General features: G+C 38.8%; 2 protein-coding genes across 9 annotated transcripts; both read right to left on the bottom strand.

Moving 5' to 3' along the window:
- Window positions 1–357: 357 nt before the first annotated feature.
- On the bottom strand, window positions 358–7,100 carry LOC138067866 (bone morphogenetic protein 2-like). Its single transcript, XM_068951166.1, has 5 exons — window positions 6,554–7,100; window positions 6,116–6,255; window positions 4,638–4,754; window positions 3,243–3,444; window positions 358–2,059 (listed from the first exon to the last, which is right to left on the bottom strand). Exons 1-5 carry the CDS (start codon window positions 7,098–7,100, stop codon window positions 1,608–1,610), a joined length of 1,458 nt encoding a protein of 485 aa, XP_068807267.1. The 3' UTR covers window positions 358–1,607.
- Window positions 7,101–13,323: 6,223 nt separating this feature from the next.
- On the bottom strand, window positions 13,324–68,056 carry ERCC6 (ERCC excision repair 6, chromatin remodeling factor). 8 transcript variants are annotated; one of them, XM_068950135.1, is made up of 22 exons: window positions 68,004–68,034; window positions 66,495–66,640; window positions 65,824–66,257; window positions 63,752–63,872; window positions 61,316–61,424; window positions 58,569–59,319; window positions 48,360–48,485; window positions 43,268–43,426; window positions 39,673–39,808; window positions 30,132–30,302; window positions 29,594–29,770; window positions 28,054–28,170; window positions 26,447–26,542; window positions 23,202–23,420; window positions 22,256–22,366; window positions 21,658–21,777; window positions 20,452–20,546; window positions 18,429–18,574; window positions 17,611–18,339; window positions 16,755–16,956; window positions 16,339–16,417; window positions 13,324–15,880 (listed from the first exon to the last, which is right to left on the bottom strand). In XM_068950135.1, the coding sequence occupies exons 2-22, from the start codon at window positions 66,585–66,587 to the stop codon at window positions 15,446–15,448; spliced, it is 4,626 nt and encodes a 1,541-aa protein (XP_068806236.1). In that variant the 5' UTR covers window positions 66,588–66,640; window positions 68,004–68,034; the 3' UTR covers window positions 13,324–15,445. The 8 variants fall into 8 exon arrangements, with proteins under 8 accessions (XP_068806236.1, XP_068806235.1, XP_009676140.2 ...); XM_068950134.1 differs by having other exon boundaries at window positions 67,935–68,033; XM_009677845.2 differs by lacking the exon at window positions 68,004–68,034 and adding an exon at window positions 67,216–67,316.
- Window positions 68,057–72,089: the final 4,033 nt, after the last annotated feature.

The following is a 72,089-nucleotide window of genomic DNA, read 5'->3' as shown; positions in this document are numbered from 1 at the left end:
ACGTGCCCAACCCTAAAGGGCTTAATCTCCATGCCTCATTCACGTGAGAGTTACAAGAAGCTTCAACGTGACTTTCACCTCAGGAATAATTATTGGATCCTGCCTGAAGGGAAACTTATTTTATTTATCCATTATATTCTGACATGGAGGCAGAAGGCTTGATTCAACGCTCATTGAAGCCACTGAGAATGACCTCTTTTCCAGAAAGAATTTGATCCACAACTTTAAGAACAAGGTTCAAATACAGAGTGACAAAATAGACCAATTTTACATTATATACTTTTATTTGAAAATATATATTTGGGTTTTAAATAAAATAAATGTATTAATTACAGAAACCAGTATTTACAGAAAAACATTTACATAAATATTTTTCTGGTCTTTTTCCCCTCCCCCCCATGAAGTTTCTACCCATGGGAGGTGTCACATTCTGTCAGGTGTCAGCCTTCTTGAAGGAGCAATGCAGGCAAGAAACCTAACTGGCTTTAACTTACAACTCAGTGAGTCGACTGAGGAACTGCAAGGGGCTGATTGCCTGCATTAAAATGTAACAAGACATTAAGACCTCAGGGGTCCCCTTCCATGCCTGTGTCCTATGTGACAAGGAAGAATGAAAGGGAAGTATCAGCAAGTATCTCCCATCAAAATTTCCTTAGATATAGGACCAGAGCAGCATCCAACATGTTCTCACAGACCTCCAAAGTTTGCTCTTTTTCTTTCTTCCTCCTATACTATATGGGTTCCAAGCCAAGCTGACAATACCACTGTACAGCCACTGTACAAATACACACTGAAGGACAGATTCTACTGCCGCACAGACAACCAAACCACCACAGCGGACCATGGTGGAAGAAAATGAGTACCAAGACAGGCACTGGCCGGCCCTTCACTATACAGAAGAGCAACCTTGAGTCGGAGGTCAGGTTTCCTGATTTCCAGATAGCTACTAGCTATGTGTTCCCTTGGATTTCTTAGTGGCCAGCAAGTTCCAGAGGGACTTACAAGGATTAAGTCCCTTTGCATTTAGTAGAACTGTAGACAGAAGAGCAGGGTGAAGTGCATTTCTGGTAAATGCATAAACTGCAGATGGAAGAGGCCTCTGACGAGCGCTCTGAGTTAACACTCATCCTCAAAGCTCTGTGTAAGAGCGTATAACCCCGTTGGATCATGCAGCCAAAGCTGAATAAGGTTCTGTTACTGAGGGACCTGTGCCCCTGTCTTGGCTTGAGGCAGGAGGAGATGCTTGTGGAGGTGCCTCAATATAGTAAACAGGACCTTAATTTGAACGTTCACTTAATGTGTTTGGATTCTGTTACATAACAGGTTCCAGTTTCTCACGGCTTCCCCTGGCTCTTAAGGCAGTTAAACTGCTTTCCATGCAGGTCGGCACACCCACTAGAAGCCCATGGCTCTTTGAAAGTCAGCCTTACACTTCTTTCCACATGGCCATGGTGGGGGTAGAAGGATTTGAACCACAGCTGAAGCTTTTGGCTCTCTTGCCCCATAATCTGAAATGCCATTTCCCTTGCTATCTTCAGCAGCAAATGGGGTACTGAATCCAGGTACACACCAAATGCAGACAAAAAAAAAAAAAAAAGGAGGCCCTGTTAATGGCATCCACACCTTGTTGCCACCATGTCTTTATAATTCTTAAGGACCACATTCTCTTTGTCATCAAAGTAGAGAAGATTGAGGGACTTCAATTCATCTGGCACACAGCACGGCGTGCTAACCTCTTGAGACAGTTTAAGCGTATGGACTATGGACTGGACAGTGGCATGGTTGGTTGCATTTTGACTTTCTCCTAAGGGAAACAGACAGGTTCCTCTGCAATAAAATGCATTGTATCCACTTGGGTAAATAATCCATCCTGACCAGCCAATAGCACGGAAATCAACATAGAGTTCCCTTCGGTGACATGTTGTTACCTGGCTTTTGGTGGAAGGCAATGCAGCAGCCCGAGGTCTCCTGCTCGTGCTTGCATTGCTGTTTTCATTGACATGAGTTTGGCGAGGCACATGTAACAAAGCGTTATTTCTGGCAGGGTTCAGCACTGTTTCTGAAAGGGAGGAGTTGTATGTTAACCTTTCTCAAAAGAAATCAATTTATTTTTTAAGTTCAGTGAGTTAACTGCTCTACAGGAAAGTCTACCTCATGAATTTACATCAAGGTCTTCAGAGCAGATTCTAAAATGACAAACTATGAAAGTACTGAAAGGGGTGTATATTACATTACCATTTTAGCTGTATTTCACAAACTGCCCATTTTCCCCAAAAGGAAATTATTTTGTGGCCTGAAAAAACACAGCTCAGTAGAAATATAAAGTCAACATCCCATCCTAGTATCCCACACAAAGTTTACTACTGATTAAACCAGGCTGTAGGATTTCACTGCAATAATTTTCATTTGAAAACAAAACTAAGCAGGTCGGCCTCATTTTTAAAATCAGTTTCACCACCTGGCTCTTAATATCCATTCAAGACTTACCTAGTTTCTTCCCAATATGAAAATGCAATCATTTCAAAAGACAAAACAAAATCCCTCCAGACACGAAACAGAATCGTTTTTGCCCTTCTTCCCAGCTCTTCCTCTTGATAGCATGTATCATGCTATAAAATCCAGTCTTACTTGGTTTTAATGGAAGACCAGTGGGAGAGGTAAGAGACTGTTTTGTAATTTAAGGGATGAGGGCGTTGTCTTTGATGAAAACATCCCTTAGTCACAATGCTAATTAGTCACTGAAGTTAAACAGGTGCTTAAAAACTAAGCCAAGGACAGAGAGGTTTAAATTGCTTATCTAACAGCCCTTTCCACTCTCGAAAGCTGCACTCAATAACTCTAATTTTAGTTGCATTATCAGCATTTTCACAAAGGTTTTCACGTCACTGAAGTTTCTAGCCTAAACTGAATGTACAATTTTCACCACAACAAATATAAAAGAAAAAAAAATTCCTGTCCCTTTACAAGCCAAATAAATCAAACTCAGCTTTGACTATTTCCTGCACACACTTTTTTTTTTTTTTTTTTTTGAGGGCAGAGATGACTTAAAGATGTTGTGTGACCCGTCAGCAAGACCTGTATCAAAGCAAACTCTGGTAAGTGATACAGCTGGATTGGAAGACAACACTGCAACAACACTGCAAATAAATACTAAGATGAAGTATATATCAGGTAGCAGAAGGCAACAGAAGATGAATAGGGATTTCATATTCTAAAACAGACCTGCTGTTCTCTGAACCTACTTGTGGAAGAGGGTACAAAGCTGGAAGACCTCCGTTTGTGACTGTTGGTGAAGAGGACAAGGAGAGCATTTCTACTCTCCTGCAGAGCTCCCTGGCTCTTAGCAAACTTCACCAGGTTGTGCTCTGTTCTACTGTTGAATACATGTGTTGTAGTTATCAAAAAGCCGTGGTTGGAGCTGCTGTTTCCAACCCATTTGGAAACCTAGTAACAAAAAGGAGATGAGAAAATATTGCTTCAACAATCCCATTACAGCATTAGGATTAAGGAATGTTTATGTTGAGAAAAGGGAACAGGCTATGAGAGGGTAAGAACACACATATTATCACAAAAGTGAGGCAACAGTATAGTTAAGACTGAAGTGAGTTTAGTATTTAAGCCAATAATTCAACATTTACAAAAAAAATACAGTATATCTACCCCCACATTATATTTACAAGAAAAGATTTTTTTTTATATAATTTACTAGTGAATAGATGAATCTAGGCATTAAACTTAACATTAAAATTGAATCTTTACCAGCTTTATCCAGATCTTGATTTTCCCTAGTAATCTTAATTATAGGATGATATGAGCCCTCCAGATTTTCCATAGCACTAAAACTCATCCAAATCTCACACATACATGGCATTTGAAGAAATGAGCTTGCAATCAACCAAATTTACTTTATCTGATTGTTATAACTGCAGGCTAAGAGATAAGGCCAGGCCATTCTCAAGCAAGGCTACTATGACCTAAGATGCAACTCTGCTAATCAGCCAAGCACTCTGTTGAATCTATCTTAAAGGTTAAACAATTAAAATACTCTATCAGAGATTATAGATTTAAACCTGAGACATCGTTTTTTAAAAACACTGTTTGTTCACTACTGAAAGGAATTCAGATACTGATAGTTTAAGGATATCTACAAAACAAATCTTCAAACTAACAAATTAGGAATTTTACAGCTGAAGTTAAAATGAAAAACAATCCAAACATGATAAATTCCAGAAACACAGTATTAAAGCACCAAAACAACCACACATCTGCTCTGTAGTAATACCACGAGGATAAGAAAGAAAAACTAAAACCTACTCTTGCCCCACAAAACGTCATCTACTTTGGCAGCATAAGCACTAACGTGTTTCAATCACAGTGACATATTTGGTCTCATGTCCCTATTGACTGGGTTTTGGTTCCTCGATTCTCATCATGTCTGTGCAGGGAGCAACAAACAAAATTTCTCCTTTAATTTTGGTAGCACCACGTGTACTTCTGAGTGTAGAGAGAAAATTTCTCTCTCTGTTGCTGCTCTAGAACTTGGCTTGACCCAGCATAAAGGCAATGGCGGAACTGTGAGCTGATCACTATCATAACAGATTTTGAACTCAAAATGGAAGTCAATTTTCTCTGCTTACTGTCTGTGTGACATTGAACACCTCCCAGCCTTCCGTGTACAAGGACAATAATCTTGATGCGATGAGGTGTTTTTTCTGTGGCTTACTTCCACTCTCCAAGAGTTCATACACTTCCACCTTGAAAAGAGCAATGCAACAAAACAGGAGATGAAAATAATTTTTTTTTCAGCAAAAGGATGAGAATCGAGATTATACTAATTTCTGCCACATCACTGCTGGAAAGCTATTCTGGGGCTCCAAACTAGGCAAAAAGTTGCTTTTAGCCAGCTTAACAGAAAAATAAGTATCGGTACATATATCTACTGCTGGATGTGTTCAGAGGTAGGGTACTGGACCATATAGTCATTCTGAGTGAAACCTCTGTTTATCTGTCATACATATTTAACTTTAATCAGCAGCTAATTTTTGTGTTAACTAAGAGCTAAGCCAGCACCACAAGCACAAGAGAAACTAACCCTGTCTTCTACTCATCCTGGGGAGGGGGGGTGACCCAAGCATTTGTGTGATAGTGGTGAACTGCACTAGGAAACAGATCCAAGTAGAAACTTTTTCTTTTTTCCTCCTTTCTTGCAGATTACTTTTCATGTGGATTAGGGAACTTTTGTGGCTACTCAAATGCTTCTGCGAGTACAAGGAAGGAAAACTGCAGGGTGGGAACAAGACACTGAGGGGTGGGGAAGGAAGAAGCATTTGCTTACTTTGATGGCTTTTATTGCTTGTGGAATTACAGCCTAACAAATAAGAGTATATTTATTTTCAGATCATAATGAAAATATGAGATGTGCAGCATAGCATTTGTAGCTGCATATAGCCCCTAAGCGTCAGGAAAATAGTATCAAAAAGAAGTATATGCACATAGAAAGCTATCCTGACCATCCCTTTCTCTTTTGAACATCTGACACTATCTACATCTCCTGTTACTCTGTGCCTGTGGCCTCAAGTTTGCAAGTAGTCTGACTCCAACTTTTGGTAACGGAACAGATGAACTGAACTCCAGAGTCCTTATCCACCCTATATTTCCATGAATCCCTGTTATAATAATTAAATAATGATTATTATTATTTGAGGGTGGCTCAAGCAGACAACTTTGAATATGGGTTTCAAAATATCTTAACACTCAGAAAAGTACAGTTATGGTTTGAACTCATTTTTAAGCAAAAATGCCCTGTCACTTTTGCAAAGCTAAAACTGTTGATTGCGTGATGACTTTGACATCTTTAGGGATAGCTTATCACCAGACAGTGAAAAAGGACAGCATACTGCCTAACCCAAAACCTTGCACCTACTTCTTTGCAGGCCGGAGGCAAAGAAAGAAACTGCATTCTACTTTGAGGATGATAAACAAGCAAACAGAAGTAAAGCAGGTATATGTGGTAAGCGGTTACACTTGCCACTTCTCTCTTTTTCATTTTCTTTCAGTAGTATTGACAATAAAAGCACAAGCGAATATTTAATTGACAGATTATTTCCCCACTTACTTTGCAAAAGTGTTGCAAATCAGATCGCCTAGCCATGGCTTTCTTCTTTAGCTTGAAAACTCTGAACTCGGCTTTCAGCATCTCTTCGCCTTTCTCAATTGCGCTGATGTCAAAGTAGAAGTGATACTGATCTAAGCGAACTGGGAAAAGAACATGCTTTAAGAACAACTGGAGTTCTCACAAGATAAAACGCACCAGTGTGTTTTCCGTAGTAGTTGTCAGATCTGTTCAAAAGCATGTTAAAACTAGTAACAGGGGACACGAAGTGGAAAATAAAAACGGCTCCCCGCAGCAAGCCCCCATAAACCGCTAAGCGAGCGGCATGGAGGCGCTTCCCCGTGCGGGAACCGTGCAAAGCACGTTGCGGGAACAGGGAAGCGGCTCCCCCGGGGCTGCCCGGCCCCACGGGCCGCCTCGCCCCCCGTGGCCCCGGCCCACCTCGGTCCTCGAAGCTCCGCACCACGTTGCCCTGCAGCAGGCCGGGGGCCCGGGTGATGCCGTTGGCGTCCGCCACCTTGTTGAAGAGGTCCACCATGAACTGGGGCGGCTTCTTGCGCGGCAGCACGTCGGGCGGCAGCTCCTCGATGTCGAAGACCTCCCGCAGCCGCTGCAGGGCCGCCGCCAGCACCTCCTCCCGCGGGCCGGGGGCCAGCGGCAGCCCGGCCGCCGCCGGGGGCCGGCTCAACAGCCAGGACAGGGCTAGCGCCAGCCCCAGCGCTAGCCTCGGCCTCGGCCCCGGCCCCGGCCGGCGGGGCGCCATGGCCGGCTGCGGCCCGGGCCGGCGGCGCTGCGCGGCCCCCAGGGGCGCGGGGACCCTGCGGGCAGCGACACGGCCACGGCCACGGCCGGGTGCGGGCACGGCGGCGGCTGGGGCTGCCCGCCGCCACACCAGCGCGCACGCCCCTGGGCCGGGCTCGCGCCCGCGGGCCGCGTCCCCGCGGGGCTGGCCGCGCCCCGCGCCCCGCTCCTCGCCCGCCCGGGCCATTAAGGCCCGCTAAAGGCTCAGGCGAGCACCGCCGTTTTGTTTGTTTGTTTGTTTGTTTGTTTGCTTGCGCCAGGCTTATAGCCTCAGGTACATAGGTGGACTCAACCAGGCTGCAGGAACTACAGCTTGTGGTTCTGCTGGCAGTCTCTAATTCAGGCCTTAAAGCCGGCCCTAAAGGGTGAGGGTTTAGGAACCAAGTCCTGGTTTCCGCTATTACAATGCGGCAAGAGCAGTCAAGTTTCCAAGTAATTAGGGACTGATGGGGTAGGAAGGAGAGATAATGCGTGAACATATGTATTTTGAAAGTATTTTTTTTAATTTAAGTTATTCCCAAACTGAAATAAGCTTCCAGTAGTTTACGATTATTTTTTTTTCCTTGGTGGATGAAGAGAATTCTGTCCCCTTCCCCCCCCCCCCCCCCCCACCCCAGGCCTCCTACGTACTAGTCCTTTCAAGATGGTCTGACTGTCTTATAAAGAGCGATTTAAAATTCCTGGTAGCTCACGTGGTTTCTCCTTCAGTTTGTGCTTGTGCCATATGACCCACTGTTCCCTTTCCTCGCAGAAAGGAAAAGGAAAGTAGGTTACGTGCCAGGTAGAAATGTCACCTGGTTCTTTTGCTTAGGCTCAGTACGTGAGACTAAGGAATACTTGCACTGAGTAAGAAGCGTGGCCCACAGGGGAGGGAGCCAAGGTGGTGAAGAAGTGGCTACAGCTGTGCTGATTAGGCTACCCAACCCACTCCCAAATTGGCCATTTGAAGAAAAAAGGCATAATCTAGATTACTCAAACAGCTCTGATGTAGGAAACTCACCTTTTGCTGCTTTAAGGCTGAAATTCCTGGGGCTCTTATTTAGCAATGAGGTTTTCAGCTTGACTCCTTCCTACTGCTGCTGCTCCTTCCAGCCTCCAGCTGCTGCTGTAGCCACATGGCTGAAAGAATTTGTGGATAGCTATTATTGCAATGTTTTTCCCTCAGCAGGCCAGTTTGCCACATGAGGCGCAGAGGAAGTACTGATGGAGGAAAACAAGAAGCACCTTTGGGTTAATCAGACCACTTTAAAAAGCACTTGCAGCACACGAATCTAAAGCCAACTTTCATCTTCAAAACTCTCAATTGTCTTATAAGGGCTGTAAGGTGTCTCAGCTAATGGCAGTGCTGGTTGAAATAATACCCATTGCTACTACCTGCACCAGAGCTTTGAAGGAGACTAGTAACATATGGGAAATCATCACTAGGCTGTTTTTCAGTTATCCTAAAAGCTCTGTTTCCACTCCACTGCTTCTTTACATGCTCGCCCTCGTCCTCACAAACGCCACCCTGCCCTTGGGCCTTTTCATTTACTCCTGGTATCTTCCCTATGCATATACTTCCATTCCTTCTCCCATGGAGCTGCTTCCAGACATTAATGCCTGGAAATGCATAGCTAGGGTTCCCAAACAACCTTAAATCTGCACTAGAGGGAAAGATTTTTGAAAATGTCCTCTTTGTTTAATATAAGCTGGGACCACAAACAATGAAATGTCTCAATCATAGTAGTGCAACTGCAGAAATTCCAGCCTACTGTTAGCCAAACATAACCCACTGAGTGCTATGTTCTTTTATTTTCATATTTCTGATTAGGCAAGCCACATAATGAAAGCCTTGCTCCCTATTCTTTCGTAAGACTGCATGACTCACCACTTATGTAAGCCTTACACAGGAGCTGGTCCTGGCTCCACTGATGATACTGCGTAGTGATTTGCAACTAGTGCAAGGCTTCAACCTCCTTGTTCTGCACAAGCAAAATAGAAGTTTATCTCAACTTACATGTTATAAGCAGAGCAGTTCTAGGAACCCGGAAGTATGGAATCTGTAGGGAACTATGATATTTAGTTAATGACATAACATTATAGGTAAATTCTCTAAAATGTTCATCACTGATGTCATTTTTCCTTCTCCCTCTCTCAAATGAATGTATGAACAGGTTGTTCTGTAGAATTCAAAACCATTTGGCTTTCAAGCATAGCTTATACTTGAGAACAACAGGATTCTTGAATGGTCTGTCACTTCATCTTTGATGCCATTATAATTAATATGGGACAGCAGTACTGAAATACCACGGCTGTCACATGCTATTATTAGCAGGCAGAGAAAAGTTTATTTGGGAGCTTTCACTGAGCATTTCAGAGCCTTAGCAAATCTGGATTTAAATGAAAGTCCAACCTTGTCATACAGAGGTAAATATACTCCTCCCCCTCCTCCTTAGTTTACCAATATTTGTTTCATTTTAGCAGACAATAAAGAAACCTGTGGATAGAGCAGGCTGGAAGTTGCTTCTTTCTCTCCACAGCTACCCTGACACTTCTCACACACTCTTTGCAGCCAAGTTCTGTAACTCTTAGCTCAATGACTCACAATAGATTTCTTTTTTCTTCTGGAAAGACGACTAGTTTTCTGCTCCCTCAACACAGCATGACACACTGTAGTCTTCACTGTGGCTTTTGCGTGCAGGGAGCAAGAACACGCTTGCAGCATAGCAGCTATCTTGTTCCCATTTAAAAAAGGAGAGAGGAATGACCCTTGTCAGATTTGACTTTGCTTTTAATTACAGTAGAGGCAGCAAAAACAGGATTGCCAGCAACATTTAGGAATTACTAAGGAAAGCATCTCAGCTGAAGGAACACGACTGTACCACATCAGCAATACCATGTGAAGTAGGAGCGTTGACATCACCCCAGAGCCTGGAATAGCAATCCCTTGAGGGGCAGGTAGACTGAGAGAGCCACTGAGTTTTTAAGAGTATATTCAGCATTTAGCTGGAACATTGGAACAGGAAAATTATAAATGGCCCTAAGTAGCAAAGAGTGTTTTTCCCATGTATCTGATATATAAATACTTTTCCCTGAGGAGAAAAAACTCCCAGGTGCAGACTTGCCAGCACATCCTCACTCCAAGATATGTACCCTACTCAAACCCTTCAAAGAAGTGGACTGTCAGCATTTTGTATGATAGTTTTATGCAAAGTACAGTTGCTCATCCAGACATATCATGATCCAGACAATAAGATCATATATTACCTCCGCTTTTCCAGCTGGGACTCCTTTGCACTCTGCCATCACTTCCTGAAGCATCTCCAAAGGCTTGAAAGATTTCCTGCCTTCCCCAAAGACTGTGCATTGGTTAGAGGAGGAAACCAAGGGCGAAGGTGGTAAAGTACCTCATTCAAGGTCACCCAGCAATTCACAGCAGTGGAATCCAGATCTGCTTTCTCTTAAAAGATCCAAACAGGTAGATTACTCCACATTTTAAACCATTTCAGTGACTATGCCACCTAACTTAAATCATCCGGAAAGCTTAGGAAGGAATTAAGTAACTTCTTGGCCAATACACTGGAGTCAAACCCGAGTTTGGATACAGCTGCTACAGACTCTCTTTCCAATTCATCTTCACATATAATCTGAGAAAGCACAGCCACTAGCACAAAATAAACTCCATTATGGTGGATTGTTTCCCCACGGATTTTATTATTTGTGTACCCAGTTCCTCCTTTTAAGGTTACAATAATTATATTGCAGTAAAATGTTACTCTTTCAAAAAGAACATTAGTCAAATTACTGTTTTCTCAACTTAATTGCTTAAATTAGTGATTCCTGTGACAACTTTCCCCCAAAGATGCATTCTGTAACAGTAACTATCATGGTGCTTTTTCTGATTATGTGATGCCTGCCTGGACATTTTGTTTCAATTGAAAATGTCCAAGAGAGGTAATGGATTTGTCCAAAAGTATGTCGCATCTTTATATGCGATTTTTATTTTTTTTCCTGTGGTAGTTCTCAATGAGCAACATTTTAGGGTCTACTGGAAAATTCCGTCCTTCCCCATGAATGCTGTCATGAGGGCTCCCCTCATTTTCTTGCAGTTACATGGTAGTGTCATTGTTTACTGAACAGATTTTGTGCATCTGTGTAGTCTTAGCATATGCCAAACACGCTGCTTCTGTGAAAGTATTTTCCTTACATACTAGTGAAGGAGCTTTACTGATCCTGGTACTATTCATTCACTACTGAACTGAGTTAGCTGGTAGATGAGAGAAAAGCCCTAAATTCAACTGCAGACTAACATCAGTATAACCAAGAACTCATCATACATAACTTTAACTACGTTGTAATTACCAAGAACGTGAAAAACGTTTCCATGTAGCAATGTCAATAAACATACAGAAACTAGAGAAAAGTCAGCACTCAGTGATTGCTTCAATCATTACATACAGCACTCCCCATTTCCATGTCCCAGAGACACATTTTTTGGTTCAGATGAAGGCTTCCCAGAGACACATTTTTTGGTTCAGATGAAGGCTTCCATCAGAAAGCTAGGTCTTCAAAAAATGGCATAATAGGTCCATCTGTATCAGTATCAGTGGAGCTACATATACAACAACTGAGGATCTGGAAACTTCTTAGCCCTAATGACTTAGTAACTCAAAGTAGTGAAGTGCTGAAAGGTTTTATGAACAGTAACAACAATCCCATCATGTCCTTCTGAAAATTTTGTTTCTTCTGCTGTAGCTCCTTGTAAGAAGAATTGCACTACTAATATGACAGTCAAAATCAGCTAAGTTCTAGCTGATTTAATCTTGGAATTAAAAGCAGTCAAATAAAGGCGACCTTAGAGTATAAGTGTGTATAGGTGACTCTCATCTGAAGCCAAGACTTACGACTATAAAAGTCCCATTCTTTACAGGTTTAGTTGAGAGGATCACATTTATTAGCTGTAGTGGACTAATTTCTCCACATGGTGTAGCCCTTTGAGAAGATGCTGACCCACAGTATTAGGTTATGGGCTTAGAAACATTCCATCTTTATCACCATTTACGTCCATCTATCCAGTCAGTGTCTTGCTAATACTTATTTTGTGGTGAGCCATTGTTGTTTAGAAGAGTTAGACACACATACAACCTTCAGCACAATCACTTTTCTCTAGAATTTACAACAGGTTCTCTAGGTCAGTTATTACCTCAGAAATGAGTTTTACACAGCCAACCCACTCAAGTGTTCAGCAAAAGGATGAACAAAACAATAACAATGCACACCTGGAAGAATGTGGAAGGAGGAAGGGGCAGAGGGGAAAAAAATATAACATCTTATTAAACAAAGCTGCAGCCCCCCCACCCTTTAACAAATTTTTATGCTTTGAAGCCAGAAGGAAGAATTATGGTAATTTCTAACTTCATCTGTTTACATAAGTGTCACATGTTTAATCTAGCAAACAGTATATCTAGCCTACACTCCCCATAATTGTCTACAAAGCAATCCAAATTTTTGCTTTTAGCTTTCTAGATTCTGTTCAACCGTGTTCATCTACTGAGCTGCGTAGGTAGTAGCGTACACCTTATAGATCTGTGCATGAATTTTCTGGAGTACCATAGGAGTTCAGTATCCTTTAGTTTCTTTACAGGAAATAACATTTCAGTAGTTCCTTGTGGTATACATTTTTTTTTTTTTTTGAAAGATAATAATTAGTTTCATGCCTAAATGGCTTTCCTTAATACAATTTTAGGTATTTCTTCAACTTGATTTCTAAATTAACATCTTTATTTTGATCATTCTTTATCCCCTTCTTGCTAAGAAAATAAAATGCAAAATACGAGCATTCCTTATGGAGTGATTTTTGGAATCATGCACAAATTAAGTAGCAACTACTGCCTATAGCATTGAATACCTGGAGATTCAGAAGGCTAAAACCTAAGCTTTTGAAAATGTTATGTAGCTATAAACTATTTGAATATGTTTGTCTTTGCAACACCACTCGCTGGGAATTGTTGTTTCAGACCTATATTTCAAAGATGTTGAGAGAAATTCACTTTACACTGAAGTAAAGCTAAACACACACAAATCAGATAAGCATCTATCCCAGAGTAAGAGCAGGGTTCTACTTCAAAATGTACTCCAGGTATATTCCAGAACAACTGTCATCTGTAAATCAATCCACAGACCTTTAATCACACACACACACTTGAAATGCTTAAAAATATTTTCTGAATGTTAAACTAATAGCCACTCAGTCTTTTAAATCTCCACCAGTACTGGGAAAACCTAGTTGCTACAATTCATGATTTGAAGTTCATGGAATAAAGAAAATGTACTTAAACATAACATGAATAACTTAGTCACGGGGCCACACTACACAGGAAGACTGTTTCCCCAAACCATCCCATCCGTCCCAGTAAGAATTCTAGAACAGATTTTTGGTTTTGCTATTTTAATAACTCCATAAAAGCCAAGGATTTATAAAAGCACATGCAAGTCCATTTACATCAAGAGACCATCAGTGAGACGCTACAAACTTTCCTTGGGACAGGAACTATGTCTTTAAGACTGAAAGTAGTAAATAGAAGAGGACATATGCAGTGACAGCTAAGGTGATAGGAGCAGCTTTTCTGATAGCTGAATTCCTAGATTGTTTCAGGGAGAAAAAAGTTTAAAACCAATTAAAATACCCTATAGCTCTGGAGAAGAACAGCAAAATGGGTTTGTTTTTATTCTTTTACCGATCCTTTATAAGTCATATCAACAGACTTACCATTTTCTAAGCACTTTTGTAATTGAAAGCTAGGGTTTTGGTTTCATCTCTCTCCTGAGGGCCCTTATGAACACAAACTGCATCAGAAAAGCCGATGTCAGAAAAAGGTGCAACAATCCCACCTCCAAAAGGAAGAGAAGCATATTCCTGGACTGTCTGCCCTCTCTAATTCCAGTCAGAAAAGCCAACTGCTATGATCAGTTATTGAAACAGTGACCAATCACTTTCTGCAGATCTCTCTACTGATTCTTTAGCAGAGAGCAAAACAATAGGAAAAGCTCCTGGGAAGTATCTTAACGATCACCTTTCTTTATTACAGTAAAGTAACACAGTTTGTCTTCTTGCTTCACCATTCATATTTCAATTTTTGTTTATACTTTAACTTGAAGTAAAAAAGACGCTTTAACATTGAAGAAGAAAAAAAAAAGTAGCTCAGCTTTCCCTTTTCCCTATAGCTTAGGGATGAGAAGGACATCAGCCACATTGAATTGTTACTAGTTTAAGCCATACAGTAATTCAATGCTGCTGCAAAAATGTGCAAGAATGGCATTTTGTTCTCACAATCTATTCATTTTTTGCACTGAGATTTCCTTACCTAACACATCAACACCTTGAAGACAGACCCAGTATAGCAGTCAGGTTTGCTAAGTTAAGCCGATTGTTTCTTCCTTGGAAGGAAATGAGTATTAATTTAGAACTTGTCTGACTGGCAGGGAGACTGATATTTTCCCTATTTACAGAATACATATGACTTAACTTCTGAATGTGCTCCCATTATGCCTCTGTCTGACTAAAAGTGATTATGTTTAGTGACAAACAGGGAAATCATTCCCCCTCTGACCACCTAATGTCTCAGCCTTTGCCAAGGTAAAAGACTGTAAGTGCTAACAGGGAACTGCAAAGTTTTTCCTGTCAATTACAATGAGATCCACAAATGTATTTCACAGGATCTCAACTATCAGTCCACAATGTGCAAACATCACAGTTATTGTTACCTCAATGGTAAAAAGTATCATGCGATTGGCAATGCTGTATGGGACTGTAACTGAATCAGTGATTATGGGGAAAATGGGTTTTCCATAATCCAGTCATTTTTCCATAATTATCAAACTTCAGAGTCATCTCAATACCCTGTGCCAGGCTCTCAATTTTTGTGATTAAAACTCCATGACAGTAACATTATTTCCAAGTTAATTAGTGATGTAAGTCTCGCTGCATACGCTTGCTTCTGGCAACAATGAAAGCAGCAACATCAAAAGCAAATTCCCACTACTGATGAAATCTTCTTACAGTGATTTTGTCATGTCAGTACAAGTGAATTTCTCTTACATTGACCACCTCTATCTTCTCATTATTCACGTTTCTTTTGGTGGTACATCGTGTGCCCTATAACCATTCAAGTACCATACAGTAAATTGAGAAAAAATTCTTGGAATTTCACAGAAATCAAATAAAAGTCTCACAACCCATGGCAACATCCACGGCTCTTATTGCAATGAAAAGTCAGTACATGTACTCATCATCTATTTATATTTTCTTCTAAAGAAAAGGTGCTGATATTTTGTATTGTTTTCATCTGTGAGGTAGATGGCACTTTCATATAAATAGTGTAAATCAAAGTGAAGTCAGCCCTGAGCCTGCAATGAGTGCTGCACCACTGACTGCTCAAGTCAATTATTAAATCATGAACACAAAGCAATTTCTCATTTTGAAAGACAAATAGTAAGTCTTTGAAAGCAGAGTGTTGGCTGAGTGCATGCACAGGTGCCTTCCCTTAGCAGAGATCAGCGGAATTCTGGCTTCAGTCTCCAGACACCTTCACCGTTTGGGCTCCTATGGAAGGTGCAGAGATTGCGGAGAAGTTCTCGAAAGACACAAGACTGTGCTGCTGGCAGTTTGGACTCGAATTCCTGCAGTATTTCCTGAGTACTAGCCTCACCGTCCACATGAGCCTGGAACGCTATGAAGTTCCGTACATCCACTAGCAATTCATCGTATTCTGTTGAACCTGGGGCTGGAGCTGGGGCTTGCTGAAGGTTCTCATCTCCCTCATTCCCCGTCCTTTGTGGTAAAATAAGGTGGTTTCTTGCCCTCATCTTCGCTAATAAAGATGAAGAATCTAGTGCACTGGATGATGATTCTCCAGTCTCTGATTTCCCATCAAAGTGCCCATCGGTATTACCCTTCTTGCCATTTTCTTTCTTTATTGTACCCGTATCCTGCAAATAAACACAAGGATTATGGAAAAAGTCAGAGTTTTGAGATCCACAGAATCTGTTTAGTGAAATCTACCTACCATTTAGGCTTAAAAAACAAAAGCAAACATACAGGAGCTACCAAATAATAAACAAGTAATATGCTCTAGTCTCAACCTGATTGGGTACTTCAGCTCTGAGGAAGCCAAAAAAAGGAGCACTGGTCCTGAAACAGGGCAAGCAGAGCATGTTGTAATTTGTGACTGCTGTATCTTTATCAAGATAAAGACTTTATCAAGATGCCACATTAAAACAAGAAATACCAAATTCACAGGGTGACTAAAATTCTGGAACTCTATATAACTGTAGGGCAAGTACATATGGGACACTTGCACTTACTGTATATATCAGATTTCTTGCAAAAAATCAAAACATTTTACTTATCACCTAATAGAAGGGAAATACTAACTCCTTTGTCTTACCTTGCACTTCCTCGCAGGTGTCGCACAGCCAAAATGTGGAGAAAGCAGCATAGAGTTTCTTTTCTGACCAAACCGACTCCTAAAAACATGTAAATGTATTAACTCATTAAAACATCCCTCTCAAAAAGATCATGATATGTTTGATAAAGCCTCTGACTGGGTTCAGGTTTGAGGGGGTCTCAAGAACCCTCTTCCAACCTCTCCCTCCTCCACTGTGCAACAGTAAAGCTTTCTTTGTATGTCAGGATGGACTAGTTGCTGGTCATGCAATATGCCTTCACATCCTTACTAAATGCAAAGCACAAAACCCCACTTTGATATATGCTACCACAAATACCAAGCGCAAAAGAGACAAATTCATAGCATCCTAAGGAACTCTTCTCTCTTTGGAAAAGCAGTGTGAAAACTGAACTTACTTTATTCCTGATGGTGCACCTGAAAGACCGCTTGTGCCTGTCCAGGTTGGTACGCCAGAAGCAGCTCCTAAACATTGCTGTCGAGAGACTTTTAAGGCTCTTAAGGCATCCTGGGCCACTCTGTTCGCTTCTGCTTCCACCAGCACATAATCTGCACTGGAAGCTTCCATAATGGCATCATGCTTCATAACACTGTGTACCCCTAACAAAACACATAAGAAAAGGTGAGAGAAGAAATCTGTTAATTTACAGGTAAAATGTAAAAATGTAAAAATAAGTATTCACTTATGTAAAAATAAGTATTCACTATTTAAGAGAATGTCACAACCACTTTTTTTCCCCCCACTTTTCAGATTGTTTATATTCTGCACTTCAGTACAGTCATTTCTAGTAAGAGATCCCTCTTGCATCAAATGAGCAATCAAACTGACAGCAAATCACTTCCGGTGTGTTCATGAGGTCATTACTCACAACAGACTTAATTATATGTGTAAACTGATCATTTCTATTGTTATGGACAAGAGAGACAGAAGTGAAGGCCTTGTGTAAATAAAGGTTGATTACATCCTTATTTCCAGAAGAAACACTGTATTACTTCCATATCCAAAAGTGTTTCTGGAATGCTGTAGATCTCTGAAATCTTTGAGCCAAGGTATTTGTCACATTCATAACCTGAGCACTTCAGCAATGAACATTTTAACTTTTCACTACAATAACTAAATAGATAGAACCCATCTTTTGTAATGTAGGTTTAACCATCACAATAAGGGAACTGCTCCTTCCTCCACCTGCTAAATTTTATACACTTCAATTTAAATAGTCTGGCACTACTGAATAACTGAGTAACAAAGGTTACCTGATTTTTTGAAAAGTTTCTCCAAGACATAATCATCATTTTTGTTTAGCTCTTCCTCCTTCTCTTCACTGTCTTGCTTTCTATATTGCTTTTGTTTTACTAGATGAGGAATACGCTCTCCTTCAAATTTGGCATCTTTGTGGTGTTTCTTCCTCTTAGACTTATCTTGGTGGCGCTCATTTGGCAGCATATCCACCTTGTGCTTTGTTTTTGAGGTGCATTTATAATGATTATTATCTAATTGGCCATCTTCAGTTTTAGCATCCTGCTTTTCCCAAGAGCCAGCTGCACCACATGCAAGATGAAAACCTCCCTCGGCGTCTACATTAGCTGCTCCATGTACTTCATCAGTTACCATGGTGCCCAGACATTCTGCATTCTCTGAAGACCCTGCATTACCTGGCAATGACTGGGACATAGACTTCTCAGCTCTTTCCAAGGTCGTCTCCTTGCTTTTATTCCATGAATTTATATCAGTAATAGCTTGTGCATTATCTTTTGCACAGCTATTTTGGTCAAAGGTTTCCAAATCTCCTTTCATTTCTTCACTTGACTCTATTGCATTAGAAGAAGAATTTGCCACGCAGCTGGCTGAATTGGATGACTTGCTGTACTTTTGTAAGCTGCTTTCTGTAAGATGGAGACCACCTTTGGAAGTGTCATTATCAGGTGGCTTTTCAAATTTCCGTTTCAACTGGTGTTTTGAGACTTGAACATCTGAACCAGTACCTGAAGGATGAATGAAATCAACATCAATTTCTCAAACACTTCAAACATTTTTGCTTGCAACAGATTGGGAAAAAAAAAAAAATCTGTACCTGCAAAAATTGCACTGGTTTCTGTCCCCTGAGACACATCCGGGCTGCTCAGAGTAAAAAGCTCATAGAGATCATTGGATTTGAAAAACCGCCTTTGCTTAGGGTCTTTCAGCACTCTGTTCGTTAAAAACTGTTTGAAGATTTGTCTAAAAATGAAAAAAAATGTACTGTGTATGAAAATGTCTAGCTATGTTTAAGTACTGAATAGATTACTTAAACAGAAAACTGTGTTAGCACAAATTTTACCCTGCAGAACAATTAAGCAGTGGGAAGATGATGTTAGTTTTCAAAAGACAATCTTGAGTCAGTAACTTTCAAACAACACACTAAATTGTTAAACACAAGGATTTACTGCATTGCAACAATCCCTTAACACAACAGGTAACCACCATTCTGAAATGTCCTATGAGGCATCCTTTATCTAAGTAATAAATAACTTCACAGCCAGAGATGATTTTTGTCCATTAAAACTGAAAAATCTATATATATTATAACAAAACTATCAAAAAGCTCTTTCAAAGAAAAACAAGATCTTGTTAAAATGATAACATTTAAATGGTTCAGTTGGTTGGAGGAACCAAAAGCAGCGGAGCACCTCAGTCTGATACTGAGGAATGTGTGACAACCATTGAAAAGAGAAATCAGAGTTAGGTGAGAGAAAGGGGAAAAAATAGAACTCATCTACAGAAGACAGAAGGGAACAAATGTGGTGGAGAACTAAGCAGCCACAAGTCTGTTGGTAGTGGCAAATCTATTCCTATGCCATGTTTATAGTAGATAGCTTTTGATTGCAAGTTATAGGCACCGTTTTCCTGTCCAAAAAACACATGCTCAAATAAAGCTGGAGACCAGTTCCATGGTTTTGGTCTGTTGACACTAAGCAGGGAAACTGCATCCAAATGCAGCTGGCAAAAATTTATGTTCAAATATAGTTTCCAGCTACCATAGTACATCCATCAGAAGACTTTTAGAACCTGTAAGAATTAACTGAGCTTCATAGCTTCCTGCAAGGCTGATCTCATACCTGCAGGGAAGAAAAAACAGAGGCAAAAACAGAAGACAATTTGCTTGAAGTCTGAAGCCCACTGCACTGCTCTGCTAATAAACTGAATTTCTGATGGCTGTCCTAACCCTTAGAGCCCACTTCCTGGATGTGGTCAGTGTTTTTCAAACCAACGTATGCCAGAAGGAATCAAGCCAACTAACAGCGGATGCTTTGAGTCCATGTGGTAAAGCAGATAAAAAAAATGCACTTGATAAGCGGCTGGTATTTCATTATTTAGAGTTTTTCATTCATCTGCATTTTCAAAGAGGCTATTTCCAGATCTGAAGAGTAATGCTAGCCAGAGGATTCCCAAGTACATTCATCTGGAATTCATGTGAATGAAGCCAACTACTCAAACAGTTAGATGGGAAAACAAACAAGAAGATTTCACTGGTTTAGAAATGCAAACATTTTAAGGCTTTAGCTACATTCTGGAATAAATAATGTGACTAAGAATGAGCTGCTCTCAGGGCTTTATTCTTTCACTTTGGAATAATTTTAGAATAGAATCAAACTGTATTTGCAGAGTAGCAAATGCATGTATGTACCACATATATCTTTACATATCCTACAGAAAGCATAAAGAACTTGTTGATTTCAAATTACATTTCAGACTTATCAAGTCTCATATTCTAAACAAGAGTCATTTTTCTGGTGTCTGCCTTATGCTTTTCCATTTAGAATGAATTCTGGATGTGCTGGACACAACCGCAGCTGCTGGACAGACTGATGAAGTATGTTTGGCATATGGGGATCTCAGAGCTAGAGAAACAGCAGCACAGTCCTGTAGTATCAGAAGACTCACTTCCCAACAGAAATTTTGTAAGCTTTCCCTGTCGCATGCCCCATCACGACCAAGGTTAGGGGTTACATGCCATGTGAGCACAAGCACAGGTGTAACACTGTTATACGACCTCAGATTTGCTACAAAAATTTTCTTGAGCATAGGGCTGTATCCAAAGAATTAGTCCAACTGACCTGTGGTATATCTTCTCTTCAATAGTACCTGCAGTGAGAAGCCTGTACACAGTCACCTGTTTCTTCTGGCCTATTCTCCAAGCACGCTCCCGAGCCTAGAAAAAAAGGTTTGGTTACCAGACATTTAACCTTTCAGAGGCACATCTGACAGGGAACTATTGATACCACTGTTTTAGATCTAGTTTGGGCATTTAACAAATAGTTCAATAAATTGTAGCTGTTTTGTTTCTATAACATTAGGAAAGCAAACTCAGAAGCAGAGGAAAAAAAGTTTAGAAAGATTACTTAACAAAGAAAGACAAAATTCCAATTGTACCAAGAAATCTATGCAAAATCTCAAAGAACAAGTTGGCTTGTTAAAATCAGAACTCATATCTAGAATGCTGTACTTCATATAGACTTGTTCCAAAAGAGACCTATATCAGAAGTCACTTTTATGTAACGTGTACATTTCCTACAAACTTTTCTCCCTTTTTCTTGACTAAAAGCTTTCCTGGAGACATGTTGAACCAAAAACTAATATGGACCAGTGCAGTGAGACTGCACACTTGCAGGTCCCGAACCTGTGTAGGCTCTCTTAAGGAAATTGTTTTCTCCTCTCAAACATGTAAGCGCCATAAACTCTTAAGAGATCTGATAACCCAGAGTCTATTACTCATTATCAGATAAAGAACAATTCCTCTAAGGTAAGCATAAAGGCAGCCTCTCTTGAGAGCACAGTTGCCAAGATTTAGCGATAAAGCCAATTTAAGAGGGTTCTGCTGTCTCCCAGTTCTTGGTCCCAACGGTTGCTGTGTTTTTCCTACCCTGCCCAGATCTCCACCCCCTCAAATCATGCCTGTTCAACAGCTTGTACAGCTGCACTCTACCTTTGGAAACATGTTGTTTGTTTATTTATGTAAAAAAACCTAGATCATTTTGACCGCTTGTCTGACTACATTCTAAACTGCATATATGAATCGCCAATATCAAAGAGTGGTAAGATATGATAGCATAAAAAGGATGTGGTGGGAACCACTTAAACTGGCTTTGCCATGCAAGCAATCATAATATGGAACCGCTCCCTAAGCGACCGTTTCTGGCAACAGCAACTTAGGTAAGAGCAATATATTGCTTTAACACATAATTTATGGAGAAAAACGTCATTCCATCTTCAGTTTTATTTTCAGCTTAGCTAGTAAATGGAATGTAATGAACCAAACGCACCTGTGTGTCTGTACTGGGATTCCAGTCAGGATCATAAATAATAACACGGTCAGCACCTGTCAAGTTAATTCCAATGCCACCAACACGAGTTGTCAGAAGAAAGATAAATATGGATTTGTCCTATAAGACAAGAGGAAACTTAATAAAACAGGAATTACCAAAGCACAAGCCCCTTCTTGTTATTTCCTGGATTCTTTTATTAAAATGTTGATTTTAAATTTAATAAAAATAGAGAAAAAAGTTAATCTATATTTACCAGTATTATTTGCAAAAATGCAAAGGGAGTCAAGAGGAGGAATAAGTTTCCATGTTCGCCTAATTGCTCTTGCGACAAATAAAAGTAGTTTGGTCTAAACTTCATTTACTGTTGTCCAGCCAAAGCTTCTTTCCCCCTTGTTCAGTTGTGGGTTTTTTTCTCAGCACAAAATCCAACTTAAATATGAGAAAAAATTGTGACTTCTTTTCCTCTCACAAGGCAAGTGGTTTCATTTGATTGAACTTCCCAGACTGCTTTGTCAAAACTGAAGTAGTGTATTTGAAAATATGCCCAGGTACCCATACTCACTAATGGGCATTTGTGTGGGATACAACATCTCACCTCATTATATCTTGTTATAAGGGGCTGTCTGGAAGCTATTGTTGTGGTGCCATCCATCCTGAGGTAGGAATAGTTTCTCTCTCTCACAAAGACTTCAAGGATCTGCAGCATCTGTTATGATAGAAAAAAATTTTAATGAAATCCAGACAGGAAGACTAAGTGACCATCTATCAAGTCATAAAAATTTCTGGTACTAACTGCAGTGCCAATCAAGCAAACGAGGGGAAAAAAAAAACTCTCTTAGAAAAGAAATAACAACTTGTGAAGCCTAAACAAGCACAAATTCATTAACTTATGCAACTGAAAGAAGGAAGAAAATAACAGAGTAGTTGTTTTGCTGCTGGAATGCAGGAATGGAATGTTTGTGTGGGAACGTGCAAGTGCTGGTAATGTTGGCGTCCGAAGTCAGGAGCTATGGTCTCAAGACAATTTAACCAGGTAAGTAGTGGAGCAATCACCAGAAACAAGGCAAAGTCATGAATATTTAGGAAAGACCAAGGAAGGTCATTGGCCACGCTACTTGCTTAAAGGACATAATTCTGAGGTCTACCTGTGCACATGCACTAAACAGAGTGAGCAAAACAACTACCAGTTCTATCCTGAAACTATACATTAGGGACAATAAACACAAAACTGGGCTGAAGCAGCGGTGATGTACGCATATAAATTATAAAACACTTTGATCCAGTATACTGAATTGAGGCAACACACATCATAGCACAAGTGTGGTTCCAGTAAAGCTTACTGAACTAGGGAACTGGTCTCTAATTAATAATTACTCCTATTATTCCAAACATTCGACATTTTAGTATTTTCAGAGATACGTTAATCTTCTGAGAAGGACACCACAAAAGAGTAACTCTGCATCTAATTACAAACCTTTTGGGATACACACACACACTTTTTTACTTTTAGTAACAACTAAAACTAAAAACAGTCATCTTACCTGTCTCGACTGAGTAAATAACAACACTCTATGCCCTTGCTTATGCCATATTTTCAGCAAGGACTCTACCACTATCATTTTTCCAGAACGTTTCCAATATCCAAACTGATCTGCTTCCTCCACTCCAGCATCTGGTACACCCTTCAAAGTCCTAGGACCACCAGAGAAGAGATCAGGGTGGTTGCAAATCTTTCTCAGGGCTACCAGTCCCGAGAAAATCTAAAGAATACAGGAGAAAAATAAAATAATTTTTTTTGGACAAAAACTTGTATCTATACAGGTTGTGGTTGAGGTAAAGAAGCAGCAATGCATTAATCTAATTATCATCAGTAAGAGCGGTTTGAGTGTTGGGCTGCTCTTCAGAAGAGCCAACAAACACTAATACTTATTTCACTGAATGCTTTGGGAAAAATCAGTACAAGAGAGGGTCAAAGAAGTTCTACATTATTTGAGAGCCTATTATGACAGTAAGATTAAAAGAAATCTGCAACAACTTGCACATTAGCGAAAGCAGTCCCTTGCTGTACCTCAGTATCAAACTTCCTATTCTAAAGAATCTTTCCCTCTAAGCTTGTTGTTTGAAATTAGTTTCCCCTTCCCTGCCCCCCCCCACCCCCCCGCCCCACGTGCTGGTAGAAAAAAGTTTGAGAGAAGAAATACCCTGAGGATGGCAAGTGTTCCCATTAGAATGCATGGTAACATGAAGAACGGATAAGTCTGCATATTTAAACAAACACACGGAACTGAAATTGACCACTTTTAATGCCAGGTTAGAAGGGTTCTTTCAGTTATTCCTTAAATACTGCTACAAGTGTTATTCATTCTTCTGATAGAATTGAAACTCATACAAAAACTCATACAAAGAGCGCTAGTTTGAAAGAAGCAACACCCTCAATCTTCCATCACTAGAAGCTGGATGAGTCAGCACAATTTATGGTTTATTACTGCAACGTATCACACAATGGAGGTCTTTTTTTTCAGCTGGGATTTACTGGTGCTATCACAAAATATCTAATAAAAGCACTGACATTCACTGTCCAGAATTTTCAGAACTCTAGCAAATACGAGAGGCAATTCTGAAACATCTTAGTGGAATCTCTGCAGATAGCTTGTACAAGCTGCCTTTTGAAGGTCAGTCTGCTTAATATAATCTGCATTGGGAAAACTAAAATTGCTAGCCACTTTTGAAAAACCTGACCACCTTATTTGTGCAAGATCAGCGTGTATGGGGAGGAAGAGCATCAAAAGGGCAGTCAGGTCACCTTCTGCTCTGTACAGCACTGCAATACACGTGGCTATACTGACCACAGAGCTAACTGGAGCCACTGGGGATGGAGGAAGCAGGGAGGGAGAAGAGGAGGCATAGGTTAACCAGAATTCTGCCATTTTCCACTGCTTAGCTTTTATCAAAGTTTCCTGATTATCTTACTTGTAGTTCACAAGACACATAAATAAGTCATGCATTACAACCAAGAAATATCACTTCTTGTCTTACAAACAAGAGATTTGTGCCCTGCAGTTAAAATGGGAGTGGAAAATGTCCACAGGGATCAAATGGACCAGATGGGTGAAATGCAGGAGTCACAGGGAAGAGCAGGCATTTCAGAATGTATTTCATGTTACTGCTGGCACCCTGGCCACAGCCATTTCAACACTTGCATCGTGAGGATGGACGCAAGAGGCGCTGAAGTGACTACCCAGACAGAAACAAGGAAGCCTGCTATTATTAGCTCTGCTAGATCTTGAGAATCTGTGAAATCATCAGCTGCCACATGAAGAAGTTACCACCCCTCAGCTGTACTCTTGTTAGAACAAGTTACTCCTCTCCTTTAATTCACATTTGTGGTTTGTCAAAAGCACACATACAGTATCACAGAACGGTTGAAGCTGAAAGGGATCTATGGAGACAATCTAGTCCAAACCCCAGGCCAAGCAGGGTCACCCAGAACACACTGCCCAGGATTGCGTCCAGATGGCTTTTGAATCTCCAAGGAAGAAAATTCCACAACCTCACTGGGCAACCTGTTCCAGAGCTCTGTCACCCTCCCAGGAAAGAAATTTTTCCTCATGTTCAGACAGGACTTCCTGTGTTTCAGTTTGTGCCTGCTGCCTCTCATCCTATTGCTGGGCACCAGCACCACAGAAAAGAGACTGGCCCCATCCTCCTGACACCCTTCCTTTCAGATACTTATCCACACTGATGAGATCCCCCCTCAGTCTTCTCTTCTCCCAGGCTAAACAGGCCCAGCTCTCGCAGCCTTTCTTCATAGGAAGAGATGCTCCAGTCCCTTCATCATCTTCGGAGCCCTCTGCTGGGCTCTCTCCAGGAGTGCCATGTCTCTCTTGTCCTGGGGAGCCCAGAACCGGACACAGTACTCCAGGGGAGGCCTCACCAGGGCTGAGGAGAGGGGCAGGATCACCTCCCTCCACCTGCTGGCAACACTCTGCCTAATGCACCCCAGGATCCCATTGGCCTTCTTGGCCACAAGGGCACGTTGCTGCCTCATGCTTCACTTGTTGTCCACCAGCACTCCCAGGTCCTTCTCTGCAGAGCTACTTTCCAGCAGGTCAACCCCCAGCCTGTCCTGGTGCAGGGGGGTTCTTCCTCCCTGGGTGCAGGACCCTGCACTTGCCTTTGTGGAACTTCGGGAGGTTCCTCTCTGCCCACCTCTCCAGCCTGTCCAAGTCCCTTTGAATGGCAGCACAGCCTTCTGGTGTGTCAGCCACTCCTCCCAGCTTAGTATCATCAGCAAACTTGCTGAGGGTGCACTCTATCCCTTCATTCAGGTCATTGATGAATATGTTGAACAAGATGGGACCCAGTATTGACCCCTGAGGGCCCTGCTAGCTACAGGCCTCCAAGTAGACTTTGTGCCACTGATCACAACCTTCTGAGCTCTGCCATTCATCCAGTTCTCAATCCACCTCACTGTCCAGTCATCTAGCCTGCAGTAAACTTCAGCAGGTCATCTAACGAGCTGTAATTTGTTCCAGGGTCCACAGACATTTCAAAGCCCATTCCACTTCTACTTTTATCTTGTCACTCCACTATACAGAAAGCATTAAGAATTCCATGAAACAGTTGTTAGATAAAAAAAAAAGAGCAGACATTCACAAGAGCAGAACTGAGATCAATGTGTTTGGTTCCCTTTCTGCTCAGGAACCAGCTAGAAGTATGCAAAGGTCAGTCCATGACTTCATGCATCAAACTCCACTTATCATCATTGACCTCAATTAATGCCAACCTGCATGTCTCCATTGAGAATCTGGTAAACTTCTTTAGAGTCGATGAAATTTTGATAGACTTGACGCTGCTCATCTGTCAAACGACAAAACAGGACCTACCAAAAAAACAAAAACATCCCAAACTCAGGCTGCAAACTCCAGATTTACCAAGTTTTAAACTTTCATAAGATGGAATATGCTACAACGAAATTTCACAGACAGGTATGACATACTGAAATACTAAATTAAAAGTTGTAACACAGAGATCACTACAGGAAAAAAAAAAGTTAGAATATTTAGAGAATACACAGAATCATTAAGATGCGTTTCAGCATCATTTCTATATCCTTTTCCAGTTGCTAATTTTTCCCTCAGATTGCTTGGATTTTGGATGTGCTGCCATTTTCCAGTTTCAATTAAGTAACTGTGCAGTGTTAGCATTCTCTCAAAGCTACGTTAGTAGAACACCCTTTTCTGTGCGTCTGCTATGTCCCTTACAACTTGCAAATTCTCTTCGTACCTCACGGGAAAAGAATAGTTCAGCACATATAATCTGTTCTGTCATTAGCCTTTGAGCGTGAGCAGATAATGATTTTTCAGGCAGTCTGATGGGCTAAAATAGAACAAAATCATTTCCTCACATCCTGCGAGACACCCAACATTATATGAGTTTGACTTATGACATAGAGCCCTGTGATTGACAAGAAGAAAAATCAAATTCTTTTAGTCCACTTATGAGAGCATGCTTTAGAGTAAGTAGCCCAGATTCTTTGAAGTATACTGAAATGAGAATCTGATTAAAAAAAGCACATGAGACTTGCAGAGCAGAAACAGATAATCTATTCTATTTATTTACTGTCTACCTTCAGCCCTTTCTCATGAAGAATCACAAACACGTCTACTCTTTTAGAGGGAGGGCGAAAGAAGGAAAAGAATCAGGACAGGACAAGAAAGCCTGAAGTGCCTGAGAGGAAGAAATATCTAACTCTTATTACAAGTGAGTATTTGTAGGAGTTTCTATTCAAATCATTCTCTTTTAAATCATTCTCTCCCACTCCTCTAATTTGAGTCAAAATATTTCCTAAAAACATCTAAACTCTTTGTAGACCAAATAATAAATTTCAGATCAAATGACTAACATTTTGGAAACTTATTACAATATGCAGGCCCGGGTAGCTTGCAATATGAACTACTGCCATCAAGTTTTTTTTTTGTTTTTTGTTTTTTTTTACTATTTGCTGCCCAAGGTAACCTTTTATCAGCAGAAAACAATGCTGAAGTGTCCAACAAGAGATGCACCATAAGAAACACCTCACAGACAGCTCACTTCCATGCATTTATGGCCTATGAGGGTAGCACTAAGGAGTACAGTCAAAATCATAAAACAGACCTGACTTGCACTTGAATTATATCCTTCATTTTTAGATGGAAACACAGTCGTATAGGCCCTGCAGGACTAAAGCCACTGCATGCTCATGAAACAGGTGAAAAGAGTAAGCTACTTGGAAGCTCTCAATTTTATCTTTTGTTAAACAACATTTGATCTGCTAACAGTCTGCTAAAGTCCATGAAAGAGGATGGTTTGGGGAAGAAGAGGGCTCAAATCTAATAGTAAAGATAAGCAAACCTGTTCATTTTTATCAGGAAGCGAAAGGGTCATTTTTACATCAGCTTTCATTCTTCGCAGCAAATAGGGGTTTATGGTGTCTCGTAACACACATGCGCATTTGTACGCAGTTTTTACCTGAAGAAGGAAGAAAAGGCCCAAAATTGTATTTTGGTTCTTCCTATCAATTTTAGCAACAGACAAAATTCACTGATTAGTAATAGGAAAATCCTCATAAAATGAGATACTGCAAAACATTTATGATTTGTGCTGATAATTAATTGTTCAACACAACATAAATTATAACAAGTCATGTTAGCAACAACAACACTGAATAAATAGTCTCCCTCAGATACTACTAATTTATCTTTCCTAATTTAGTGGAATTTATTAAAAGTGAACAGAAAGGAGAGATTTTTTTGGCTAGCAGGAGCTGATTACCCCTTTTATGAACCAACCTATGAGTATAAACATTCATGGAATCAAAATTCACACAGAAAGAATACCAATACAAAGATCAAAAAAGAAGCCCAGAGCAATTGTGGTTACTAGACAGTAAGTGAAGATTAGTGCCTCTTGAGGGGAAAAAAGAAAAAAAAAAAAAGCACATCAGTACAAGAAAATCCCTATGATCACAGAACCGAAAGGTCACTCTGGCCTTAAATGGAGCATATGGTTCTATAACGGTTAATGGATGTGTGAGATGGGTATTAACTGTACATAATGGCTAAAAATACCTTCATTTCTCTTAACGCAAAACAAAGAATACAATAAATTATTGATAAGTAAAAACCAAATAGGCTATCCAATTTAGCAAATTACTAAGTCTTAGACAAGGAAAGCACTTAAAGAGAAAATAAAACTTTAGAAATTTATGTGCATAAAACATTACAAAGAATGTTAAAATGGAAAGAACTTTATTAGCATTTATACTGAACTTTTAATCTATACTGACTATCACTATACAGGCGATTTCTCTATCAGCTAACATGATAAATATTTAAGGAGTCTTAAATATTGAGACCCACAGCTACAAAGATGAACATACGTAGTCATTCAAAAGAATATTCTAAATAATTTTTGTTTTTGAAATTAAATAGTTTAAATACTTTTGGGCTTCTAGTAGCTATTTTAGTTTTTTTAATGGAAACAGTTTTCAGTTTGGATTTCAGCATTACTCTATAGCACCTAAAATAATTTGCTAAAGCTTGAAATCAAATAGAAAAGTTCTATTTAATTACTTCAAAATACGAGATCAATCACATTCCCCTACACATGCTTATTTTTACTTCAAATCATATCTCTAATGACTTAAATTTAAGGTCCCTGACAGGCAACACTCGTGTATACGCTAAGCCCTGCACAGAAGAAATGGTCTCATTTAGTCAAACAGTCCTCATCGCATGCATAGAAGGAAACATACATGCTACTATTTTTTGGATCAGTCTCTAGAGCGTACAGTATGTGGTACATATAAAAATCAATTTTGAAATAACAAAGCAAACAGTTTCCTTCAACCAAAGTATTATTCAACTACTTAAGATATTTTGGATGCATTTACCTGTACAGGAGAGGCATTGGAATATCCTCCCATGGTTATTGGAACAGAAAATTGCTCCATGAACACAGGCAGGGTTCCCAGTTTCCCTGGGAATACAAAGTCAAAGAGGGACCAGAGCTCCTTTAGGTTATTTTGCATTGGGGAGCCAGATAAGATGATGCGATGGGGCGTGCGGAACTATTAATAAAAAAAAATAAAAGATCAATGTCACCACCAAATAATTTTCTAATTTCAAAATACGTAGCCTAATATTTCTGAAATAAACAAGAGCTTTCTGCAGGATATTGTCCATAAACTGTTAGCAGAAGCTGTACTTATTTTGTCCCTAATGCCAAATTACTACACCATATAACATTTCTGTTTTTTTCCTCCATCTTAACTCTGTACATTCAAAGATTATTGTGATCTATGCTTTTGTTCTTTATTAAAAATCAAACTTGCACCTTTAATGATAAAACAATACAAAGCTATTAGGACTTGAACTCCACCCCAATCGCCCCAAAGCTGAAAATCTTCCGTTTGTTTTATGATAAAGTACCTGCTTGCATGCAAGTGTGACTGCAGCATTCGGATTTCGGATTTTGTGACCCTCATCCAAAATCACATAATGCCAGTCGTAGCTGTGGATGTTATCCTGCATCAGTCGAATGTACGAATAGGACGTAACTAAAATTCCATGGCATGAAGCAATTTCACGAATTAGTTTTGCCTAAAACCAAAAGGTGCATATTGTCAGTAGCATATTGAGACAAAAAATAATCTGTCCTAATGAACTACAGGTTTGCTGTCCAAGAGATGTACAAAAAATTTTGAAAAAGCAGATAATTTACTTTGCAAAGAATATAAGTCTAGACAACACTTAGAGCACATGACTTAACTCATCTGTAAAAGAATGAAGCACTCTATATTGTGGTATAACAGATCAGAATTTGATCTAGTCTGGTCAGAAGGAAATGGTATTTCTTTTCCAAAGACCATGTCTGCAGCATACAAATGTGAAATTTGACTGAGGTAACTGGTTACTTCAAGTTCTCCTGTACTTACCTCACAAACCTAGCTTTGCAAACTGCATCAAAGACATAATATAACAGAAGAGGAAAATAAATAAATTGGAAAAAAAAATCCATCCCACCTTAGCAGTAGGGTTAATATACCTGTTACTAATCATCAAACTGTTTGCTTCTCTTGTAAGAAGCAAGAGAAGTAAACTTTTCCTTAGTTTTCAGTAGTTTTTTAGGCTGTAAATTATGTGGGGCAAGGACAGTCTCTATCACCTTCCTTAGGTACTTCCACAACATTCACAGTATTATAGAATCTTGTCCTTCCTACATTTATCCTCCACATACAGCCGAGGTAATGAAACACCATTACCTTCTGTTATAGATGAAGGAAAAGAGCACAGAACCTATGGACCAAATCCATCAAGCATTTGGGTGTTTTAACTTGCATGAAAATCAACTGGAGTTAGGTGCTAAAATACCTTTGCCTATCAGGGCATGATTGACTTGGCAGAAGCTCATACAAGAAAGGGAAAACAAAATCAAATTCCTTTTGTTCCCCTCAAATGAGTACCCTAACCAATAAACGATCTTTTCTCTTTTACATTATGTTTACAAAGCAACTAGCAAAATAGGACTCTGTCTTCAGCTGCTGCTGCTGTTATACAAAGCCCATCAATCCACTGACTTTGTGTGAAAAGTATACTTACATCAATAACTACCAATTCCAAACTTTTTCTTAAACTACTCTCAGAATAGTCAAACTGCAGTCAGAGGTATTCCCTCCGTACAGTCAGAGGATGTCAGTGTTACCTCAAAATCTCTGGGACCTTAAGCCCATCATATATTTACAGTTTCATAAACTTCACGGTTGTTTATGTATGAATTCACCATTAGAATGCATTAACAATTACTCAGTAATTTTCAAGAGCTGCATGTATTAGTTTCTGACATAGGACCCGATCCTACACTGGCAAAATGAATGGTAGTTTTACCATTGATTTAGGGGATGCCGTATTAGCATGCTGGGGCAAAAACGGAAAAGGCAGCTTTGAGTTATATAAACACCTGATGTTTTTAAAAAAAAAAATTACAGATTTTGCCAAAGGAAAGACAGAAGTGTAAAACAACAATCACATTTTAAAAAGATTTGCACAGTCTAAAACATCAAGAACACTTATTATTAGAAGTGCCTTTAAAAAAAAAGGGGGGAGGGGAATCACACCGATTTCCATCTTGCAATATTTCTTGCTATTACTTCTTTCTCATAAAGACATAGCCCAAAGAATCAAAAAGTTTTTTTGCACTTAGCTGTTCTAGAATTTCTACTCTCCGATTATCATCTCCTGATAAAACCATAGCACATAAAATAAAGATGATGCCAACTTTAAGTTCTCAAAAGGATATACAATCTTTAGAATAATCTCTATTACGGAAGCAGTAGGATTCCTAGACAGATATGAACCTCCAGAGCTTAATTCTACCTGGTACGTTCCCCATAGTCTGCAACTGTGTCCTGGAGTCTCAGCAACGGCCCGTCATAGAATATTGTAGACATCTCCACCCAAACACTTAAGACAAATCATCTCGAGTGATTTCAAATTAAAAGCTTGTGAAATATGTAACCTCTCCTAATTTTTGCAATTAATAGAGTATGTCTGCAATTAGCCTGACTTACAGAATGCTACACTGTTGTCATTAAAAGATGTTCTGTGAAAGTGCTGCTGTTATTATGGAGACTCAAGAGACCAATCCCTCCTAGAGGGCAAACAGTGGACTAGCAGAAAACAACAGCCATAAATCACATTGTCAGGTAGCACAGAGAATAGGAGTGAAACACAGGCACATGAAGGCCATTCACTGTAAACACACCACAGCAGAATCTTAAGTCAGGATTTACTGAACCTGTAATTAATTAAAACTTCCTTCAAGCTAAATCTTTAATAAACAAAGATTTGTGCTGACAATGAAGAAATATAACACAATTTTAACGACTTGCTCTGTAAGGTTTATTAACGTTCATTTTACTGTATTGGGTGCATTCTCACATTAGAGGTTACATTAGCTTTAGTTGTTGCAGCCTTGGAATAACTTTAAATCTTTTAAAATATGGTAATAAATTTAAAGCTAAACTGGATGCACACTGTTTTGATGTTGTGGCATTTCAGAATTTATGCTATTTTATCATTTTTTCTTTAGTTCACTATTCCTATTTGGTTAGTTTCACACATATTTTATTATTATTATTTTTTCCCTCAGGGAATAAACTTCAGTGCAATATTTCAGGGCATCATCTGCTAAACTGAAAACAAAACCCTGAGAATAAATTCAGCTTAACAGACAGATCCTACTAATGTCAAAAAGGTTAAACAGCAGTTGGCTAGCTTTGAAATTCTGAACTCTGATCTTTAAAGAGATGCCAATGAATAAAGGAACATGTAAGCAGAATAATTTTAATCTTGTGGTTTGGTTCAACAGAGTATGTCAGGCTTTTACAATTTCAAGAACAGAGTTCTCTCCTAACATTAGGAGAAATAAGTTGATTGGGTTGCATTGCCTTTCATGGTACACAGATGCACTGCGCAAAGTTGAGAAGATTTTTGACAAGTAACATTTCTTAAGGCTAAATGATTCATCAAAAGAATACGCCTTTAAGCTAATGTTTTCTTCCTGCTGAGTACCTAACTGTTGCTAGTTTTTCTTCTTTTGAAGCTACATACAGTTATTTTGAATGAAACCTGCAGAAATACGGTTTAATATATTCTTTTAGCAGCTGAAGTATCTTTTTTAAGAGAACTTGAACTCTTCTATAATACTATTAAAAATGGTAATATTCTTAAACAGAAACGTGTACATGAGTGAATGTCAAGAAATACACTAGTGATAACTATGATATTCTCTAAACATCAGATATCTATTTATAAAGCAAGTCTGAATCCTCCAAGATATCGGGTTATTTACACAACCATGTATCACTTGTCAATCAAAAATGCATTCTTCAGCAGTCTTTTCACTCTCTCATCAACAACCATTAAGCCCAGAGAGGCATAAATTCAATTTATAAAACCTCTTTACTATTTCCCCACCCCCAACAAAACAATTTAAATTGCACCATGAAGAGGCTTCAAAAGAACACATCACAATGTTTAATAATGTAAAAGTTGCAATAAATATATAGTAAGCGCTCTAACTCTTTTTAACAGGAATGTTATTTGTTGTGGCATGATACTAAGTTTGTCGGAGTTAGGTCCTTAAGACAGAAATACAGTCTTTGGCTAAAATACAGGTTCTATGTCCAGTTATACCAATCACGGTAACGTCTGTAGTTATTTTCTTTACACGTAGATTATGTACTCTACTGTGGGTCAGAAGGCTTTACTTCCTACCAAGTAGTGTGCGAAGTAATTCTTAAATAGATGGTGTTACAGATGCAACTCTCATGAAGCAACAGTCGCTTTTGAAGGCTGTATTTTGCATCCAGCATTTGACCAGAACAAAGGAATGTAAAGTTATGGCTTTGCAGATTGTATCTAATCACCACCAGAGAGAAGCATTAAGTTCAGTGACAGCTGTTCTGAAGATCAAGAAATTAAAAGTTCAGCAGTGACCTTAAAGATACAGCCTCCCTCCATATTTTGGATGTTGAACCCAGGTAACCAACATGCATGTTGCCTCCTAGATTCTATGGTTTATAAGCCCTCATGCGGAGTCAAAAATTTCAAAGCAACAAGACAAGTTGTTTGTACAGACAGTTTCTCTTCCCCCCACCCCCCCACTTGGAAGGCTTTTTCTCCATATCTGAGGTTCTATATCATAAATAAAACATCACTTATGGTATGCTATATTGGATTTAGTACTTTATTCTCTCTCATCCTTAGGGATCTCAGAGCACTTTGTAGTCACAAGTCTCTTTAAGCTAGATAAAAGTTTGTAACGTTCAACAGCACCACAGGGCACATTTAGCTACAAATGCTGCACCTTGTTCAAACTGAAAGCTGACTTCATGGAGGAGGACTACTACTTAAATCTGATTGTTCCTACTACTTCCAGCTTAAGGACATTTTTCATAAGAGAACCAAATGATCTTCTCTAACCACAAACTGGAAAAAAAAAAGTTTGATATTTTATGCAGAGGGTCTCAGAACTAGCTCCAAACTCTTGGAAACCTATCCAACTTGCTATTTTATTTTCCTTCCATCACCTAAAATACCAACCTGTCTTCCCTTGCGGAAAGCTGGAGACCTTTAACCTATTAATCATACTTTAAGGGCTGAAACTGGAACTTAATACCTATCTCCTATACTACCAAACTGTCTACCACTGTTACTTCAGCAAAGGAATGAAGTAGTCTGTCTTCTGAAGCATCACATATGCTAAAAACCTAGACTAATACTATAGCAGCAGAGGTATTATCTAAACAGGATGCTTCAATGACTCATCTGAAGCACGAGGACCAACCGGTGGCCAATTTCATGCTCATACTTCAGGGTGTTGTTTCATACTATTACTGTGGAAAACCCTAAAGCTGTTTGCAAAGAAAACCAAAATGGACTGGGAGAAGCAGGATATACTGAGGGAATTCTGGCCCAGCCTTTCATTTACCACACTGCTCAGAAGTCCTGTAGTGACATTAAAGAAATGGTTGGTGCTAGCTGATTCACATTAAAGAAATAACTTAGCTTCCACTGTGAATCACCAATCCAGAAAGGGATGTCTACCTCAACAACGGAACATGAAGGGAGGACACAGTCTCACACAAATTAGTATTAAGACTATATTTTTGCTTTTCTACTGTAGACTTGAGGCAGTACGAGGGATTCAAAGCTGTACATTTAATTGACGTAAAAGTAATTTAGTGTTCTTGAATGTTACCTGTAACTGCTCTTCTCTTATTTGAGCAAAGCTACAGAAACTGTTTTTTAAAACTTAGCCTTGAGTGTCACTGGTGTATAGTGCTTTTTCCATAAACATTTCTTCCATTTCAAAACCCTTCTCAGCCCACAGTTGCTCTGTGAATCCAGTCTGTATTTAAGTCACACATGAAATAATATAGGTGCAGTTTAGTTTTTCCTGTCTGAAAGCTGAGAGTTATTCAAAATTCTTCTGAGAAACAATTTAGGGTCAAATTTAGTAAGAAAAACAAATTCAGCGCTCTTCAAACAGGCAAAACTATTTATCAATAACAGACTGATAACTGAATAATGCACTGCAGGGACTTGTAATTGATACAGAGCCATATTCATGAGCGAGTAAAACAAATCTGGTTACATGCGAAGACAGAGTGCTCCATTGCAAATGAGAATGCAGACAACTGGCACTGCATGTAAAATTGAGTAATTTTATGCCTAATTTCCACTAGCAAGTATCTGTACTCCGATATTTGGTTCTCACCTTTGAAACTCAGATAACCAAGCAAGCAATAATACCAAAAATGGACAGCAGTTTAGAGCAGCACATGAAACGTTTTCTGAAGATGTCATGCCAGAGTGCTATTCCTTTACCAGTTCTGACAAAAGAATGCTGGTAGGAATAAAACCAGGAACAAGAATGTTTTTAAAACATAGGTGTCAGAATCAAAACACCCTGCTCTGTTCTTCCACATTTATTTTGTAAGCTAGAAGCTCAAGCTCAGTGTCACTAACTAAAATGAAGCGTAAGGCTTTGGTCAGTATTAATTTATGAGAAAACATGTAGTTCAGAAGATACATATTCTCCACTTTTCTCTGTGAAGGAATACGTTTACGGACAAGTCCAAAGAACTGAGAGGTAGGATTAATCATGTTAATTTAATCACTGACACTTGGGCCTTAGAAGAATTGCACCTTGGAAGGTGTAACTTGTAAAACAGAAAATATCTACCCATAAAGAATATAATTTTACCACTGTGATGGTACTGAAAGATTTATTATTTGCAGATATTTCAGGATTCCTGACAATGAGGCAATAATAAGTACTTAGAAACATCTCGCATAAGAGAGAAACCTAAATTTTATCAACTGGAACTCCAGTTGCTGCCCCTTGCTGCTGTGAAATAATGTCTGCCCAACAGGACATCTGTTATTACTCAACTGTTCTTTCTCCCTAGATCTCTTTCGTTAGTTTTAAGATTAACCCTTTTCTCCATAAATCTCTTGTGCCAGTTTTAAGATTAACCCTTTTTTTCGCTTAGAAATCATTTGTCCCTCATTCATAGGTCTGTACAGATCAAGTTACCCTACTGTGTTTTGACCATGAACACTCTGCTGTCCAGCAAGTACAGAATAAAACTTTCCTAAAAACCCATTAAGACCTTCACTCTTCAACATCTAGTTAATTTAAGTAACAATTACGTTCTTCTACCGATCCAGACCACTCTAATCTCTGCTAGCCCAGAGGCTGTTGTGACCTTTCTCACTCCAAAACAGTGAACAACATTAAGTTTCCAGATCCTTTTTGCTGTCAAGTTAGCTGTCAAGCACAAAACTCTTCTCATTTACACGATAACAAACCACAATACGCTAACAGAGTAACAGGCCAATCCTGAAATTGCCAGTTTAATTCCAAATAAGTCTGTGCCATATTGAGACAACAGGTGCACAGTGCCTTGGCTACTGGCCACATACAATTAATCTCTACTAAAGAGTAAATATATGTTCTTATGCAATCTATTGACAATTCTCTTATTTATTTCTTAAACTTATTGTCAGCCAGAGCATAAAGCCAGCGTGGCCTCTGGATGAGTATGATACTATTTGAACAGATACAAAGCAGTCTCCTCTAATGTCACGGATAATCAGAAGATGGAACCATCATAACAAGATTAGATCAGCACTAACATATTCATAAAAAGAGTGGAGGTTGAAAAGGAATTCTAGGTAAGAATAAAATTTGAAGTGACAAAATTTCTGTGTAAAAGTGGTATTTATGCTAGTAAATTAGTATCAAATTCCTTTCTTCCAAGTATATGGACATCTAGAATGACAAAGTATTTTTTAAATTTTTACATTTTTTTTTAAAACTGCTCTTTTTTATTTAAAAGGTAACTTGGGAAAAACACGCATGAGTTGAAGACCACATCAATAGCGACACTTTCGCTTAAAGCATCCTCTTTCAGCTATCAAAAGATGAAAAACAAGGGCAACACTGGAGAACTGAACCTATTTAAAGTGATCAACTGGTCAACTGGTATCCAACTTCTTTAAGCTGTTGAGAACAGGCTTGTGGGATGACAATGGGAAGATGAAGACCTGAAAACTTGACTATTCCTCTATTCCTGTATATGGAAATATTTGAGCTAGTCTGAGAAGTTCATTAACAAATACCCCAAAATAAGCATACATGATTTAATTTAGGAAGACACGCAAGCATGTTATTGAGGTCAATAGACTTTTAGGGCTTGAAGATATACCAAGTTAATTGAACAACAGGAAGCTATTAGCACATTAGAGTGTTCTATTCTTTTTTTGCCATGTACTGTAACTGTATTGATTATCTCACAATACATTTAATCAAGTGCAATTAAGCACCATACCATTGTAACATTATTACAAGAAACTCGATAAATATTTAAAGAGAAATTTAAAAATGATTTGGTGAATCCTGCAAATCTTTTTAAGCAACTGAAATACAAGGCCAAGGGAAAAAAGAAAAATCTAAGTTTTCCTTGCTGTGCTATTTCAAGCTAGCAGGGATTGAAGTTTCACAGAAGTCAGGGTTATCAATTTAAGAAAAGGAACAAAAACACACATAGCAAGACACTGGTCAAGCAAATAAAAAGGCAGAAAAGACATCACTTGGAGGAAAAAAAACAAAAAACAAAACAAAAAAGCACCCTCCCAAAACATAAAACAAAGACAAAACCAAAAATACTATCTTTAAAGGAAATGAGACTAGGTGACACCAACTGACATACTGATGAGTTGATGAGAACTTAGCACATCCGGGAATATTAAATGAATTAAATAGTAAATCAACGATATTCTGATGCACCAAAATGCAAGGAAAAAATTCACCAGTACTAGAAGTAGGTAGGCCAATAGGTTCTTAGGTTGATCAGTTGCAGCAAAAGCAGCTGACAATGACGCAGATTGTTCCCTAATTGTAAAGTAGGCAGTGGAATGATATGGAACATGCCTTTGAATGACAGCGAGGCGCTTACTGAATAGACTCTTCATGGAAAATTACAGTGAAGCTCTGCAAATTTATCAAAAGTATAGAAGGCTTTCCATATTGAATCCAGAGAATGGAGGATACTCAGCATCCTTCTGCTCTGAATATCTGTTTTGAACTATAGACTGCAGCCTTTTTTTCTTTTTTGCGTAGCATGCATATATGCGTGCTTAAGTTTTCACCGCACTGTAAAAATGACCAGAGGAAACTACATATTCTTAAATATTGACAAGGGCGGCCTTGTGGAAATTGAGACAGAGAAAAAAAGTTCACATTAAATTCAACATGAGGGGTTTTTTTTTCTTTTGGAAAATTTTCCAGTCTCTCTGAGAGCGATCAACCTTCAGACATATCTACCTTCAGCATGAACAATTTCACCAAAAACATTCAAGAAAGTTAACTAGCATTACATGAACACCACCTGAACTCCAAAGTAAAAATATATTCTCATTTTATGTTGGCTAGTGTACATACGTACATAGACTTTTCAAAGAAAAGAACATGTTAACATTAAAATCATTGTACATTTTGTGTTTCCATCATAAACTGAGGTATATTTAGCACTGCAGAGGCACCACAGGGAGCTTTAAATACACTAGATCACGTTCACAAGCAGTCTAGTCATGGTAGAATGGACTTCTGTACAAGCACAGCTCTCTGAATGAGAAATCTGCTACTATGTCTGATTTGTTCAGACAAATCAGAATGTAGACGTTTGTTCAGACTCTCTTCTACGCCACAACATAAGTATACTCCTTGCCATCTTTTTGTGCCGTTTCCTGACAAATTTATACATGCAGTCAATGTTTTATCCTTTTAAAACAATCAGGGAAAGAGCACAAGCGTGCACAGAAACACCTTCAGCAACAGAGGATACTTTTCGTTAGCCAACACACCAAAGAAGAGACAAGCTTTTGGAATATCAATCGTTACCTTTTTGTTGGTGTAAGAACCAGTTTCATGGAGAATGGCGACTCTAAATGGAGGCCACCAAGTATGAAATTCTTTTACCCACTGATGCATCACAGTAGCTGGACATACAATCACTGTTGGACCCAACCCCTGGTACCTAAAACAAAACATTCAAGAACAAAACTTCAATGTGAAATAAATACTCTATATTAAGTGGCCTATTAAAATAACCCAACACACTTAATAGTTCAAGTGGAATATGAGAACCTTGGAAATTGAGTGGTATTTTCTTTTTCTAAAAGTCTATTTTCTCAAAACAAGATGAAAGGAGCACAGCTATAAGAACATATCAAATGAAGAATTAATGTAGGCATCTATCAATATAAGCACATAAATAGAAAAACTTCAAACAATATGGCAAAAGGGAACTTCTTCCTGTGGTTCCTCCTGTGGTAATACAAATCAGGTTTGGGGTGACTGCTGTATCTTTAAGAGAAATGAAATCATTAACAATCATTTTATTACTTCCATTCCTAGAAAATGTGTAGATATAGTCTTGCAAATGGACTTCTTATTACATATGGATGTTTTGTTTTATGTTGGTAATACATTGTACTATTGTCATCTTAATTTGCAGGCAGCAAGATAAGACAGACTCTAAAGCAGCAGAACATATCTGCTGCTTTAGAACATCTCCGTATGTTCCATATCCATAGAAGCTGACATTAGAGCTGGGCTAAAACTTCACCATCTCCCAAGTCTTTTGTTCCTAATCAGATGATTCTCTCTGAGAATTACCGAGGAGATATTAGAAACAAAGCCTTTCTGTATGATACATTTAGTTCAGAACTACTCTTACAATTAAAAAAGAAAAATAAGATCTCTTGTACAATAGCCAAACAAGAAATATTACAGTTGGAAACAAACAGCAACAATTATATAAGAAATATGATCTGCAGGGAAAAATTAAAAGCTTGCTTGTTAACCCTTCAAATATATTCGTGGTTTAAAAATCAGAATAAAGTAAGTTTGTAAACAAAGGCAAGAGCTACAGCTGTCATGTACCAATCTGTGTTTTTACATCATGCAAAATGGTCATAGATAACTGTGTACATTTCAAGCGGCAATACATAAGCAATTCAAAAGATCACACTATACATTCAATACAACAAGCATGCAGCAATAAAAAAAAGTCATGAACAGCAGAAAGACTTCCTGATTTAAAAAAAAAAAAAACAAAACACCACTAGTAATGCTCTTCAGAAACTGATAATACTTAGAAATAACTTTGTTTATTAAAAGCTTATACAGCCGCAGACAACAACCTGGATGTTGCTTCTCTCTTTCATCATCAAAGAAGTGTTATATAAAAAACTTACATGGCCTAATTAAAGCTGATAAGAACTCCCAGTAATCCAAGGGGAGGTCTGCTTTGTCTTTCCTGATGAAAGGGCCGTTGGTCTGAAAGGTCATTTGCTTCTTCCAACTACCTCCACTTGTTGAACTAAAGACCGTTCTGCCTCCAGCAACCTCAACTTTTCTAATAAATGACCCTTCCTCTCCCTATATCTCTTGTTTCTCTTATATCCTTAGACTATCATGGCTGCAACACTTCTACTGATACCGCATATGACACCTGGCTTTCCCCAGCTATGCGACCATTATTTTAAAGTAGTTCATTAACTGTTAAAAGTGAAGAAATATATTAATACTCCCAGTAACAAAATTGTGCTCTACTTCAGGTAGTCTTCAAGCTGCTTCAAAAACAGAAAAATGCTGGAATTAAAAGTAGGTTACAAGAAAGTTTCTACTCACCTTATTTTGAAGCAAATAATACTTTGCAGAGAATTTCACTGATAAAGTTGTGTATTTTGAATGTTTACAAAAATCTATAGCGGCTCTATTGTCTTAATACCCAAGTGCCTCATTAGTATGATAATAGTCAGAATCTTGCAGAGCAATCAAAGTACCATTAAACTGAGGCGGCAAGAGACTATGGAAAAGGCTGCAGCGCCAGATTCATGCACCAATACACTAGCTACATCTACAAACAAGGTGATAAGATATGAGCTGAGCTGGAGGCATTTAGGCATTTTGACCACAACAACTGTCGCTCTTACCAGTTTCTACCTCTCAGCCAGACTACCAGAAGGTCTTCTGCTAACAAGACTACAGGGCTTTCAGACAGAAACCAGCTAGTGTTAGTGTCTTCTTAGTTCAGAACGCAGATGCAGAAAACGCTCGACCATGCAAGAATTAAGTCATTGATACCTTCTGCCTTATGAAACACAAGCAAAACCAGAATAAAAGAATTTTCCGAGAAAAAAAATTAAAATCTGTTTCTTCCCATGAAGTTACTATCATGGTGGACTTGCTAGTTACCTGAACAAGTCAAAAAACTGAAATAGAACATAGGATCTTATATTCAGAAAGAACCTTGCAACTTATATTTTGGCCTTTTGGAAGTTTTTTTGTAGTTTCACTGCAGTGTCTAAGGTCTTAAGCTGTAACTGTTTAGCAGTGTCTGGAGAGATGTTTCTGAAAGATTTCTATCAACTCAATGGAGCTCCAACAAGAGCAGAGAATATAGCTGCACAGAATAAGCTGTAGAGTAGCATCTCAAATCAGGCAGTTGCGTCAAAGAAATCAACTGGCCTGAGTGATGGAGGACAGAGTAGTAGTTTTGCACATAAAGACTACTGTAGGAACAAAACTGAAGTAGCTGGAGAATAAAATGCTTCCAAAAGACACCAATATTTTCTATTTAAAGCATTATTTTACATTTCATGGCTATAATGAGCATAATTTAAATGCACCTCTTTACAAAGCAAAGTAAAATTTATTTTTCATATACTGCTATTATATTTCCTGAATTGTATGTTGTAATTTACATCAGGAAAACAGGCCAACAGAACCAGAATGCATGCATCTGTAAATCCAACAACACCAACAAGTATCTTTTTTCATAATTTCATCTATGAAAAAGGAATTCTTACATATTGTTCAGTAACAAAGAAAGAGTATGAAAGATCCTCGGAAGAAAGGTCAGTCATTCTAACAGTTTTCAAAAGCAAGACAAGAAAAAAAGGCAGATAGGAATTCCTCTGTATAAGTTACTGCTCTTACGATTATTATTGGTTTTTTTTGGCTTTGATTGCAAATCAGCTTGCTACTTCCTGTAAAGCATTCACCTGGTGTCTTGCCAGAACAAGTATTTTAATGTAAAATTTAATAAATGGAACTAAAGGTATCATATCTAATTTAAAATTCCATATTGTGTAAACTATTGATATTAATGTAATTGAGTTTGTAAACAATCCATTTGTGGAAGCTAACCTTAGACACTGTATTGACCCAAAATATCTAGTGCGGCTCATCTGCAAAATGAAGCATCAATGCCTGGAATTCATTAAAAGTGTTACATGTTTAATTTTTCCTGCCCTACAGCTCCATTGTCTCGTAAAATTTTTCCTTTGATGTCCCCCACTAAAAGAATTAAAGGAATATTGTAATTGAAATGTCATTAATAATTCACAGGGCCCTCCTCCACCAGCAATACATCTGATGAAATATTAATTGAGCTCCACAGACTGACAGTCTGCAGAGGAGCACTTGCCTGTAATTTGAACCACGAGTCCTGATCTTGCTGTAGCTCAGACCTGCCAAGAAGGCAATTATCTGGATGGTCTTGCCCAATCCCATCTCATCTCCCAGAATTCCTCCTGCCTGCTGGCAGTGCAATTCCCAGAGCCACCTAACACCTGTCTGCTGGTACCTAAAACAAGGAAAGAGAAGAAGGCAAATGTTTGATAATACAGATCATAACAGAAAGTACTCATGAATTAATCATTTGGCAAGGTTCTTATACTAGTTACTGTAACATGCTGGATGTGTGTTTTACATGAGTGCTGTATTTACTAGGTCATACATTTTTGATGCACTTAGACATTACATGTGACATTCACTTTTTATGCAATGCTAAAATATTTCTAATTAAACTGATAGTCATGGTAATTAGAGGGTATTTTATTTCATGTATATTTTAAGTGTTAAAAGTAGCTTGGGAAGCTACTCTAACAAAGCATTATCATTTCAGACAAGGATCTAATGTAAGGATCTAATAAATGTTATTATTTGGAATGTGTACCTTAAACTGAAGGAAAAGTGAAGATTTCTGTGGGGTAGGGACTTAACACTCCACTGTGAAAACAGAGCTCATCTGTCAAAGCATGCTTTTTTTGTTTTTAAACAAATTAATAACATTAATCTCTTTCAATAAAGAAAAAAGCCAAAAAGACAAAAACGTTCTGGAAGGCAAAACAACAAAACCTATTCTAGTGAATCGGGGGCTACAAAGCATTACTGTGTGAGAAAATCAGGGTAGCTACAATTTCCAGTGAAAGACTGGGAATAGTATTCTATTAAGCAACGATGTAAAATTCATTCCAGTTAGAAGAAGTTGATTAGAAAACAATAATTTATGATGACAAGACAAAAAGGTGCAGATAGGGTGCTGGACTGAGAATCATTTTAGGATATGCTTTTTTATAATGATACGAAACAGTGACAGCAGTAGGAATACCACCCATTTCAAAAAGATGCAGTTTAAATTGAAAACAGAACAAAAGGAAAAGAAGTAACAGTAGATCTAAAGAATAATATCAAAGATAATTAAAGTGTTGCAGCATCTGTGCGTCCTGTAACTTAGAGAAAGAACAATGTCACTGCTTGTATTTCCTTGATGGCATGCATTCCTGGAGTGGAGAACATGGAAACATAGCTTTCTATGAGATAAAAATTGTTCATTTTAGGACTTTCTCTTGCATGCGTTTCAAAATTCTGTTTCATTCTTTGAACAAAGAATATTTAGGAACAGTGACAGCTAACGACACTAGTGTCCACAAAGTACCATTAAAATCAATTTATGATGTGAGCTGTCTGAGTTTAGATAAATGTTGACACAGAAAAAAAGGGACTGAGTAGTTAGAAAATGATGATCAAAGAATGCATCTAATGGCTCAGACATTATCACATAATATGCTGGTACCTCAAATGTATTATACAGGAAGCCCTTAAAACAGACCAACAAAAACTCCCCTCCCCTTTTATTAGGGTGGAATTCACCTTTAAAATGAAAGAATCTAAAAACAATTACGAAATGTTTTGCAGGATTAGCTTTGATTGGGATAAGATGCTTCTGTTGCTATATTTTTCTGAAGGTCAGAACGTTTTCCAATGGAAATATTAAAGAATTGGAGAAAATCTTAATTCCAATCAGAAGCTGCTCCCCTAGACTAATACAGCACACACCCTCAAAAAACAATCACTCAAAATTCCATGATATTATCTTGCATTACTTCTTAGGATTATATCCAGTGTTTGATAGCTACTTGCATTTATAAGCATCTCTCTCCCTCTCCCCAGAAAGTTTCACAATAGAAGATAAAATTTGAGAGAAATTCTGCTCTAAGGATATCTAAAAATGGGAAAAAAAAGCAAGTACTTTCACCAAACGCATTCAGATGAATAAAACAGAAAGAGCGTATTAGTAACTACTACTAACTATAATAGGTCTAAATAAGCACATCAGTAGGTGATAATTTACTAGAAAAAGCTTTGAAACCTGTAACTAAAAATATTCAGAACTGATTTTTAAGATGGAAGGAGAATAGCAAAAGTCATGCTACTTCTATAAAACGGTGTGTTTAAAGAAAAAAAAAGAAGGAAATGAAAGTGTCAACCATTTTTGGTTAAAAATGCTTCCTTTTCCTAAGTCAGTCTGGTGCTCTAGCATAAAACTGCAGAAGCTTTCCAAACAAGCGTGAACAGTAATCAAGACTTTTATAACTTTCATACTTCAAGAGTTCTGAATGCTATTCATCATTAAGGAAATAAAGCATCCATCTGCAGCATCTCTCTATTATCTATGCAGGAAATATGCTCTATATAAGATTTCAAGACTATTTAAATATAGGGCTTTAATTAACTACATAGATTTTTATTCTCCCTTTTCTGGATGCAATACTAAAGCACATTCACAAAGCTGGGTAGATGATTTCAACTCTCAAATCCTCCTAATACAAGAATACTGTATGTCAGTCCAGAGACGAGTATCCTAGAACATATCAAACAAAACCAGAAACGTAATTTTAGAGAATGTCTTGTAAATACAGTTCCAAAGCTCTGGGCAAACATTTACATGGCTCTACACAATTTTTGATGCTGTTATGCTTCACCTTTTCTGAAGACTGATAGCGTTTGCACCCATTGTGCCAGAGTAGTTTTTACACAAAATTCCACCCTAAAATGATCTTACTGAAATGTACCTCCTAAATAAAGAGCCTTGCTGGTTGCACAGCTTTCTTTTTTAAATATATATTTTCTATTATGCACAGGAAGGATTGAAGTGATTCCACACAAAGTACGTTTTCAAATTCTTCCTGTTATAAGCATCCCCCAAAATGAAGATAGAGTACATTTTTCTCAAGGACAGAGTTATTAGTTCAATTGACTTCAAAAATAAACACAGAAAAATATTAGCTTGTTTTTATGGTGCTTTCTTGTACCAATTCTTTGTATAATCATCTAGGCTTGCAATAACTGCAACTATAAAAAAGCTTAAAAAGTCAAAAATCAGCCCAAGTCACTTTTTTTTTTTTAATGGTTATACAAGGAGATAATCAAGGCTAATTTCTTAATCTAGTGCTTTTTTTTTGTATCAATTTTATGTTTTTTTCACTCCCAAAATACTGTCTAATAAAAACGCTGCTTGGTGTTCCAATTAGCTATGTTTGGACTGTATTTTACAAGAGTAACCATGCTACGGTTCATACCTTAAGGTTCACTGCTGTAGCTAGCAGAGTTTAGTTTGACTGTCACTAAGACAAAACTGCATTTCAGTTGTATCAAGGAAATCAACTACTGAGAGCAAGTAATGAAGAAAGGCGATTTCTTGTTTATGTACAACTTCTCTTAGGCTAGGTGCAGACAGGGTAAGGCAAAGCTAGCAAATCAGCCTTGCTCACTAAGTTTAGTTTTGTTCCACAGTAGCACCAGTGGTATTAGCTTAGTACATCTTGCTGAATGTTTTTCAGAGCAGACAAACATACAAGGAAGAAACACATCATCCACTTTAACAGGCTCACCAGAAAAAAAGAACTTTATAACCTTTATCTCTAGAAGCGCATGCTAACTTTGGAATTCAATTCAATTCAACAGTGCAGAAAGATCACAGTATAGTGATGCACACCTCCTTGTGTCAATATACTTCCATCTTTTGTACAAAACTTGGTCAGAACTCAAAGTTTAATGCCTATTGACTCTGAGTCTTCCTACACTGGAGATTTCAGCATTTAACTTACAAGTCAGACAAATCATTCAACTCGATTGATCTTTCTAACCACTTAGGAAGTTTTGCCAGCTGACTCTTGCTTGCAGGGATACCCTTCATTAGTGAGGCTGATATCTCTAAGATTAATTTTTAGTCGTCTCCCTCATTTCAATTCCCTTTGGATTGCTCAGACCGTGCATCCGTTCTCAGAATGATTGTTTCTGCAGTACCTTTGCATAAACAACTGTAGACCACATATTGGCTGTGTAGGGTCCTGGCAACCAAGTCGTTAATTCAATTCCATTTCAGAGCTAGTGCTTTGCTTCTGAAGAATTACAGGACAACAGCAATAATTTTGTTGAGGTTAAGACTAAGTGGCCCTGTTGAAAGGGATACCATGCATGCCTGCTAGAAACCATGGCTACTTTCAACACTAATTGTAAGGTTTTAGAAACCTAGCTAGCTAGCTTTTTGAAAGAGAAGATGGCTTTCCTGCTGTATGAAATGCTGCCAACAAAAATGAATTCAAGCCAATGACGCATCAAAGTTAGAGAGAGATTATGTAGTAAGCTAACTTCTCAGCTGCTAACTTGTTTGAACTGTATTTTGTAAATAGCTTACTGAGATGAAGGCGAGTTGCTTGAAAGTGTCCCCGAACACCACTGTCTCAAAAAAATGAAACAGACAGCAGTCCTGTCCAAATCTGTGATACACTATTAAATAATGAAAGAATGAATTGTGTAGCAGTTGTCCATCTATTACAGGGAATAAGAATGCACTCTGTTTTTGAACATTTTGCCCAGTGCAATTTAAATGAAAAGATATTTTATAAAACAACTTTTCAGAAAAAAAGTGGTCCATATTTTTGCTGGCAGAAAATTTCACTCACTCTATCCAGTCACAGAAACACCTACATTACTTATTTTTGTTTAGCACAGCTTGCCATCTCCTCATTTTCAAATTAAAGTTATTCTCTCTCCACTCCACACCCGAATTAAAAAAACAAAAAACCAAAAAAACTTATCAACCAAAAAAGCATTTACCGAAACAGAAAAGAACAGCTTCTCAATCCTTAGCTTAGCTAACACATATTCACAATATTTTCACAGCCAGTTATTAACTGCATTTTTATATAGCTGCATTTAACTTTTAATTTCATTAAGTTCTTTTTGTGCTTGCAATAAACACGTTTCTTTGAGGTTTGTTCCTGTAGCTTATTTTTATATAAATAATCCTATCTAAATCTAAATGATCATTCCCTGAATAGAAGTTGTAGCAAAGGGTATCTGGAAATCATCACCACTGTTACTACTAATATTATTGTTAATAGCATATAGCAGTGTCTGCATAACATTAAAATAAAGCATACAATACATACTTAAAAAGCTTTTTGAAGAGAAATCCCGGTACTTTGAAACCCTCTTCAAATTCAGTATCACTTTCATCAGAAAGTTCCTCAGCCATGTGATGTTCTTTGTCCTTCAGACCTTCTTTTTGCCACCTCCTGGAGTGACACAAGGAGTCAACATTCAATTGTTGCAATTAAAAGATTCTACATGAAAACTAAACTGAATCTTACACCAAGCAGAAAACAACAAATAAATATATGCTGGGAAGATGGCATGCACTTAAATAGTAATACGCTAAGGAGAGTTATAATTACATGCTTAAAAGATCAACAAGCTGAAAAGCACATGCACTAATGACTATTTTGTTATAAGCTCTCACAGTTTTATAGCTAGTTACAATTTTCTACAGACAGAAATACTAATACAATGGAATCAAAGGTTAACATCATTAAAAGAAACTGGACATCTTAAATTCCTAAACCTGCATTAAAATCAGTAAGACTTGGAATTCCAAAGTAAAAACAATTTTCATGAATTTAACCAAATACTTAAATACTTTCCTTCCTCTAGAGAAATGTTACAGTAACGTATAACCTATATAGAGGGCTCACCCGGCAACATCACTGTCTTTGGGGTGATGTCCTCTAAAGCTGTTAAGCAGCCATTGTTAGGACAGTGCGCATTCCAAGCTTTTGAAATCACACAGTGATTTCAGGTATGCAGCCTAATTGCTGTATTTAGAATTGAGGCAGTCTGTAGAATTACCTTTTTTCTCCCTTTCAGAAAAAGTACCAGAGGACTGTCAACATCCAAGGAAATTATGGTCTCATTTTTGTTTTAGTGAAATAAAACCATCTACCTGCAATAGCAAACTATACACTTATTGCCAGCTGGAGGAACAATCCAAATAAGTACGAAACAAACAGCACTTCGTGAACAATTTGCGTTTTGCTGAAATGCTCCCATAGAAGTGCCATCCACCGTAGCCAAGCTGAATTTATATAATCTGACAAAATTCCTATGTAAACAACTGCTAAAAGTATAGAAAAAAAGGAAAATTCACCCTCATGCCACTGCTCTGGGTGCAGCACAAAGGCAGTAGGGGCAGTCTCTTTTTGCACAAAAGCAGCCATATTTAATCTAATAAAAGGCTGCCATACTTGTAAGGACTAAATGATTTGGGCACCTCCTTACAGACATTGTAGACATATTTATTTTCCTACCAAAATCCTTTTCTCTTCCCAATGAACAATCTCTCCTTCCCCAAACATGCCAGTAAACCAAGTAGGCACTGTTCTCCAAGCCACTGTACGCATTATTAGTTGAATACATATTCCTTACTCATAATTAAAGATGCTAACTTGAATGATGCTTGGAAGGAGGAGACCTAAGAGTCTACAGGCATCCAAAATACATGGATAGTGAAATTTTGTGAAAATGCCATAAGTAGTAGTAGGATGAAAAGAAGAAGGAAAAAAATTAGGCTAAGAACTAAGATAAGCCTCCTAGCACTGAAATTTACTGTAGTGTTACCAAAAAAAACCCTCCCAGGTGAGATGCTGCAAAACTCAGTTGTCTAATCATTCAACTCTGCATTGAAGAAACAGCTAGAGAATACACTCTAAAACAATCCTGCAGTGACTGGATGGAGGAGGATTTAATAGGCTGCAACAGCGCGCGCGCGCGCGCGTGTGTGTGTATACATAAACACATATACATATATAATATGTGTATATATATATGTGTGTATGTGTGTGTGTGTGTGTGTGTGTGTATTTTTTTTTCCAGTATACCTTCAGTTCCTGAATGACAATCCTTACAGGTGAATGAATAAACCTGTCTTCCCCTTGGTAATACTCCACCTCTCCAGTTTACCCACTATGCAAACTGCTCCCTGTTGGCTGGACAGCCATAGTTGCAAAAAAACCTGCAGGATAATTGATTAACAGGGCTCTAAAAAAATCCATCTTGTGGGAAAAAGAACGATTTATGAGCTATTTTAAAAAAAAGTGAGGAAATTTACATATTTTTGAAGTTATTTATCCTTCGTTTCCTGTAAAGCTCTCCATTGCTCTCATACATTTGAGGATACGGTTTACCTAGACGCTGACTTGCAAAGTACATTGCGTTTCCAACCTTGCTACAACCAATCCAAATGACTTTAAGTTTATGGTCTAAGCGAGTGCCCTATGTTTTCAGGGCTACTAGTCAAATTTTATCTATGCCTGGCAAAAGCAGCAGCATCATAAAAAATGTCAATTTATGGCATAAACTTGACAGTACCACCTGCTACAGAAACACAATTTAAAAACAATTTTATTGTCTTATGTCCTAGCTTAATCAGCCAAAGTAGAGAGATATAAGTAACTGTTTAGACATTTCTCTACCAACTCTTTGCAAGCCACCTACCATTCCTGACTCTCCGTGCTTTCAACTGTGCAAATGCAGAAGATAATATAAGATTTTTATCTTTGCTGTAAGTGTTTAAGACTTCACCATGCCATCTAGCTAAACTGTGTTAAGAATGGATACCACTGGAGCAATGAAAGAAGTGTCTTCTCCACTAGTTAAAAATTCTCTCAGTTAAAACAGTTTAAAATAAAATGTGATTGAAGTTTTCTATCTTGAACACATTCGTGGGGGGAAGAGCAAGGGGAGTGAAGCCCTAGCATTTCCCCTTGTATTTTTAACTAAATAAGCAGTTCTGCAGGCAATTAAACCAATGAAATCTGTCTTCATAAGGACATATATCATGTGTTTGTATTCTATGGTAGGAAATAAGATGAAAACTCAAAAAGAGACTGCTCCTTCTGTTAAGTCATTCAGAATCACCTCCCTCAAGAATCTGCAAATTCTCAATACAACTTAAGCTAAAGCTGTGTTTTCCCCAGTGGCAGCATTAATAGGGTCTCTCTTCTTCTCCCGACCACTTACTTTGGCAAAACTTGTATGGAATTTCATTTAAAGGCTCCTGTGTCTCTGTTAAATTTGTTTAAAAATCTTGGGTTAGGAATAAGAAAAGGAAAGAAATACAACACTGGATTCACAAACAACAATCATGCACTCTTTGCTTTCTCAAACAAAGCTAATTATGGCAGTTTTCTAGATTAGCCTTTTTCTTATCTTTTGAGAAAATACTTAGAGTCTGCTTTTATGAATCCAGCCACAAATGAGGTATTTTGGCCCTGCTGTTTTTTAAACTGAAAATAAGCACTACCATCTCAAAATATGTAAGAGTTGCAGTAACTGTCAAACTTGGCTGCACTGCAAAATTAACAAGGAACACACAATACTGGATAGGTTTAGAGAGCCAGCTTCATTGGAAAAATATTTTGGCTCTTTTGCTTAAGTCTATGTCTTCAGAAGCAAAAATCATAATGCAAAGAAAAAACAGCATAAGCAGGAAAAAAACAGGTGAGACAGAGACAGCTTACAGTTTTCTGATTAAACTGATGGGTTGCTAATATTTGGATGTGAGCTCTCACGTTGCTCTTATTTCATTAAGTGAATTCATTCATTCCTCTAGTTAAAAAATAAAAAAGAACTTACTACAAATATATAAAAGGTCAAAGTTCTCCCCGCAGACACTTTTGCCTAGCTATACTAACACAGGAATGGAAACCTTGATCTCAGACTAGCAGTCTGTTAAGTGTTTGATTTAGGAAAATAACATTCATGCTCTGGAGGCTGACTTGTCCAAAAAGGCAGAGACAATACATTCCAAAGGGACATCATGAAAATGCATTTTTGTTCTATACTACAATCTTGTGTCATCAGGCACAGGCGGTCAGTTATTCTGAACTGCAGAAAAAGATCACTGATTCAAACAGACAAATGCTGACAGTGACTGCCTCAGACTTTATCATTACTGTAACTGAGACATGTCTGCATTTGGCAATTGTTTTATCTGATTGGCTTAAGACAAGACTGAAAACAAGAAAAAAAACCTAGTTATCACATTATAGTCAAACAATTCCAAATTACGAAGCTTCTGAAGTGACAGCTAGGTGCAGAATCCAAATTAAAACCAATTTAAATAAACATAGGTGACAAATAGGGCAGTAATTTGTGCTAGAGTCAGCCTGTAATTCTATATTCCAATATGAATCACCGCTAGCCAAGAGCGAAACTTCAGCCTCCCCTGGGAAGAAACAGATTGCCCTCTAGCGTACGCTAGAAAAAGTGATCCAGAAACAATGAAGAAGAAATTTTCCCTAGTGAGATTAACAAAAGCTGATAGTTGCCCTGTGTTTAGCTGTCAATCGTCTTTGGTAAGAATTTACTTACTTCACCTCAATTTAGCTGATATATCTCTTAAGATTATTAGATGCCTAGAAAATCAGTACATCTAGACTTTGAATTAAATTATGCTCTTAACTCTCCCAAAGAAATGTTCCCTTTACACACTGTATCTGTTATTTTACTGAAGTGAGTAACTACAAGAACCATAGAATTGAAGATTCTGGGGCTATATCTTTACCAAAACTGATTCCCCTCACCAAAAAAAAAAGAATCAGTTCAAATGAAGTAGCAGCAATTTGTTGTTAATGTCACAATAAAAAAACCTGCAAAGTGGGAGAAGTTAGGCTGTTTTTGAAAAGCTGTGAACTTAATGTAAAACACTGCATTAAGGTACAGGCTACAGCAAAACTTAATTATCTTTTTTAAAAAAGCGTAAATATTCCTAATGGCTGAAGTAATGGGAGGGCAAACACTATTTCCTAGAGCAGCTCAGAGTTGGCCAGTCTGGTCCTCTACCCTTCCACAGATGTCATACTTTGGAGGGAGGAATAGCAGAAGCACATATTTCACTTAACTACAGAGCAACACATTGACCTTGTAAGAAAATTCCTTACTAATCTCAGTTAAACCTTATTAGCATGCCAAAACAAACAAGAAACACAGGTTTTACTGTAACAAAGTTTCTTGAAAATACAAGCATGACCTTGGAGAAATTTACTTTTATATTGCCCATGGTCACTTACATGGGTCTGATTTTATCCTGCAAGCGCAGTATGAAAGCCATATATCACACAATTAAATCTTTCTTAATGTAGGTTTGTGTTCAGATACTAAGCTCATTTCCCACTTAGTGCAATACCCAAGAAAGAAATTCTACATCCAAAACATAGTAATGAGCACAATTTGATTTAAAAAAAAATACAGTCAGGAACCAAGCTGAGTGTTTAATATAGTTTGCATTTCTGAAGCACAATATGTTTTCTATTTTAGACAGCTAAGAATCCCTTACAGATTATTCTAATTTGCTAAACTGAGGCATTCAGCTTTACTTTTCTGATCTAACTTTTTATGGTCTACATGGGTGGATTAAATCGGTACGTCCTAACAGATGAAATACATGCAGTTAGTAGCACAAGTCTCTGCAAGTAAATTGAGACTGATGTAGACAATTACACACTTGAGCTTAGAATGAAAGGTGTACTCAGTAAGTGAGCCAAAATATATCATCATTTGTGTCTTGGCTTTGTCATTTTAAAGAGCAGTTAGATGCTCTAAGAAAATGTCTTCCAGGAAAGGTAATATGTAATCCTTTTTTAATTTATAACTCTGAAACATTGAAAGATTCAGTGACTCAGATACTTCAGAGATAGCTAGCACATGAAAACTGAGCTGATCAGAGGAAAAAGCAACTAATTTTTTAGCTAACCTTTGTTTTTGGTTTGATTCTTTGTATCAACTGCTCTATGTACCGATAGCCACAACTTCCAACAACTCAGCCTCTTGGATGTCACTTGGGAGGCATGGAAAGAAGCAGCTTTTCGAGCCTTGTGTGCAAATATTTGACAGAAATTGAATGAAGAGCTATCCAAATAACCGTACTCCACAAACTATACAAAATAAACAAGAAAATACAGATTCAGCACTTATCTCCGACATCATGGAATATAATTCCTTCCCTGAAGCAGCTGGCAGATATGTACTGGCAGCTGCTGCGGGGACAGTGACTAGGAGATCTCTAAAATGTTTTTTAACCCCAAGCTATTACCTTGTGTAGATAGTGTATTAGTGATGCCTATAATAAAACACAGTGATTAACTGCATATATTATGAGCAGCAAAAGTTATTTGGTTACACTTTTATTGAATGCACAGGAAAATTTTGATATGTATGTGGGAAAAAAAAGAATCTTGAAAGATAGTCTTGATAGACTGCAGCTTCCACATCTACAAAATCTTCAGAGAGAGTAATGCAAGAAAACCATGTAGTTGCCTTGTTGAGAATCTGGTAAAGGTTTACTTCCTGGGCATTTAACCTGCAAAGGTTACTTGCATCTTTTGATTCTAGGTAGAAGCAGCCAAAAAAAACATATGCAGTTCCACTCATTCAACAGTCTTCAAAGCAACTGGTTTCATCATGACCTGACAGTTCCATCAGACAAGAGGCAACATGCTAACATTCCATCAGCCCCAGCTTTGAACCCTTCTAGGCCAAAACAGGCACTGCTGCACACAATAAAATATACGACTGAAAATCTGGCTGTTGATGGAGAACACATCTCTAAGACTTTTAGCTTCAACCTAGAGACTGCTTACTTAATCCAGGCCTCTGGATTCAGCTAGTAACAACCAGTATGAAGGAGAGTTGGGAACGATGGTACGCTACTTTTCACTGAATCCTAAACTCAGAAGCTTGAAAGTCTCCTACTTATTTACTCTACCTTTTCACAATTCTGATTTGCCTTGCTGCTGTTCATTATTCTTGCTTCCTATAACTCATCATTGGAAGAGAGTATTTTTCCCTGTGTGCCTGCATAGCAACACTACGCCAATTACAGCAACTAGAGAAAGGCAATCATTTAATCTAAACAAGGACCTGCACAAGGAAAAAGAACTAAAATTACTAAGAGTGTGAGTTGAATTCTGTGTAGCTAACTTTCTTTTTTACTGTCTTTTGATCACATCTTGCTTTGAGTGACTAGGCTGAGTGTGGCAGAGCACATTCCTTCGGAATGAAAGGAAAGAGCTCAGTACTCCCGCTTGCCTGCCCTGTTTACTGCAGAAACACCAGCTCCTGTTCCAAAAACAGTCTCTTGTTCTAGAGAGTCTTAGCAGTCCCACAGTTAGCTAATTATCACGCTTTAACAACATCACAGTATTTTCCCCTTGACACAGACCAATCTCTTCAAGTCCCATCCCTGAAAAGTTTTAATGTTAAGGAAACTCATTTTCAATCTTTAAAAGTATAGGACTTTATTCAGCGCCCAGCACAAGACTAAATGTTCGGAAGACTAAAGTAATCCTAAAGGATTTTCTCTGCTCTCTCTGGGGTAAAATGTACTATAATCTCACCCATTCATTTGCATTCAAAAGTAAAACTGACATGAAACAAGATATAAATGTAAGCAAATGACAGCATTTCTACAGCATTCTTAATATGTTTCTTAATTCACCACATTTTATTTTCTCATGGCGTTTCCCATAACGAAGATTACCTGGGGGTGTCAGCATAAAAACGTCAATGTGGACAGCTGCAGCTTAACAGCTACAATAACTGCAGCTATGAAATTTTTAAGAGATGTAGTGTTTTGGTGGCAATTACAGTTATTGATATTTCTAAAATTCATTTAGGCTTTTATTGTAACTTTAGTAACCAAAAAAATGTAGTCTATGATATGACTTTGCTAAGGATAAATTGTCACAATCTTAACGTTATTAAAAAACGCATTCGAATGAATTTAAACTGCGAGTCATATTAAAACTTTCAATCAAAATAAATTACTCTTGATGAAAACACTGAATTAAAAATGATTTAATATTGGTCTAACCTAAATGTGAGGAGAACAGTTTTATTCAGTAAAATAGTAAATATTTTACCAATTAATAGTATTAATTTTTATTAATACAACCAATAAAAAAAATTCTTTTTAAACCTATGGACCTCATTCAAATTAACCTCTTGCCCAAATCTCTTATTCAAGAGCAATAAACTCTGCTCTAACTTTGAAAAGCAGCATCCTGGAATTGCAAGCCTATTGCCTAAATCAGCTCAGATCTGCCTGGGTAATCTGAGATCTGAAAGCAAAGTTAGGCTCTTTCTACCTGCGGTTTCATTACCAGCAATAACAATTCTACAACTGGAATGCAAGTACTTCTGCTTTCAGGAGAAACCTCTTCTTCCACAGCAGTTCAGGCTCTCACCATGGGAAAAGATGAGTGTTAATACCTTTTCTTCTTGATTCCTTCTCTTATACCACTTCATTTAAATTCACAAGCTTTTATATTTCTGTAGAAACCTAATTTGATTCTCCCAAGCATTAACCAGGTCCCTGTGCTATGGCCTTGTCACTACATCAACCAGCCCTTCACTAACAGCCCTAATGTCTATTGCTCCTTTCACGCTAGAGCAGTGGTTTTCAAGTTGGAACCCATGAATTTCTGGAGGACTGTAAACTAGCTGAAGGACACTCACAAAAGATAATTACAATAATCTTCAGCTTGCTTACTTTTATGAGGTTCAACCCTTACACTAGAAAAGAGACAAGATGCTACTGGTTAGAGAACAATTAAACAAACAAAACAACCATTTTAGTGAACTTGATCTCTTGGTTCCCACTGTGGCCAGAAGTATCGCTCAACTTTAGTGGCATGTCTAATTAGCAATGTAACAGGAGAACAAATTAGATGTCATTTCCTTGCCCCTTAGAATGTTTTCTAGGCAGTTGTGAAAATGGAAACATCGCACAGTCTTCTTGTTAGGAGCTCAACAGCTATACTATCAGTAAAGAAAAGATCGCAACAGCACGCTGTGGCTAGATAGATACCATCAATACCCAGGTTATACAGCTTTCACAAATCACTGATTAGCACCAAGTCTTTCAGCTGCCATTTTTAAAAGTAACTTGTGTTCCTGACAGCTTAGTTCTATTTTCCCACCTAACTACATTAGCTTATTAAATAAGAGATGCTGTCTCTTCTCAGAGATCTTACTAAGTTTACAACCTGAGGTCACAATAGTAGCAAAAGACACTATCACCATCACCACTACCTCTGTGAATAAGGACATTTTTACCATCACTCATCAAAAACAAGAGAGAAAAAACACTGTCAAACAGGATAGATCTTTTTAGGCTTGAATAATAGCAACATAAATGTCCAGTCCTCACTACTTATATCATCCACCGTAATTTATGCAAGAGATGTTATGTGCTAATAATCAAATAAAATAGACTAAGTCCTTTCCAGTATAAGTTTTTGGAAATTTAAGTCTGAAATCCATTTTATATTGATTGCCAAGTAAACATGTTAGCCAGACACACTGTCAGTACTTAAGAAATTCATTCTGTGCCTGAAGAGAAAGCTATGAGTTTTGTGGGAGGATACACTCTCCTTACAAAACAAAGTAGCTGAAAAAATGCTCCGATTAATTCATCTATGAAAGTACAGCTAGCTCTGCATAACAACACTGATAACAGTATGTGATCACTTTCACTATATACGAAACTTTCACTATATACGAAAAAAGTAAAAAAGATTTCTACCCAATACTGAGCGTAGTGATGAGCATAGATACGCAATTAAGCAATATTTGATGAAAAAGTACATATATTTGACATGCTACCCTCCCTGTCCTTACACAAAAGGAAATAAATGTTTATTTCCTAGCATCTTCTAAGACAAGTTCTGCTACAGACAATAACTTCCTGTCGCCTCAGATTTCAATAAACAGATTCCTCAAAAATAGTATATAACTACCATTTGTTCAAGTTATTTCTTATTGATTAGCACAGCTAACTAATTAAAGCAGAAAACTAAGAATCCCATGTCAACCTAAACCAGACTTCTCTCACGTTGTGTCAAAGTGCCCTCCCCAAAGAGTCACAGTCTGTCCGTCCTGTAATTTTACCTACCAAATAGAAAACGTGACATATATGACCTTTCAAAAATGCGTATGATTTGCAGACAAAAGCCCTACTTAAGTAAACAGTAATTCAGCCAATATGTTGTTTTATATACTCTACTCTAGGCATATTGACAATTTTACAAACAACAAACACAGATAGAGAAAAAGCATATTATTGGAGGACACCATAACAAACAAAAAATGAAACAGAAAAGTCCTTATAACTAAGGGGTATGTCTGATTCCTATCAGAGGGCTGTGAGCATTTCGACTACCTCATTTCCCTTTATTTCACTTCCTAGCAGTGTACCAGAGACATTAACAAATGATGTCGCGTATGTAAAGGCAAAGTAACTAATAAAAACTTCTAGGACTAACCTTAGTCTCTGTTTATAATAGTCTTCATCTCCATCATCTCTCCATCTCTTTATTTTGCGCTTCCCTACTGTATGCTCTTCTTCCTCCTCAGAGCTTGGAAAGTAGTCAGCATCATCTTCAGCTTCTTTAAAATCTCTCTTCACCAAATATTTTCCTTTTCCTGACAAAGTCCTAAGTTCAGAATCAAAATCATTCTCAGCATGAGAAGATGCCTGCTGTTTCTCCTCTTCCGCTGCTTCTGGATCAAAGAGCTCCTCATCAGGTACATACTCAGACTCTCCGCTGTCATCATTGTGTTCACGCCTCAGCTTCTGCTTGGCCTCAAGGTATTTCTTTTCTTTTGGAATCCCTGCCTTAGACTGAATCTGAAGGGCATGCTTCTGAAGTTTGTTCATGCGGTTTTTTAAGCGCTTATTTGTTTTTGATAGAGTTCTGGCTTTACTCCTTTCTTCCTTTGTGATGGATATGGCAGTTGTATGCTGAACATTTTTGGCTTGTGTCTTCTTCTTTGCTCCTTTCAGAAGTGATAATTTCTTCCTTTCAGATGACAGCTTAGCCTGATCTGCTAAATACTTCTCAAAATCAGATGTTTCATTTAGCATTAACTGCCGAGGCTTCCTCTTTGGCTTCTGAGGTATTTTAGTTCCAAAAGGAGTCATCTGGCCAGTACGAATGAGCTCTTCCCACTCTGTTTCCTGAACTGGCATAAGCATACTGCCAAGATGCAGTGGACCTGATGATGGCCCAGGTTCTGTAAGAAAAATTGGAACATTCAGCATCCCATTAACATTTTCTGAATAACTCAAACACAGCAACAAGCTTGTTTTCGAGCTTTAAATGCATGCAGTTCAGTTTTTATACACAATATAAAAGCAGTTCAGTTTTTACATACAATATAAAATTCCAAATTAACATCACACAAAACACAAGAAAAGAAAATCACAAAGAGGGAAAAACAACAAAACAGAGGGCTGAAATAGATTGTAACTTTTAAAACTTCAAACTACTTCTCAAACTTAACATAAGAAACATTACACTCATTAACAAAACGCAAATGCTTCTGAAACAATACATACCAGCAAGAACTATCATGAAATAATAACCCTCAATGCCACATGTACTCGTCTAATGCACTCCTTAAGCTTTCAGTTCAACCCATGCCATGATGTTCAGTGAAAGAAACCACTGAGTTCCTATATGCAGTAGTAACACTATTCGTTTCGACTTTTATTATTGAGTTTTCAGTCTTGTAAGCTTGAAATTTGGCATTTCCATTTACCACACCAGGACATGGACACAAACCTTAAGACACACATAAAAGACTGTCTTACCAGACACTTCAGGAAAAACAAAATATCCCCAAAAAGCAAATAGAAGAAAAAAACCCCAACCCTCCCCTCAAAGCACACATAACCAAAACCAAACCTACCTTCCTACTCTACAACACTAGTTATTTATATTATGAGTTTAAAAGCCAGATTGGCTGCACAGCACATTGCCATACAAGAGCATTCCGGTCAAATTGCATGCAATCATTAAATGTATAAATACATACTTAATACAAAATATAATTAGTGAAACCAGAGAGGGGGGAAAGTTCTGGAATGCTGGGTGTAGAAGGGACGTTCCAGCTATGAAATCTATAATTAGGGTCCAAAACTTCAAAATAGCTATGGCATACTACTGTATATGGTCCCATTTCATACACTGTATTTATCACTTAAATAAGTTTAATCACTAATGATGCTGCATCAGACATGAAACTCCTCCCTGCCTACCCCTCATCCTCCTCTCCCCCCTCAAATTCTCAAATCACTGGAATTACTAAACTCAATTTTTTATGTCTGGGACTCCATTCATATCTTAGCTACATTTCATCATACCAGGTGTCTGAGTTTTACTGCATGAACCTGTGCAAAAACAAAAAACCTCAAGATGCTTTTCTACCAAGAAAAGTTTACAGGAGTTTTGATCCTCATAAGTTTTGTTGAGCTAGGAGAGAAACAAGAGCTCTGTGAGCTCTGGAATCCACTCCAGTCACACGTCTGGAACTACTAACGGCACGCTGAGGTTACACCTCTGCAGACAACACTGCCTATGGGGGAGGCACAGATGTCAATGGGGTCCAAACTTGGTCCTCTGAATACTGCAGATCAGTGATGGTGGGCAAGATATGGTCAAGCTGGAGTTACAAAACCCAAGCTGAGTTTACAGATGTCAGCAAAAAAAGAACACATACTGAAGTACATTTGAGCAGGAAACATTGAGACAACAAATCACCTACTCATTCAAAAAAAAAAAAAAAGGCAGCCTGACAAAGAAAAGCACTTCCCCTCTCCATTTCTAGTGATATTTCCCAACAATAAGAAAAACCAATTTTGTTAAAGCTGATTGATAGCATTCAGCATATGAAATGTAATTCAGTCATGATGTTAGTCATCTTTATCAAATTAGCTGTGAAAAAATGTTAAGATTTCCAATTTATTAAGCCCAATACTCTAATGTGCATCAGCCATCCCTGCTGAGCTGAACATGGATTAACTTCCATTTTTTAAAACTTCCCATGTGAATATGACATGATCTGCAATTTCGCAGGTGCAGAGAATTAAGTGTTCTTAAATCCCTCTTTGAAAACAAACCACTGAAATTTATTTCCTATTGGCAAAGATCTTTCCAATTAGCTTCCAACTACAAAAGGTATTACATCAAAGTAGGACAGAAGACACTGATTCAGCTTTTCTCCATACCTTCACCATCCTCGATTTCAACATCATTAATTTCATCAGGAATCCCTGTTCCACCAAGAATTGCTTGGAGTCGCTTTTGCTTTGCTTTGATCTTCTTTAACTGTTGCTCCTTGAATGACAAGGGGGTACATCATTTATTTTTTAATCTGATTTATAAACTTGCTATCCTTTTAAACAATTATCAAGTTATTATGTTTGCAGTATTTTCCACCAGAAAGTCAAATTCAAATGTTGACAGTACCCTTTTTGGGGAAAAAAAAAAAAAAATCATGAAAAAGGGTCACCACAGTACTTATAAGGCACTGTCCCACAGAATGCACAAATTTGATGTGTATGACCATCCTTAGATATGCACTCAGTAAGGTCAGGTTGCTCATAAACACAAATTTGAATTTCACACGCACATTAGGCGTTTTGATGTCCATCTTGTGAGGTGTGGATTCCAGTGAAGGAAGCCCATTAAGTGGGCTATCGAGACACACAGAGAATACCAAAAAATTTGTTCTTAATTTGCAGGACTTGGTTAACATTTAATGAGTTACTAAAACCAGCTATGAAATCTAGTAAGATTTACTATCGTAAAAGTTTTGAAATGCTTTGTTAGAAAGAAACTGATACTATAAATCAGTCGTCCTAATAAATGCTTGTTAATTTCGGAGCAGTCCCAGTTAATTTAATTGCAAAAGCTACAAAGTGAAATGCTTCTGAAAAATAAAAGTGAAAACAATTCAACATTACAGGTGTTGTAACAAGCATAGTTCATTACTGCTATGGAAATGAATTCCACTTAGCATTTCTGCTACACCTTTTATCCAACTCTAACGTCCTCAACTGTATACCTACCAGCAACGTCGGGATTCTTTGGTGGTGTTCCAAATATTTCCTTACCCATAGAGGTTAAAGACCAAGTTTACGGTAAAATGAACTTTTTTGGGGGAAGAAAGATTTACTAGCCTGCCCATGCCTTCAAAACACTTTTCAAACTACAAAGGGTAAGTGTACTTGTGTATGGTACAATATACATCTCCTGTGCATGCACTATTATCCTTACTACCACAGTATCTATGTTATAAAACACTTTCTGTATGACAGGACAGCTCTAAGGAAATAGCTGTATTGTTAGAGTCATTAATTTCCTTTTTGTCTGAATAACAGAAGATTTCAGCCTTCTTTCACTGTTTTTTTTTAAATATTGCAAAAGGAAGAGTCTGTAAAGGAACTTTTGCCTGCAAAAAGTAGCCCAAGAAACCAGCTTCAAATACAGCATCTGACTCTAAACACACTATACAATGTAACTAGGCTCTTGAGGTTATCGGGACCGCTCTTATAAATTACAGGTTCTATATACAGATAAACGTTTACACCTAAGGACTGTTAGAGATGGCTAACAATGGACTCCCAGTCAGGTCTGAATTTCATCTGCAACTAAAACCTGAGTAGGTTACCTCAAGTAACATGAACACAAAATATAAAAGGTCCAATTCAATGATCACTCTTCAGTGGTAAGTCTGGTTTAATGTGTCTTTATCCACTGTTTCCAGCTACTTGTTCCCAGTACCATGCTGCAGCTCTGTACCTTCTCCCTCATTCTCTTAATTGGCCAAATTAGAAGCAAAAAGTTTTTCGAGTTGCTGAAATGATCAAAATTTAAAAGAGAAAAAAGAATGAATGGGTCAGTGGCAAACGGCCTAAGACTGGGAAGAAAAGGCTGGAAGCAAAGGACAGTAACTTCCAATCAGGTTGATCATTAGAGAAAATATTAGGGTGCATTTCCTTGAAACAATGAGCTAGTCTAAGAGCTCCATTCCCGACAACAAGAAGTTTCCCTTTCCTCAAATCTCCATTTTCCTCTTCACAGCTGTGCATGTCCATTGCTTACCTTACACGATGCCTACTAGATTCCTCTACAAGACCCTTTAACTTACTGTTTTGATAGAAAAAAGATGGAGAAGTTTCTGCGAAATCAGTGAGTTTAAACGGCTCACAGAAGGGAATGACGAACACTTGTTCAAGAAGGATTCAGCAACGACAGAGGAAGGTGGGGACTAAGACTATGACAGCTGAGACTTAGATGAACAATATATTAAATCATGCCCTAACAATGCTTTGCTAACACTCCAAATACTATCAGGAGCAATTTATTTAAATTAATGCAAAGCAGTTTTCCAAGCAGGTCCTGGAATTTCAGTTGTAGAGCATGTTCTGAAGCTCAGAGTAAAACAAACAAACATAGCCAGCCCTCCCCTCCACCTCACATCTTTAAATTAGCTATTAACCTTTTTGGTAGAAAATGGAACTATTTAAAAAGAGAAAGAACAGCAAGTTTAGACTGACTCTGAAGTAGATTATTAAGCACGAACTAGGTCACATAATCCAAATCTTAAACCAAAGTACAAGTTAAGCAATGTCAGCAGGAAATTAACGTAATCTAATCACCTTGTTATATTTTTGCCGTTTTACAGAATCTAGTTTTCGATTTACATCTTTGTTGGTGGCAGCTTGAGGTGAAAGTTGCTCGATAATTTTATTTATTTGTTTCAGAGATATCGTACATGATCTGAAAAACAAAAAGATTGTAACGTATTATTCAGCTCTAGTAAAGAAAAAGAATTTGAAGCTATTTTCAAAATTATGCAAAAAGAGTTCAATTCTTTACACCGCCTGCAAAGCAGCCATTATCCTGCCCGTATGCAAAGAACGGCACTGCAGAGTCTCTTCAGCTGTCAGGGGGAGGATCATTTGACTACACCTATCTCTTCAAATTTTTTGCTCATTTAAAAAACATATAGTTTACAATCTTTTCCTCAGTTTTGCTCTCTGCAAATCTACTCCTAATTTTCTTTAATATGGATTCTACCACTCTGCTCTTCTAAGAGATGTATTTTACCAGCTCCCCAAGTATCATTTGCTGCTCCTTGATTTGTCTATTCTCTTTCAACACTTTTGAACCTTTCTATCCCCTTTCTCAGGCTTCTTTTTTGCTCTTTAAAGTACATCCTTCTCTTGAAGGTCTCTTACCTTTTTGGTTGTTGTCTCCTTGGCCCTACAGTCCCTTACCATATATTGCTACCGTCTTCTTGCGCCATGCTTTATTTAACTTCAATCGTTTTCACTTCTCTTCAATTTTAATTTCTGTGGATGTCATCTCATCATGTACCTTTTACTATGAACTCAGTGCCAGCTACTCAAAAAACCCCATGCTTCTCCCCTGGTTTTACCCTCAGTCATTCATTCACAACATTCTAGGACTCCGATCAACTCTATCACACTCTACTCTCATATCTTTACTTTTGCTGGTCCCTCTGCTCAACAAATCAACTAAATCTTTGCCTGTTTTCTCCAAAATCATCTTTCAAACTTGCACACTGCATCTTAGGTAGGAGAGGTTCAACAGGTCTGCTCAAACCATTTGCACCTCCACATGTAAATCCCTTTTTAAGACTGTAAGTGGACGGTGAAAATAGAGAGGTAAGAAAAAAGATCATAGGATATTTTTAAAATAAAAACAGGAAAAATATCAACTAATCCACAGTGCTGTGCACCTCTATTTGAATGACTACATAATCTAATTGCAATGGTTTCATTACTCCACTCTTCCTCTCAGCGACTATCTACTCTTTACCTCCTTGCAGGTACATAACATCTGAAATTAGGCTCCAGTTTTGCAAACTTACTTAATCTCACATCTCCTCATGCAAACTGGAAAATTAATCAAGTGCACAAAATTAAGTATATACATAAGAAGAGAGCCATGCAGGAGCTGACAGAGGTACTGGAGGCGTAAGGTATTCTTGAGCACTAAAAAGCAGCATTAATGCAGTACAGTGAAACAGAAGCACAAGGAGAATTATTTGCCTGTATTAGTTCACACGGTAATTCTAAAAAGAAATTAGAAGCAGAAAGGAGGACCTAAGATCAAAATTCAGACTTGTGACTCCTACCCCTTGAAGTCTTCTACTGACAACACACCCAGTTAAACATTTGATTCTTTCAAGTGCTTTGTACAGAACTTGTGGTTAGATTGTTCTGATTATAGTACACTGATGATATGGAGCCAGCCAAGTCACATAAAGCACATAACCAGAAGCAGATAACCATATGAAGCCTACAGAACGTGAAAAATAGCACTTTTTCTGAATACAACTTTGAATGATGGAGTACAATGCAGTTCTGAACTGCCCAGAAAAGAGACATGAACCTTGGTAAGGCAGTAGACAAAGCGGAGAAAGAAGCCACGCTCTATCCCTTATGTCTCTATTGTCCGGCTGGATGGCTGAGTCAAGTAACACCAATGCTTCACTGATCTGATATGAAGCACATTCATTCACTTGTTTCTCTCTCACCTTTTTTTTTTTTTTTTTTAAAAAAGGTAGGTGACTCAGGACAGGAAACATGATCTAGTGATTGCAAAACATCTTTTCCTCCTCCAGCTTTTAAAAATCTGAGACACTAAACATCTTTGGATACCATTAATAGAAAGGAACAGTAAGAAAGTACACAAAACTTACCTCAAGTCATCCAGCACTGACTGATATTCTTTCTCTGCATCAGCTATTTTTGTTGCTTTGTTAGCTTCGTTAATAGCATTATCTACTTGCCGAAGGACTCCTTGCTCCAATACATCCTGATCATAGACATCAACTCCTAAACCTTTTAGCTCAGCAGCCTGAGCACTATATGAAATAGATTGAATCTGCTGCCTGTTGATATGTAAGAGGGGTTGTCCTCTTCTGGGTACCTCCAAAGGAGCAGCCATAGAAGTGGATGGCTGATTAGCAGAGTTGGGAGCTCCGAGACTATTATCCCAGTCATCGCTACAAAAGTCATTTTCTTGTTCAACTCCCAAATCTTCAGCATTATGCAGGCAATTATTGCTTGCAGTGATAACAAGGTCTTGTTCTTGGATATTGACTGGCCGGTGGTTGTTGTCTGTTGGCATTCTCTGCTCAAATGCAAGAAAGAATGATTAAAAAAAAAAAAGTCATCATGAGAATGTTCATGTACACAAAATTCCTCAGGGAGATTGTGCCCAAATAAAAGTAAGCAAAACAATGAGGATGTTTCTTTATGAGCAAATACTTATTTCTAAGTAACTAGCAGTCTTCTCCACATGCCCTGTTTCCCCCAAAGGCTTCTCCAAACTGATTTTCACAATGAAAAGGAAAAAGTAGCAAAATACCTTAAAGACAACTATACGGAATACTCCTGGTACCAAGACAAATAAAACAGCCAGTAACCACTGTTTTCCTTGCCAAAGCGTGATCTGGATCATGTGGATATAGAGCTGAACTCCAAGAGAATACTGCTAGATGCAACACCATATATCTGAAATTTGAAAAACACAAGCTCTAGGTACAGGACGAAGCTCTAGCTTAGAAAACACTGATATTTACTGCCTGTTGTAATCAGCCCAACATAAGTTTTCAGAGGAGTGGTGTGGTATGGCATGGCAAAATGGTCAAGGTGACTCTGGGATGCAGAAAAACGGACGAGTCAGGCCTAAAGCAGGAAGCGGTTTTGGTTTTGAATTCAACTCGTAAGAATAGAGCGAGAAAACCATATCCAGCTCTGATATTCATCCTCTTCCCTTTTGACAAGATAGGAAAACACAAGGGAGAAATCAGAAAGAGCTACTGGAGAAATCCGGAGATCTCCAATGCCACAGTGCAAAGGTTACAGAACTCACTTTAACAGAAAGCTGAGAGGAATCCTGACCAGTTAACAAAAAACAAGATGTGTGCTAGTTAACAAGGCAAGATGTTTGAAAATGGGACCAGCAAACTTGTCAGCAAAAGCACAGCCGAAATCCACTGGCTATAGGCTAAAGTTTCATAAATTCAGCTTTGAAGCAGAACATGATTTCCTAACAACAAAGATGCTTTCACAGTGGAATGACTTACCAAGGCAAGCACAGAGTTAGTACTTCCTGGTGCCTGTAAGGTGAGATTGCTTTTTGAAAGAATGTATTTTTGATCAGCTTTAGGAAGAAACAAGTTTTATTAATTTGCTGAAAAACATTGATCAGGTAGGTGGGCTGCAGTAACCTTTCCTAGCAAGGAAGCCAGTAGATCTAAGTCCCTGGTCAGACCTTTCTTCCGTCAGCTCCAAACACACCCAGTAGTAAGTTTGGCCCTGCATTCAGATAACAGATACCATTAAACCCCCGTGCATCAGCCAATTTCCCTCTGGGGACGTGGGACGACATTCAACCCCCTGCGCCTAGACTGATTTCCAACTTAATATATTTCACCATCTCTCTGCAAGCCCGGAGCCGGTCGGGGCCGGCCGGGACCACGGGACAGGCCCGCCGGCCGAAAGGTTTCCTTCGCCACCGCCAGACGGCGGCGAGGCCCGCCCGGGAGGGAAACGCGAGGGGCTCCCGGGGGCGCCGCTTGCCTCCGCCGCCGCGGGAAGGGGGGGGGGGCGCTAACCGGCCGCCCGCCCTCTGCCCGAGCCGGGCAGGCCGCGGGCGCCGCTGGCAGCCGCGGTGACAGGCGGCGGGGGCGGCGCGCCCCGTGCCGCGCGGCGGGGCCGTTGGCGAAGCCCGCGCGCGGGCGGGGGGGGGGGGGGTGGAGAGGAGGAGGAGGAGCGGCTCGAGCCGCCCGCCGCGGGGACTCACCTCGCCGGTCCGCGACCAGGACGCCACGGCGCATGCGCGACGCCCACCCCCCGACCCGTATCGACTCACCGCCGGCTCACGCCTAGCGCCTGGTTGTTTCGCCAGCGCGCATGCGTCACTTCCTCAGCGCGTCACACGCGCTGGTGACGGAAGCGAAAGCGGCAGGTGCGCATGAGTCGCCCAGCGGGCCGGCGTGGGCGGACATGTTGTGGCCGGAGGCGGCGGCGGCTCCCCGCCGTGGGTGGTTGCCCGGCCGCCCTGGCTCCAGCATGAAGTGGTGAAGTCTCGCCCTGTGTGCCTGGGGTGGTGGTTTAGCGTGGTACGCCTTGCCCTGTGGCTTGTGTGGACCGCTGCCGTGGGACACCCGCTGGCACTTCATGTTGTTCCCTCCGATGCCCCGAATCAGTCGTGTGGTGCTCGGTCAGGGTGAGGAGGAGGGCATCGGCTCCGACGGCAGCAGGGAGAGGGTTTCTGTGGGGGTTTCTGCTGTGCTGTCGCCGGGGGTGGCTGGCAGGCAGGCCTCGTTGTTACAGTGGTTTCCCCAGGCAATGCACGGGCCCAACTGAGGGCTGCTTGCCATGACGCCCCAGCCCACAGATCACCTTGGGCAGGTTTGCCCAGAGGTGTTGCCTGTTGGCAGATGTGCCTGCAAGGCTGGAGCCACAGGAGGATTGCTTATGGGGCTTATTTGAATAGTTCCATTCTTCCTCTTCACATGCTTTGAAATCAGGTTGCTGTGCTTTGACAAGTAGGTAACTCAGGAGAGGAAGCGTGTTCCAGTCACAAAATTAGCCCAGGACTGCAAAAATAGTGATGTTGCAGTAATCGTACAACTTCATTGCAGCAAAGGTGTTACTGCGTGAAGTGAGAGTAAAGGATGCTACACTAATTCATGGGAGTTGGCAGCAGGATTAGTTATAGGCAAAGTAAAAAATTGGCTAGAGAAGCTGACTTTTATGGGACGTGAGAAAGGTAATAGCTTTCCTGGCTACTGGCATCTGCTGCAGGAGCTGATGCTGTGTTTTCCTCATTTCTTTCTGTGTTCTTCAAGCCTTCACTTGCTTTCCATTCCTTCTTTCCCTTTCCTTCTATCTCTCCGTTCTAGTGGCTGGAGAGTCCTGAACACACTACCTCCCCCTTTGGAGAGCAGAACTGAATTTTATTTACTGAGAACCTTGGGCCAACTGTGAGGGCATAAATACAGATTAGATGTGGAAGTATTTTGCTAATACAATGCTGAGGCAGCTAGATTTGAACTCCTGACTCCAAGGGAGAATTTACGTGATTCAATTTGACCACAGAGTTGCTTTATTCTACAACTCCCTTTTAGTTGCCCTGTTCTGTGTAGTCTTATTGTCGTCTCTTTGTGGTGACTGTCTTGAAACAAGATGCAGATTAAAAAATGTATTATTATTTTGTAAATTATTCAGGGATGAGGGCAAGGGGTATAAAAGTAAGTTACAGAATGATGATATCTTATCCTTCTCACGCGTCCTTTCAACAAAATGGTACAGACCAAGAGAAAAAGAAATCTTGTTCCGGTGATGATGATACGTTTATGGTGCACCTTTGATCGAAATAAATCCCAGATCTTACTGATTAGTCAGCCTGCATGTAGAACATGTGATCATAGCTATGCAGAAATAAATGCCACAGCTATTTAACAGAGAAAGGGCAAAGAGCATGCTTGTGAATGACCAGATGCAATGTGATTTTAGTCATGCAATTTTAAGGATATAGGTTAGGGTGTATATAGAGAGAAGATTTCTTTGTTAAATTGGTAGTAGAGGTGGAAAAAATTGCTTTTTTTCAGCAGCAAGTTTCATACTAGTATGTGATTTGTGATTTTTTTGGTCTTCCTAGCTATGCTCAGCAAAGGTAGTGTTTGGTAATTGTGCTTTGCATTCTGTCTTTACAGCTCTAACAGGACAAGTTCACTAACAAATCTTTTAGAGTTTGATAGCATTGTACAGTTTGATAGTACTTCATCTGTCCGAGACTTCTGCTTCTTCCAGCCCTAGTGCAGCAGTGAGGTGTGCTTTGCTTAATTCATCCACTCTTCTAATTCAGTGTTCACCTACCTGAATCTGGTAGGCGCTGTGATATATCATTTCCTGAGCTGTGTTTGTTTAGAAGTAGCCTGGGAGCAGGTGTGCTCTCAGAAACCTGTCTGCTGGGGATCCTAAGGGAGAAATGAACAAGGGGCTTTCTAGGAGCCAGTATGAATATGGTGTGGCCAATCCTAAACTGAGCATAAAGATCCTGACTGATCTCAGTGGCTAGTTCCATGAGGAATCTTTTGGGCATTTCACAACTTTGCTCCCTGATACTTCCATTAGCGTAAGATTTTGGGTTTGGGGTTTTTTTTTTTTAATTGTCTGGGTCATGCTGGGCTCCCCTTACTGTTTATGGTGGATAGATGGCTAAATTCAGGATGCAGCAGTCTCTCTAGGACAGTGGTGGTTGAACATTTTCTCAAATGTGTTTCTACAATGCATCAATGGAGCCCACATTACTATAGTAAAGCTTTCTTGATAAATGAAATGGTCAGTGATTCAAGCATTTCAAGTGTCACTGAAACTCTTTTACCCAATTTGTGGCATATATAACACACCTGCAGAGTCCCTACACACTTGCTCTAAGAGTGAGAGTTCTGTTGTATTTTCTCTTAAATCACCAGCACAGATAATTGCATAAAATTGTTTCTCTATTGACTTCTTCATGTTGCCAGCTCTCTGTGAGAAATTATACCATTTCCTTTACTACCCGCTGATGTTAATACCCATGGCTTGAATGAATGACTCTCAAACATGTTGGTGGCCTGACTTTATTCTGAACTACAATCACAAGTCCTTGGCTAAAGATGCTCATTTCCCTTCCTTCCATTCCCTTTCTCCCTGCTGCCCCCAATCCCTGGAAGTCTCAAGGAAACACAGAACTGGTCCTCTAAAGTCCATAAGGCCAAGACCTTAAAGGTCAGCAGACAGATAAGACACTGCTTAGAAGATAAAGTCTTGTTTGTTTCCCTAGCTTTGAAGTAGGCTATTACTGCAAATTTCCTTTGCAGAACTAGAATGAAAGCCTTTTTTTTTTTTTTTTTTAAACCTTTGTTGCCATCTTCTAAGTAAAGGAATGATGCTTTGTAATTGCTGAAACAATTGTAAATGCGGAGCGCCAAGCCTTCCAGTGGAGAGAGAAAGGCAGCAACCAGGGAGCATTTAAGGACAGAGCAATATCAAGCTGTTGTCAAAACTAATCTGCTGTTTGGAGGGGTATGCTCAGTTTTCCAGAAACTGATTAATGAGGAGGAAAAGGTAACTTGTCCTGGAAGAAGGAAAAAAGAGCTTTGTATTATTTGCCAGAGAGGAGTTTTCAAATGAAAAGCTATTTCTTTCCCAAGCTTGAATGGAAAATGAGCAACGATTTTGTTATATGTTAACAGATTTCTAATGTGGGAGATGGTCAGTACTAAGTCCAGAAGTAAGAGGTTATAGTCCAAAGTTAAATACTATTGCTAAGGGTCAGGTACTAGCAGAACAAAGCAATTGTATTGGAATCCTGACAGTGACGCCAAACTTCCCTGGTATAGCTGGTGCATAAAGATTCCTATGTGCTCTGTATGTGAGGGAGCTACTAGAATATTTAGGACTGAAGATGATCTTTGTGAGACTGTTCTGAAGTCATAATACAAGAATATGGCAGGCCCTCCAGGCAGAGACTGATCAATGTCATCTGTCTGTGAAACACCATACACACTGGGAATGATGTACAAATAATTAGCATATTGCGCAATTAGTCTGTTGCAAACTGGGTCAGTCTCCCAGGTGGTGTGAATGAAGGCTGTTTGACTGAAGTCTGTTGAAGCCAGGTCTCCCAGCAGTTGAAAATCAATGTGGCTCCATTAAAATCCTAGCATAGATAGATACCATAGACGTTGAAAGCTCATTCTGTGGTAGTCCATACTTGATGCAATAGCCTCAACATTGTGAGATGGGTACATTTACAGCAGCGTACACGTCATTTACCTTAACACGTAGTTGTGCATAAGCAGGTGTGATCTATGGTTTAAATCTGTTCCTAGCCTCAGCTATGGCCTGGAACTATCCTCTGTGAGGCTGTAAAAATACAAGATCTGTATTCTAAAACTGAATGACT

Source organism: Struthio camelus, chromosome 7, assembly GCF_040807025.1.
Source record: "Struthio camelus isolate bStrCam1 chromosome 7, bStrCam1.hap1, whole genome shotgun sequence".
In the NCBI taxonomy this organism is placed as follows: Eukaryota; Metazoa; Chordata; class Aves; order Struthioniformes; family Struthionidae; genus Struthio; species Struthio camelus.
Note: the sequence above shows the minus strand (reverse complement) of the source record. Positions and strands in the feature narration are given on the sequence as shown.

Coding starts and splice junctions, on each gene's coding strand:
- LOC138067866 (XM_068951166.1), bottom strand. CDS start 7,100: ATGGCCCGGGCGGGCGAGGAGCGGGGCGCGGGGCGCGGCCAGCCCCGC. Junction 4,755..6,115: donor ATTTGCAACACTTTTGCAAA/GTAAGTGGGGAA, acceptor GCTCTTTTCAAG/GTGGAAGTGTATGAACTCTT. Junction 2,060..3,242: donor CTTTGTACCCTCTTCCACAA/GTAGGTTCAGAG, acceptor CCTCCCTTTCAG/AAACAGTGCTGAACCCTGCC.
- ERCC6 (XM_068950135.1), bottom strand. CDS start 66,587: ATGATCCAGATCACGCTTTGGCAAGGAAAACAGTGGTTACTGGCTGTT. Junction 39,809..43,267: donor ACTCGTGGTTCAAATTACAG/GCAAGTGCTCCT, acceptor GTTTTGTTTTAG/GTACCAGGGGTTGGGTCCAA. Junction 26,543..28,053: donor TTCCTGATAAAAATGAACAG/GTTTGCTTATCT, acceptor TTTTTTTGGTAG/GTCCTGTTTTGTCGTTTGAC.